Here is a 72,089-nt window from a genome sequence, read left to right as displayed (position 1 = left end):
TCTATTCTTCTGAAGAAGAATTTGTATGGCTCTATCCCTGCCTTTCAAAGTTAATAGTCCAGGAAGTCATGTTAGTAGGAGAAAGAAAGCATTTTAACAAGTTTTGTGTTTAAACAATAATGTGATTGTTTATTAATGAATGTACAACAAAGGACCCATGCAGGGCCTTTTTATTTAGGTTAAATCGCATTTCAATTTAGGTTTTTGTTTACTTGATTAAGGAAAAACTCTTATGAACAGCTTTGTACTGTTATTATAGAAATCAAGAAAACATATAGATAACAGAATTAACTTTTATATTAATGCTATAAGTATACTTTTTATTTCTTACTTTGAAGGTCATAGTTGTCAACACATATGTTAAACCAGACGTCAATCACTTCATTCATTAGTAATGATACATTCGACTCTTGCGTTACGGAAGGGATGTATTCTTGAAAATGCTTCCGTTGCACACAATTCCATAACTCGCAATCTGTTTTCCTGTTGATTCCCATGTAATAAGTATAGATACGTTCTTACATTAATTCGTTTAATCCACAAAAGCAGTAAAAGTATGCATATGAATGTAATAAAACATTTAAAAACACATATTAAATGTAACTGACACAGTTTAATAGTTTTACTCATCAAAAATAACAGCGCAGGGAGGGAGATTCAGTACTAATATGGACGTCAGCCTCATCTTATAAAACACAATCATGATTCATCTTAATGTTGATGTGATGTAGGATCAGCTCTTTTGACGAAGAATGTCTCAAGAGTTGTTTGCTGTTTCCGATACATCTTCTACTTGTAGCAGTGCATGGCCACACTCATGGCTGAGGTACTTAGCAGTAAGGGTTTGAATCACTTATTCTACGAAACCTAATGATTGGGATGATTGGTTAGTGTTCCAATAACGTCCTCCTCTTCTGCAGTTCGCTTTTGTTTCAACATTATCAGATCCTTATTTGACATATCTTGTCCATGGGACTTTAATAACTCAAGAACAATAATCTTCGATGATACCTTCAAAACCACCGTCTTGCAAGTGCCACTTTTCCGGTATTTCCTGCTTGGGGGAACCCTATAAATTCATTGGTACTCTCTGGTTGTATGTTTGACCACACACCATTTATAATTGACTCCTTCACCTCATCTCACAAGTTGGTGATGTTGTCAATTACATGAATTGTAGTTTTAATCAGTTGTTTCAGAGTTCTCTTCAAACTGGATATAACATCCTGATCCATTGAAAGATGTATTATTAGGGATGTACTCAAGTTTTATATCATTCAAGTTCACTTAGTGGTTTCGTGCTTTGTCTAACATGAGCAATAATCTGTTGGTAATATTACACTTAGGATAGCACTTTTCAACATCAGGACAGTGGACATTGATGAACAAGTCTTGAAAAATACTTATAATCATCCAAGCCTTCTTATTTGAACGCCAAATCGCTGGTAAATTAGGCTTGGCATATTCCTTTACAACCCTAGCGTTTCAAAATTGTACACTAGTAAGGGCTGTAATTTAAAATCTCCAACAATATTGTCGTTCACAAGTAGAGTCAGACGATCTTCGATGCCTTGAATCCTGATGTAGATTTCTCTTCCCTAAAAATAAATGTTCTATCTACCATGCATTTTCAGAACTGTCCCGTTTCATTCACTTTGAAGACTTGTTCTGAACTGTAACCTCTTCATTTATAATTTTTTTCACTTTACTAGGATATTTTCGTGCAGCTTTTACATTAACATGACAGTTTCACCATTAGTTTTATGCTGTGCAAGTTAAAGTGCTTCAAGAACCTATCAAACCACCCTTTACTTGCCATGAAGGTTTTTCCTTCAGAACTATCACTACCACTTTGTTCAGTCATCAAATCATCATAAGCTTTCTGCCTTAGCTTGTATAACCATCTTGTTTAATGGCACATTACATTGGATCTGGTCTTCAACCCACACACTCTGGAGTCTTTCCATATCAAGCATCACTTCATCTAGAGGTGCAGCTACTTTAGCACTTGTCTTGATATTTCTTTATTTTCACGTATTGTTCCAACTGTAGGCGTAACAAGTCCTAAAGTCTTAAGAGCTAAGTTTATATTTGGCACCAAACCTCTTCAAAACATCAAGTTTCATATCCAAAGTAATTCCTTTCGGTGCTCTCTTGGGTATACTACTTGCATTTGAACTTGATGGTCTTGATTAAGGGTAATTCATTGCAGTCTTGAAAGCGATACAGAGAACAACTGCGTAACCATATGGTTACTGGATTAACAAAGCGCGCTATCTACATCACTGACACTTGGAATAATGCTCCAAATTTCTAAAAAAAGAAAAAAGATTTATTTTTTTTATTTACCTCAAAACTTCGTAAGGGTGAATTTGCTGTCCATAAGCTGAATTTCAAAACCACGCTTAAAAATTTCCATGTGGGCAAAATTCTCTAACCCGAACACACGTAACCAAAGGGCAGACTGTTCTTTAATCAAGGTCTTTATGTGGTGCATAAATCTGTTCATCGACTTAAATCTTAAAAAACACATGATAAACTCAACATGTTAAGAAAGAAAGCTTAACAGACCACGAAAACAACTGCTCATAACTTTTTTGTAGATAATTCAGTCCTGTATATGGATTATAAACTTAACCATTGTGACGCAAGCGTAGATCATTTATTTCATTGGCATTTTTATTTTTGAATGCTTTGTTGAGCAAATGTTCATATTTAAATGCACACTATTAATTTAAATATTCAACGCAGTAGCTTTTTTAATGATACATTACATCTCATTAGTAATTTATATGATATATTACTGACACAATGTAATAAGAAATCTCATTAGCTCTTTAACGATATCTTACATTTTATCTTATAAGCACTTTATTGATGGTTTTCAAGAAATGCCTCTTGAAAACTTATTTTATATCTTAAAATAACGTAAGAAAATCATTAAATTTTAACAACCACAAAACATATCTTTTTTATGTAAAGTATGCCCACTGCTTTCAGTCTTACAATCAAAATAACATTCTATTACTACTGATGCTCAGCATGACCAGGTGGTTAAGGCACTCGTCTCGTAATCCGAGGGTTGCGGGTCGAATCCTGTCAAACCGAAGATGCTCGCTCTTTCAGCCGTGGGGGCGTTATAATGGTACGGTCAGTCCCATTATGCGTTGGTAAAAGAGTAGCCCAAGAGTTGGCGGTGGGCGGTGATGACTAGCTGCCTTCCCTCTAGTCTTACACTCCTAAGTTAGGGATGGCTAGCGCAGATAGCCCTCGTGTAGCTTTGGTCGAAATTCAAAACAAACCAAACCAATTACTACTGAATGCATATATAAAACGTGCTTATGTAATGTATCATCTGTTCGCATTACACCAGTTTCGATAATTATACCTTCAAGCCACAATTGAAACCATAATATTTCATTGTTTCAACTTTTGTAAATTGGATGTTACTTGATCAATGGTACCTCATAAAGAAAAATGATGAAATTATAATTACAATTTTGCTAATAACACAGTTATTTGTAACACAAGTAATGAAACGTAAGTGAGATGTAATATTAACTCCTATCATGACACAGAAGTCCTACATAACCAACAATACCTGATATATTTCATCTGTAACAATATTTCAGTTAATTACAGTTAATACTTATAGAATTTAATTAACGTGTAATTAATAAATAATAATAACTTATGTATTTCACACATTCATTTTAATAGGTTTGATAGCTCACATATACAAACATTTGGCAAATGTGAAAATGTATTTTTATTTATTATTTAGTATGCTTTACAAAAAACATTCAAAATTTCCGTATTCTGAAACATTGGGATATCAGTAATCTTTTAATACATGTACATTTATCTATATATATTGATGAATAAAAATATAGTAATATAATGAAAGTATTTTGTTTTGCGGTTGAATTAGCCTAAGGGTCAGCTTGTTCGAGGGTTTATGGTTCACGTCTTATTCCCTGAAAGATACGATCCGCATTTTGGGATTACGTGTTCATTATAAGAGTGCTGGTCAAATCTTGCTTCTGATAAAAGAGTTAGCACAGCATACATAAAAGGTTCAGTGAATTAAATAAAGACCTAAACTTCAAGCGATTTTTAATAGTTGACTGTTCTTTAGGAGAATAATGGGTGATGATTAGTGAGTGCAATGTGATATATAGGTGCAGGTATGATTAATGAATGCAATATAATATATAGTTACAGATGTGATTAGTGAATGCAGTGTAATATGTAGGGACAGATGTTATTAGTGAGTGCAATGTAATATATAATGTACATATACAGACGTCAATTAAGCTAGACGTATCAGATGAGTTGACCTTGTAGACTAGCTCATCATAACTGGACACGTTGGTGTTAGGCTTAGTTTGTGCAAAAGAAATGTGTACATTACATGAGAAAGGTATGAGTAATAATAGTTAAATAGATGTTAAAACAGAAGAGGATGGGAATTAGAGAAGATGATAATGTAAAGAAATATCTAGGAAATAATACCAATATATGAAAATAGAAACATGAATAAAAATATGGATAATAATAATAACAGTAACATCTTATTAATTACAGATGTAGTTTTGAATTTTGTTTAGAAACGTGCAAAGGACACACATCCTGGATTCGAGACTTATGCATTTGGCGTTATCGTCAAATCTCACTTTTTAGTCAGGCAGAAGTCGCTTAATAATTGGAAAGGAGAACTGTTGAAATACTGTTGACTAGCTCTCTTGTCTATCTGTTCAATATTAGGGACGCCTGTGTGAAGATAGCATTCGTGTAGCTTTGCATAAAAATACAGAAAATTATTTCCGATTAATGAGATTAAAAAAAAAACGAAATGAAAAGATTATTTTTAAACAAAGTTAAAAATTAATAAAAATTAAAAATCTTAAGGGAATCCATTTACATTGAAATACTTTGGGAAGCTATAAGAGGTTTTTTTTTCACACTCTCAACTTTACGCTACTTGTTACGAATTGACACACGTCTAGTTTTCTATTTATTATGATTTTGATTCATGTTTAAACTTCTGTTATCGTTCGAGACTTGGCGCATGTACAGAAGCCGTTATTGAAGCAGTGTGTGTGTATGTTGTAGAAACACTTCACAGCATTGTTTTGGTAAAGTTTATTGGGTAGAAATATATTAACTGGTTATATTAGCAGAATAAAAACGTATAGCATGGCATAAAATTGTCACTAAACAACTCAGCCGGTGAAAAATTACACACACCACAAGGTTTCCAATCTAAATCAAAAGGAATAATTTTCTTTTACGTAACTTGCGTACAGGAAAGATTTTCTTTAAGAAAGGTAATGCGATAAAAAAAATCATGAAATCGCTAAGAAGAGAAAATGATTTTTTAAAGTTTCATAATGAATTCAAGATCCTTGATATGATCAAATCGGGGATTATGAATTTTTTACGCGGGAATATTCGTTGTACTTTATGATATTAGAAAACGAAAAGGAATATGGATGAACATCGGACACCAGTATCAATTGGAAAGAGACCTGCAAGAAGTCGTACCCGAGCTGTAACAAGCAAAGTACATAGTACTGTAAGAGAATGACATTCCATGAACACATAGATCATTGTCAAAATGCGCCTCACACAACAGTAATCAGCATAATCAAGCAGGATCTTTGAAAAGTGACACAAGTAATGTGTATAACATTAGCCTCCATGTATTACCCGCTTAACTGTCGTATATCTGAAGCAGTTGTAGAACGAAACAGGCATTCATGCAATTCCATACGAAGATGTATCGATCAGGTTGGTGGATGTTGCGCTAAAGAATTCCTGTATAATTAGATTGTTAAAATGGATGCTTGGGAAACCAAACTAGATTTTTAATGGAAAGTAGCAGTACTCTCCCTACTGTGGAACCTTTTGTGATAGAGACTAAGATTATTGTCAAGATACATGAGCATTAGATAGATTATACCCAACATGGACTGTAACAAAACAGGACGTCATGCTATAAACATTGTAAATATTTTATGACGCAACTCATAAATTATTCGTTTTTATTAGCAGAATTATATGTTAAAAGCAAACTAAAAATATAGCAAAAATAAGTTTTAATGATAGTTTATTTAACAGATTATCTGTATATTACATGTGTTAATGCTATTGATAATTATTACTTACATATGAAATTTCCAACGTTAGATTATTATCTTTTAGAATTTCTCCCCCGTGGCACAGCGGAATGTTTGTGGACTCGCACTGCAAAAAAAAACGAATTTCTATACTAGTGATGGGCAGAACTCAGATAACTCACTGTGTACTTATGTGCTTAACTACAAACAATCATCTTTCAGAGCCCGGCATGGCCAGATGAGTTAAGGCGTTCAACTCGTAAGTTAGGGGTCACGGGTTCGAATCCCCTTTGCACCAAACATGCTCGCCCTTTCAGCCGTGGGGGCGTTACAATGTTTCGATCAGTTCCATTATTCGTTGGTAAAAGAGTAGCCCAAGAGTTGGCGGTGGGTGGTAATGACTAGCTTCCTTCCCTCTAGTCTTACACTTCTAAATTAGGGACACTTAGCGCAGATAGCCCTCGTGTAGCTTTGCGCGAAATTCAAACAAACAAACAAATCATCTTTCAGAGTCTCCTTACCTTTATAACTCGCGTCAGAAAAACCTGTGAATAAATATTCCATGACGAACTTTCTTCACTGATGAGATTTAAAACGATTTGAAAGAGTTAACGAACATACGTAAGAATAAACTGTTTTGTTTTATTTATATCACTGTTTATGATACTTGCTTAGCCATCTATGTTTATATACATATATAATGACTAAATTTCATATATATTAAAATTATTAATTATTATTTAATTCAGCCCAAAAGACGCTGTGAGCACAAACTAATAATTAATTTTTAATTTGAAAACAAAAATGGGAGAGATTTTCTTTGTCTATGAGCAGATAACATATCTCAACGTTGGCAGAACTCTGTAGATTGTCACAATATCCTCGTGTTATTTGTAATCAGCTTGGACATTTCATTCCGTTTTACGTACGTGTCTTACAAGTATTCATTTTTATATTATCTTCTGTCATTGATTTTTTTGTTTTTCGAATTTCTTTTTAAGTGCTACGTTTTCTTTTCCTTAAACATTGGAGTCGATTTGGATCGATAATTGTAAAATGCTGTGTAGAAGTTCAACAGTCAGACGCAGTGTTTCAAATTAATAATGTTTTTATTCTACAATGTTCTTACTGAATGGATTAAGTTTAGAAAAGAAGAGAAAATAAGTAAAACAGAGCCTCAAGTTTTAGCGATGTAAGATTGGTTTGGTTTTTTGGAATTTCGCACAAAGCTACTCGAGGGCTATCTGTGCTAGCCGTCCCTAATTTAGCAGTGTAAGACTAGAGGGAAGGCAGCTAGTCATCACCACCCACCGCCAACTCTTGGGCTACTCTTTTACCAACGAATAGTGGGATTGACCGTCACATTATAATGCCCCCACGGCTGGAGGGCGAGCATGTTTGGCGCGACGCGGGCACGAACCCGCAACCCTCGGATTACGAGTCGCGCGCCTTACGCGCTTGGCCATGCCGGGCCGCGATGTAAGATAAAGACAGAATATTACAGAAACATCGAACAAAGCTTAGTATTTAGCTTGCCTTGACCAGAAGGTATCAATAACACTATGTAACACAATTTTTTTCCTGGATAGTATGTGTTACTTCCTAATTGCTTATGTTGTAAGAGTACAGAAAATGCCATTATTCCCTTCAAACTTTGGTTTTGTGATCTGGATAATAACATTTGGCCTGGCATGGCCAAGCGCGTAAGGCGTGCGACTCGTAATCCGAGGGTCGCGGGTTTGCGCCCCAGTCGCGCTAAACATGCTCGCCCTCCCAGCCGTGGGGGCGTATAATGTGACGGTCAATCCCACTATTCGTTGGTAAAAGAGTAGCCCAAGAGTTGGCGGTGGGTGGTGATGACTAGCTGCCTTCCATCTAGTCTTACACTGCTAAATTAGGGACAGCTAGCACAGATAGCCCTCGAGTAGCTTTGTGCGAAATTCCAAAACAAACAAACAAACAAAATAATAACATTTAGAAATTAACCTCTTTTCTATGTAAAAACAGGCAAATTTGCACATTTTCATTTATATAAGGTCTGAATAAAGCAACATATGAATCAAGATTTACATGTATTTATACTAAAGTTATACAAAAATGTTTTTTGAAGTTTTTCGAGATTTGCGATTGTAATGTAAATCACTTTATCTGGCGGAGTGGGTACAGGAAGCTCAGGGCAGTGTGGTACTGGGGCGATGGATGATGAAAGGTCCGGATACATGATAGTAGATGCATTCTTGCCAGCCCGACGTTTGGAAGGGTCCACCATGCAAAAGTAGCAATTGCTTGAGTGGTCAGTGGGTTCTCGCCAAATTCTTGGAATAGCAAACTTCATAGCTCTCTTTCCCCTATGTACCTGCAAAAGAGCAAAATAAAATTGTTATTATGAAAAATAAATTTATTTCATCCACAACTAATGTGTAATAGGCTCATGCAAAATATTTTGTATGTGATATTTTTCTATACAATTGGAAATTGAAAAAAATAAAAATATATTTAATTTTAAAAGGTTTAAAATTTGTATAATTTAAAATCTTACTATTCAAGCAAGAAAGAATTGTCCATCTTACCTTCTAGAGTTTTTTTGCAGAGTTTGTCTTGATCCCCGACAGGCATACTGAAATACACCTTGTAGGCTTCACACATCACAGAGTACTTTTTCGCTCTTGTCTTGATTAATTGGTCACATACGTAGCAGAATGCGTCTGGATATTGTTTGCAGCCTCTTGATGCCATCTCTGATAAAATCAGATTGGTCTGTGTGTTTACTTAGGCAGCTAGAACTAAACTGAAGTGGTGAGTACTGAGTATATTACTATAGAAAGTTCTAAAAAATTCTAAAAGGTTCTTAAAAATTCTCGTAAGTTCTACAACATTCTTGAAAGCAAAATTTGAAGAGAAAAGTAGGTCTTTTCTATTTACTTTAGGCATAAGCAATTAGGAAATAATACTTCCTACCCAGGAGCAAGAAAAAGTAAAAATTTTGTTACATAGTGTAGTTTAATATAGGAACGCAACTAAAAGGTAACTTTGGTTAAAAATTGATATAACTACCACTGATCATCGCAATTTAATGATCATTACAGTTGCACATCACAATGTAATATTGGCGTTTTCAACATCTTTATCATATTCTTAAAGTATATTGAGTTCAATTTGAATCCATATTAAAGAACTCAGTGTCTTTAGTCGAAAGACTTGAGTATGTACACTAGAGGGATTTTCAACGTAACAATGCAACAAGCCCGCCCTTTGTAAAAAAGTAACCTAAGAAAACAGAAGAATCTTGAAAAATATGGAACCAAAAATTTCTACAAAACAGTTGAAATGTTATAGCATATATAACTCGGTTCATGAGTCGTTAATAAAGCACAGTATTAGTTTATGAACTGGATCACTATAAAGTGTATTACAGGCCATTTATTTCTGATGCAATAAAGTCCAGTTTCCGAAACTATTCTTACCTTTACTGGGTTTATTTTCTTTAGCTTTTAATCCTACATATTATGAAATATCATAAGTTGATAACTGCGTAATCATTCTAATTCCAATTTACCTTCGAACATTCCCCTAACGCTTCACTCATGGTTTGCTCATAGAACGTGTTAAGAACAGTCTAAGTTCACTAATTTATGCAATTGTATTTTTGAAAGAGAAAGACGACATCTTATTCAATAAAGACGACGAAAAAACTTCAAATAGATATTTTTTCGTTCGACCCGACGTTTTGGCTTACTCACGTTTTCAACGATCTTTGAGACTCACAGGTAATAAAAATAATTTCGTATCATGTGAAGTTGTTTGTCGTTTTCTTTGAATATGATTTTTACCTTTCAGTCGGTGCTGAAAACTTTAAAACTAATATAAAGTTTGCGTATGCTGTGTAACTTGTAAAAATAGAAAACTTTAAATGACATCAAATTGAAAGCTTATACAAAAATAGCGTATAAAACCTGTAGACTATTTTATTTGAAATTGACGATAGGTAGACAACACAAAAAATGTACAAAAAGAAACGAAAACTTAATGCTTTAGACTTATAATGTTAAAAATAAATAGATTTCGGACGCAGTAAAATTATTTACAACCTAAACACCTGTGGACGAAAATATATTTGTATATACTCATAATCATCAGTTTACCTTAGATGTATCTTAATTTAAATACCTTTTTTGTTATATAAGAAGTAAAAATCCGTAATTTGCTTGATCATCGACCCTATCTCCGTTATTTTAAAAGGTAGAACATTTTGATTCAGACGAAAATAAATTCGTTATATTACATATATGATTACACGTGAAAACAGCCTTAGCTTGTAACCTAAGTCTGTGGTTATGCTAGATAATATATATATATAGCATAGGTGCTGGTATGTTAGGTTTTTCTGAAACATTCGATTTGTTTTGTCTAATATGCTATAAAAACAACTTTATTTTGTTACGTTGGCCAAACATCATCTGCATATCCGATGCTTCTCCGACATTACGATATTTATTAGAAATTACGATCAGTCTTATTCTAATGTAATGTCACACAAACAATCGACTTACGCTGATATTTTGTTAAATGAGAACCGAATATATTTTAGAAAACTGTCACTGCTGAGCTAAGCGGGGATGTATATTGCACTCTTAATAAATATTATCAGTCTAAGAAATCTATTATCACGTTTTAGATAGAAACACAACTTTAGTATAGAGCATCTGTTCTATCCTCTTAATGAAGTAGTATTATCAATCTAGAAAATCTGTTATTATCAGTTATGTAGAACTGTAGCTGTAGTACGGGGCATGTTTTCTGTTCTGTTAATGAGGAAGTGTTATCAATCTAGAAAATCTGTTATCATTAGTTATGTAGAACCGTAGCTTTAGTACGGGGCATGTTTTCTGTTCTGTTAATGAGGGAGTGTTATCAATCTAGAAAATCTGTTATCATTAGTTATGTAGAACCGTAGCTTTAGTACGGGGCATGTTTTCTGTTCTGTTAATGAAGAAGTGTTATCAATCTAGAAAATCTCTTGTCATCTGTTAAATAGAACCGTAGCATTAGTACAGAGCATCTTTTCTATTCTGTTAATGAGGAGGTATTATACTATGTAACACAATTTTTTTCCTGGATTGTATGTGTTGTTTCTCAATTGCTCATGTTGTATAAGTACGGAAAATGGCCATTACTCCCTTCAAACTTTGCTTTTGTGACCTGGATAATGAAATTTAGAAATTAATCTATTTTCTACATAAAAGCGAGCAAACTTGCACATTTTCATTTGCATAAGGTCTGAATAAAACAACATATGAATCAAGATTTACATGTATTTATACTAAAGTTATACAAAAATGTTTAGAAGTGAGTAGTTTTCGAGATTTGCGACTGTAATGTAAATCACTTTCACGTATCAGCCCCCAAATATAGTCTTCCATCATGTTTTCGTTATACGCTTCTTGGTAGCGGCATTCAAAGTCCAATATATCTTGGTGAAAGCATTTGTGTTGGTTCTCTAAGTATTTTCCCGTATTTTCCTTGAATTTATCAAGATGAGTATCAAGGATATGGACTTTCAGAGACATCCCGTAGCCCATTTTGCCGTAGTTCTTCACCAGAGCCTCAACCAGTTCCACAGATCTTGTGATTGCCCAAGAAGCCCCGAACCACTGCGACAAAGCCGCCCCAAGAATTTTTTTCCTTCTTACTGCGTTTATGAGGAAATTCTGTGCACTCCAGGATCTTCTTTATTTGTGATCCAACGAAGACACCAGCTTTTACCTTTGCTTCAGACAGCTTAGGGGAAAAAGTATCGAAGGTACTTGAAGACTGCAGACTCCTTATGAAGAGCTGTGACAAACTGTTTCATAAGACCCAATTTTATGTGCAATGGTGAAAACAACACCTTCTGAAGGTCCACTAGTAGCTCACACTTGACATTGTGCCTCCCCACAGAGAACTCGGTTCGTTGTAACCAGTGCTTCCTGTTGTAGTGAGCTGCGGTGTCCCTGCTGTATCAAAGGCAAAGATAACAGGGAAACTTGGTAAAACCACTTTGGAGGCCCATTCTGTTCTGTTAATGAGGAAGTATTATCAATCTGGACAATCTGTTATGTAGAACAGTAGCTTTACTACAGAGAATCTGTTCTATTCTGTTAATGAGAAAGTATTATTATTAATCTATAAAATTTGTTTTGATTAGACTACAGTTTTAGTGTAGAATATATTTCCTGGTCTGTTAATGAGGACATGTTATAGTTATGGCTCCGTTATGTCAAATATGAATACAGTCTTGCTCTACAGTACCAATATTTTAGATTTTATTAAACTCTTACTTCAGAGCTTTATTTCTGTTATACCAGATTTTAAAATTATTTAATCCAGAACATTAAATTAGTTTAATCCAAATTTGAGAGTGGTCTCATTTTACAAGCTATAATTCTATCATGCTAGGTTTGAGTACATTGTAAGTCTCAAACTTTTATATTTTTACATGAGAACATAAGTAATTTGTGGTACCATTCTATGCATAAGCTGATTTTTTTTTAAGAAATACTTTTTACATCAACAATGGAACCGCTGTTTCTATTCTTTGACAGAACAGTCAGATCTAACTACTCAGGACTGAAGCATGTTTAGTAATGGAATACTGTAAATGATCGTGAATAACAGATAAAACTAGACCTGCATCGTACAACACAATACTTCAGAAATTAATACTGTTGAAGTGTAAAGATATTTTAAAATAATTTACAGTTTAGGCATCTAGATGTAATACACAATACTCACATGATTTTATTCTCTGTTGTTTCTTCAAAATCTAGTGTATGAAAACAAACGTTATTTATAAAACTCATTATTGTTCTTTTTCTCTTCATTCTCGAAAAAAATATTTATTCTGTGTTTCAATGTTATTATATAGTATTACTTAGAACTAGTTTTCAGTCAGTAAATCCATACGTGGTAAAACTTCACCGATACGTTTGAAATTTTTAAAGTGTAAAGTAAGTAAATACGAAAACCAAAAACCTTTTATCCAGAAACATCACATATGATGTTTTATTTTTATGAGCTAGCGTTTCAGTACAATCTAAGTTCAAATTAACCATGACTGGAATGAAAAATATTTTAAACAAAATTACTTCAACAATTATATTTCCAAAGTGAATTATTTATCCAGTTAGTTTCCATGTTTAGTTTAGCCATATGCCATATAAAAGTGAATAGTTATCAATTTTAAGTTAATTTTCTTCGATAAATATTAGATTAAGCATCGATTTCTCTTGTTATATAATAAGTTTACAAGCTACAAGATATGAATTGGCCCTTTGATAGATCTTGTAATTTCGAAGATGCCGATCATGATTCAAATCCTTGCGATACCTTTGTATCAGTTATAAGAGTGACAGTGAATCTCTTATGGTGGGTGGCAGGTTGTTTCTATGGCCAGTAACTACGGATACTGCAAATAACCTTAGATAGATTTGTCAGTTGAAGTGGAGTTGAGGAACTGGTTGTGAAATATTCAGGTCGATGTCATGTTATGAAGTGTTCTCTAACTTGCCTTTAAACATCGATAAAGACAATATTCCATCCTAATTTAACATCTGGAAAATTAACTTTGATGTGCATGTGATGTGTTTCTCATTTAATCTGCTTGTTTGAGTAAAGTAGTACAAAGTTCAATAATTTTCAGTAGTTAATTCATCAAATATTAAACTTGCTTCAAACTAGAAAATTATTTTGAAATATGATACCCATGAATACTAAAAATAAATTATTATATATAGCAGTTTGTGGAAATTCATAATGGATTACAGCCTCTTTTCTGATTAATTTTAGCTATTTACGCATGCATGCTTATAAAGAGAAAGGTTGGGTTCAGAATTATTCCCTTTCTTTTCTCGGCTATACTCTGTAGCATAAACAGAAACCTCTACGAAAAACTCAGAGCGGTATTCGGATGTAACAGAATCAATACCCATTACCCCAGTCTTGTTTAGTTGGCATATATATATATATATATATATATATATATATAAATATATACGTATCTTCAATCTTCTTAGTCTTTAGGTCCTTTTTTTTCCTGAAATCGGTATTGAACCTAATGGTGCTCATGAGAGGTTGATGCCGATCAATAAAGCCTTCTCTTTCTAATACCGGCAGTGACAGTGACACAATCAGCACTTGACGAAGTCTGCGATCATGTAGCTTTCCTTCTCGCCAGCACGTTAAAAATGTGGCTCGCTGGATAAGTCAAAATAATATTTTTTTGTTTGTGCTTTTGTAAGATAGATATGAAAGAAAATAGATGTTTCTTCTACACACATAGATGAAAGAGGAAGTTCGTATTTCATTCCTTCAAACTATATTTACAGTTTTCGGTCAAAATATTTAAAACGACATTTTTTATAAAAAACAAACAAAAACGTGCTATTTAACAGTTATGAAAATGTAATATATATTATTTATATTTTTTGATTAAGTTTCATTTAATTATTTATTTGGAAAATGGAACGAGAGAAAAGTTTGTTTGTTTTGGAATTTCGCACAAAGTTACACGAGGGCTATCTGTGCTAGCCGTCCCTAATTTAGCAGTGTAAGACTAGAGGGAAGGCAGCTAGTCATCACCACCCACCGCCAACTCTTGGGCTACTCTTTTACCAACGAATAGTGGGATTGACCGTCACATTATACGCCCCCACGGCTGGGAGGGCGAGCATGTTTAGCGCAACGCGGGCGGGAACCCGCGACCCTCGGATTACGAGTCGCACGCCTTATGCGCTTGGCCATGCCAGACCCGAGAGAAAAGTTCTTGAATTTAATGTCATGGAGTTTATTTAAAATGCCTACCTTCAGATATATAGAAGAAAGTGAGTGAAAATATGAATATGAAGTAATGTTTCTTAGAGAATAAATACATGTTGACTTTAGGATCAGCATGGTCAGGTGGGTTACGGCGATGGACTCGTAATTTGAGGGTCGCGGGTTCGACTCCCGATCGCACCAAACATGCCGTGGGGGCGTTAGAACGTGACGGTCAATCCCAATACTCGTTGGTAAAAGAATAGCACAAGAGTTGGCGGTGGGTAGTGATGACTAGCTTTCTACCCTCTAGTCTTACACTGCTAAATTAGGGACGGCTAGTGCAGATAGCCCTCGAGTAGCTTTGCGCGAAATTCAAAACAAACATATTCAGTTTGTTATTTATAAAAACATACGTGAGTGTTTTTCAAGAACGTAAAATTGTATTGTTATTTTAAAATGCAAGAAACATTTATTCGTTATAGACACACTTTAATACTCAGCAATACAGAATTTAGTCCTGTGTTTATACATTTGTTGAATACCACTAAATCCTGTTTTATGTTTAGACATACTTAATATTTAATATAAGTAAAACCTGTCTTCCGTGTAGGCACACTCGAATATTCAACGCCACAAAACACAGGTTCTGTTTAGACATATTCAAATGTTCTAAAGTACAGAACTCGGTTTCTATTTAGACATATTCAAATGTTCAATGTCATAGGGCAGTTGAAATGTATTACGATGAAGGAGTAAGTCATTGTAACCGCTAGGAAAGTACTTACCTTTGATTATCAAGAGAAGTAAATTCTTTCTCAGGGACTGCAATAATTCGTTATATTAATCATTTTCATTGTCAATGCAATTATTTTATACGGAGTTATGGAACAGTCATGTGAAAAACGCAATTGTGATTTGTATGGTAATAAAGAATATTATATTAACAGTTAAATAATTTCGTACAACTGGAAATATGCGAAGCATAAATTAAGAATAATTTAGTGAACACAATCTTCACATTTTCGAATGTTCAGTTTGCATGCCTACTGTGAAACAACGATATTCTTTAATTATTATTTTTATGAGTAAAATGAAATTTGCTGCACTTAATGTCTTTAATTTTGGGTAATGACGATAAATGTAACTTCAAACGTCAATAGCTAACGACATTAATCACTAACATTGAAAATACAAAGATACAGTTACATATGAAGTGTTGTAGCTGGTAATTTAGCTTATCAAGTGAATCCAACTTCAAGTTATACTCTATTTTATAGAGGGCTAGGCCAACAACATGGTGGTTAGAGACAGAGACAACAACCAAACCAGGCAGTTTTCAAATTTGACTTTGTGTAAGAAATATAACAACAGGTATCTTTAAAAGATACCTCTTTCGTTGCTGTTATTACTTAGAAGTTGACTACGTTATATTAAAATGAACGTGAAGCCTTACTATGTCACGCAGCTTGACAATGTCACTGCTTCATCGTATGTGTGTCATGTTTAAAGCACACATAGCAATACTCCATGCTTTTCCCACATCTCACTTGTCGTACGAGGACAATGGTTTCACAGTGTTTCTTTCAACAGTCCGAACGCACAGAAATTCATAGGCGCTGGGTCCGACCACTCGACTGGTGTGACTACGTATGGAGTAACATGAATATTCGTTTTGGTCTGCAAATGATCGAGATACGCAAAGGTTGAGCTGATTTCTCGTGAAAGTATCTTGTGTGCATGTGACTTATGTAAGTTTCCAGCTCGAGATCCTTCTTGACCATGCTGTGTAATTTTACCTGCCTCAGGTTTCTTTCTTTAGATGATCATGGTACATCGAGTTGACCTACATTTCTTAGTCTTTTAGTGCTATTAAGTACAAGAGCTATCTCCGTTTCTGTAATTATAAATTACTGATTTAACACATATTTATGATATGAGTTATGTAAATAGTTTACACGGGAAAGGGCTTTAAAGTACCCTTTCCAAAAGCGATAAATTTTCGGAATAATAACTACCTGCGAACGCCAAACAGTGACAATTACATCAAAGAATCTTTTCACATGACTTGAATATTCAAAATAGTTTAAATACAACGTACTAAACCCCACGTATTCCTGCTATAAACTAAATGAACATTTACGGTATAGACCTTTAACTACTATTTACTGATTGAATAGTTATGATAAAATCCTCATATTCTCTGACTTAACATTTAGTCTAATAATATTTTAGCTGTTATTCATTAATTAAATATATTTGTACACCTATAGTTTGGTACCTGTTCTTTATTTCCTGGATTTGCAGCTCTTTCTATTTGATGAATTTGTAGCTAATAATCTATTAATTGTTCTTCATGGATCCACAAATTCCATCAATAATTTTCAACTGCTATAAAATGACTTCCCATTTTGACTATAACAAAATATTTCCTGAAAGTGAAATGTTTATAGTATCAACGTTTATATAGTAAAGCAAAGACACCAATCATGGAATAGATACCATGAAGTATAATACAGTTTCTGTAAACCAGATATTATAGTTATTACAACATTCAGATGATGAGGTAAACTTTGGTCGTAAATTTCTCGCTCGATGTTATAAGTAATTCTTAACAAAACCTATAGTTTTGTGGAAGAATTGCTTTAATGTAATTTGCAGAAAAGTGATAAAGAAGTCTACTCATAATTTTAGTTGATCCACTTCTTAATACGATTTCTTTTGTCAATATAGTGATGGCAAAATTATACTGTAATCCAGTTATAATGATTATGTCTTTATTTTAGACGATTTAGGCTACCTGGCCTATTAAATCTAGATACAAATAGAAATATATATCAGTTACGTATTTATTTTTTATATACAAAGTCTTTTTGAAATTAGAGTTTAATTTCCTTTTGCTTCAATTTCAACATTTTAACAATGTGTGTTTAGTCTATAGAGTAAAAACTATGTCTTGAGAACCTAATAGCAAACTCAAAGTATGGACGTTTCTTTCATCGATCAAATTACGCAGACAAGAAAAATTTAATATTTATCTCTTTCAAAATATCTACTTCATTCCTAAGATAGCGATTACACCATTTGTTAAGACATCTGTATTTGTACTATGAGCTGTCTCCTACTAAACATTATGGTTTCAAATGTGTACTTTCGCTAAAATTAATATATTTATACTTTCAAATAATGCAGAAGAAAATAATGTTCTAGTTCCAAAACTGTTTTATAATTGATATTTGTTGATTTGGATACTCAGATTTTTGAAAATATGAGTCAACCCCTTGTTGTTGTGTGAGAAACATGTTAAACAGATAAAACGTTTCGTCCATTATCAGATGAACATATTGTTTTAAGCTTAGGTACATTCCCCAAAAAAATCTTTATTAGCTACCACTATATTCAAATTCACTATAGATAAAGTATCTTCTTTATAACTTTATTTTTATTGTTATTCTATATTAAGCTGATTTAAAATTTCATTAAAATTAGTGCTATGTGTTACTTAATCAAAATTACTGTCGTTTTTGTAAACAACTTAATGAATACCGTGAGAAAATAGCAAACCTTCATTACAAAATTGCTTATATTTCTCAGAACATGATGATGTCAAAGTTTAATTTCTGTATTGATATGGTCATTTCACATATAAATATACCTAATGTGTTAAATATGCAATCAACGAGTCAATGAGGCCAAACCTGAGGGAATTTTTAGATGGGAGATACAAAAAGTGACACAGATTTCAGTAATGGAGTAAAAACCAAAACATGTACTCCATAAAGGGTTCGATATTTTAACTTAAAAATCAGACTGATAAAAGAAATCATCTCTTATTAGTGCAGAAGGTGCAAGTGTGAAATCTAGGGCGTTGGCAGGACCGTAATCTTCTTGTATAATAACAGTAGATGTGTTCATCTTCAAGCAGCTATCGGAGTCAACCTCTTTACAGCGGAAAGTACGTTTCGTTAAGCTCTCCATTTATATCGATAGAAATCATGACAATCTCGTAGAAAATGGCTTTATAGAGCTATAAAACCATCTCTCGTATGGTTCAACATGCCATTGAGATTTTGGATTGCATAATGGATATACTCTTTCAAAGAGTGAAAATCAGTATGAATTCAACCATGTTGTTGCCAATTCAAATTATAAATATTGCAGAATTTAAAAATATAAAGTATCGGAAAGCTTTGTTTGCGAATAAACCCATCAAATATGTCTTCTTGACTCGCAGACTGAGCGAATTAAAAACAACAACAAAAAACACAGTAGCATGCATTAACTATTTTCAATGGCGGATAAGTGTATAATTTTATTGAATTGTGTAGAGTATTGTTCAAAGTAATTTTGCTTTGGAGAGGATTGTTCAAAGTAATTTTGCCTTTTGTTGTTTATAAATATACAGAGGTTGTGAATTCATTTAATATGGAAAATTGTTATAAGTAACAGTCAAATTCCACCATTATCATGAATGAACTGTTTGACTCCCAAAATAAATTTAATTCGCAAATTTTCACTTCTCTTTGTTTTAACATAGCTTTTACACGTTGTTTGGGAATATAAAACATCTTGAAATTTGCTTTTCGGAGCTTTTATTTTCTTACAAATAAACGTCACCAAAACTTTACTACAGAGGTTGTAAGTTTCAACAGAACGTAGTCATGAAAGACACACGATTTTGTTTCTGCTGTTATCCGGTATTTTTTTAATTTCTTATATTTCAACGTTCTGTGTAGCCTTTACAGTTATAAACTACTGATTTTGAAATGTTATATCCTTTACAATATCTCAACTCTTCATATTTAATTTTCTACAAAATGAAGCAAGACTGTTTAACAGCTGATTTCTGTGTCATACAAATTGTTTTCTTGCCGTTTTATCATGTTGTACTTTTATTTAATGTGCTATCCCAGTCAGACATTATAATTTATTTTAAATTCACAAACGATGTAATGATTCTACAGATCAGATGCAATTAATATTAGTTTTTATGAAATGTAGGAATACTAAATGTATTGTTATTATAAAACAGTATTTTCATATGATGTATCTGGCGCTTTTCATTTCAAACAGAAACTTTAAACATTCAGTTGCTACTGTAAGTTTAGGCCCGGCATGGCCAAGCGCGTTAAGGCGTACGACTCGTAATCTGAGGGTCGCGGGTTCGCATCCTCGTCGCGCCAAACATGCTCGCCCTCCCAGCCGTGGGGGCGTTATAATGTTACGGTCAATCCCACTATTCTTTGGTAAAAGAATAGCCCAAGAGTTGGCGGTGGGTGGTGATGACTAGCTGCCTTCCCTCTAATCTTACACTGCTAAATAAGGGACGGCTAGCACAGATAGCCCTCGAGTAGCTTTTTGCGAAATTCCAAAACAAACAAACAAACTATAAGTTTAGAATATCTTTAAAATTTAAATTAATATTACACCAATTTAGCATGAGCTGATATTACACTAGTTTAGCATGATCTGATATTTCACCAGTTTAACGTGAATTAACGCTGCACTACTTTAACATGAACTAATGTATGTTAGATAATTCACAAAGTTATGAAGCTGTGGTTATTTTAAATAGACTGAAAATGTTGTTTAATACTTCATACATTTTTTCCGACCTAAACATTACTTTTAGAGAAAGTTTTTTTGGTTTTTTTATTTCAGACAGAGCTACACAAGGTACATGTGCGCTTGCCGTCCCTAATATCAGTATAAGACTAGAGGGAAGGCAGCTAGTCCTTACTACCCACCGCTAACTCTTGAGTTACTTTTTTATCAACAAATAGTGAGATTGACCGTCAATTTTGTAACGGCTAAAAGGCGAGCATCATGTTTTAGTGTGACAGGAATTTGAACCCGTGACCCTCAGATTACGAGTCTAGAACCTCTAACCACGAGGCAATGCTGGGTCTGTTAAAGCACAACTCGTTAAAGAAAGAATTATTGAAGAATATTTAAAATCATTACAAACAACATTGTATTTCTGATGAAAAACCAACAAACAATATTCATACCTGTATTTTATACCTTCTTTGACGATATGAACATAATTAGTTTCATAATTTTTACTAATTTTTTGTTTGGTTGTTGTAAAGCACAAATCTACCAAATGTGCTATCTGTGTTATGCCCACCACGCGTTTGGAAAACCGACTTTAACCGCTGAGTCATTGAGAGGCTATTGATTTTGAAATTAATTATATTAGATAGAGAAATAATTTTACAGAAAAGTCAAAACAATATACATAAACTTGCAAAAACTTTCCATCCAGTAAACCCAAGAACAAAATTGATCAATATATCAAATGTACTTAAATAAACAGTTAATTCTAAACTACTCTGAAAAAATCTCTAAGAATATTTCACACAATGCAAACTTATATGTATTTATTTAAAACAAACTTACAATAAACAGGGGAATTAGCCACCAGTAATTAAACTTGCAAACAGAGATCGTATAGCAGAACAGCAATACAAATAATATTTTATTTTTTGCATTTTGCATTTTAATGGCGTTCTTACACGTTCTGTAGTACAACGTCATTTCTGAGAATATATATAACAATCTTTTCTTCCTCTGTGTTGATTACAGTCCTTTTGATTTTTGAGAAAATATCTTAGCAAGTTAAACTATTTGAAATGAACTCGAATTATATTTGTAGTTTAATCTTAGATTGTATATGAGAAACCTCTTCAGGCCTGAAATTCGATTGCTTCTGAACAGTGGTTCTGATAAATTACTTTTATCGAAAGTAGTTCGCACTAAGTTAATTAAACTGTAAGTGTCCGTCAAATAATCCAGGTGAGAAATTGAATTCTCACGTATATAAGGCAAACAAATATTGTTTCTGCTTCACTGGGAAACATTCTATGAAACTTACGTTGATGTAGACGTTGCCAGGTTTAGTAATTTGTTAGTGTTGATCGAATGATCCAATTAGAATCCACTTTTAGGAGGTTAGTAATGTCTGGGTAAAACCTTGAACTGGACAGCTCCTTTCAGCTTATCAAGAAGATAAAACGTTGAAATTCAATTTAAATAAGTAATTAGTTTAGCCGATAGCTTCCGTCGCAAAAACGGGAACATTAAACATTTCTTCACGGAAAAGAGCCCATTAAAACAGTATATAATGAATACTAGTATATTATATTCTTGACAACACTGTTTATATCACTTTTTATGTTTTAAACACCAGCTATTACACTTGTATTCACCACCGTATCTGACAAAACATGAAACCTACTAGGCTATAACCCCTTAGTATGCTTACCTATAATTCTGTCGCAAAATTTTAATTGGTATGTCTTAGATTTCGAACGAAAAGGATGCACTAGTATTGTTACTATTTAAACAAAATTAGTTCCAACTGCACGTTTGTATCAGAAGCTAAGCCATAAAACCTATACTTAAGTGAAGCCTTCTGTACTGGTGTGTTTTTAATTTCGCATAAATATACACAATGGTTCTCTGCGCTAACCGTCCCTAATTGAGCAGTGTGAGGCTAGAGGGAAGGAAGCTAGTCATCACCACCCACCGCCAACTCTTGAGCTACTTTTTCACCAACGCATAATGGGATTGGTCGTTAAATTATAACGCCCCCACGGCTGAAAAGGCAAGCACGTTTGGTGTGACGAGGATTCGAACCCGTGACCCTCAGATTAGGAGTGGAGTGCCTTAATCACTTGACCCTGCCGGGCCTGAGCTTTCTGTAATCATGCTGTTTAAGAAGATAAAATAAAAAGCAAATAGGTTTTCTACTTTCTAGAAACTAAGAAAGATTATATAATAAACATTTACATATTAGTCGTGGTTTTTGACAGAGCTATACTGATTTAAAAAGGATGTTTCTTTAAATAAAAATTTTCAATAATTAAGAAAATTATACACTTTAATTACTTATGTTTTAAAATTCAAAGCGTTTAATGAGACAGAAAACTAGTTTTGAAGTGACAGGTTTTATAATGATAATCCCCTTGATTGGAAAGCGGTAAGTTTGAGTATTTATAATACTCGCTAAAGGTACAGCACAATCCGTTGTACAGCTTTGTGCTGAAAAACAAACAAACAAATTTCTGTTTTCTCCACCATAGTGTTTATCACGCCTTAGAATTTTTCTACTTTATTTCACTAATAAAATGATTTTCATGTCTCATCCGTTTATTTCTGTTTCCCACATGAGTTAGTTTTATATTGAATACAATGTACTAGTAACAAAAGCACTTGAATGGTATTTAGCACACATTAATTATTTTAGTGTGCTTGCTTCAAAATAATCGTAATAATAGTAAATACTTAGTTAAGAACAACTTAGAAGGGTTGTGTTTGATATTTTTCTCTTATTAGTAAAAAAATAAATAAAAAGGCCTTAAGATATTTGTATTAAATCTGTATTTTTCCACATTTATTACGATTCGCTTCAAGCTGTTTACAAAATTTTTTCTGTAAATGTTACTACAATGACTGAATACAGCGGCAAGAGTCTCAGTAATTTTTCAATCAGAAGTTATTAACTTAACTCTTGTGAGTACAATAAATACAGTTAATTATCATACACTAGCCGATATATTTCTTAAACTGTTAAATTACTTCAACGACAAACCTTTTTCTTCTTTGTTACAACTTGTAAATGTAGAAAGTCAAAACATTAATTTGATGACCTAAACATCAATGTGCTTTACAAAAAACACTCAATAACTGATTACTTTTCAGCTGTATTGAAAGTAAAGCGACGTGAATGCAGGTATTTAAAGGATGTAACAGATATTCGTATAAGTGAGTAACGTTTGGTAGTTTGCTAACAGTATTGGGCTTGAAAGGAAAAGTTTAAAAACCGTGACTATTTCTATCTCTCACTATACTCGAATTCTTGAAACGACCATACTAAGGTAGGGGTGACTGAAATAAGGATTTTGGATTGGTTATTTTTGAACAATTTGTTGACTTTACCTAGATACTGGCAAACATTTGTCTCCTAACTTATATCAAACGTATATGAAGACAAGGAAAATACGGACGCAAGTTCACTTTAGATTGAACAGGAACAGAAAGTGCGAGTAACCAACATATACTTCATTGAAAGTGCCTAATAACCACTTTACGTCGAGGAGTTGCTAATTTAGACTATTTGACTTGTTCTGTTAGTATTACATAAACGTTAACATCAGTAACCGAAATTCAGCATATTTATTAAGTTTCCTCAAAGAAAAAGATGTTTATCATAATGCATAAGTGTGGGAGTAATAATAGTCGATTTATTTTATTTTAGCTATCTGACTGAGCACTATCGGTTTGATCCTACCATTACACATAGTTATAACCTCTTTGGATAATCTGATGCTCTGTATCTCAGGCTGGTGTGAGTATTAACACGTTTATTGATAAGCACAGAACAAAGTTTCAATAATCCTAGGTCATCTTCAGGTTAACAAAGAAAGTTTGCAACTGACCGTTCCCACACACATGTCTTAGGGACGACAGTATGAACGGGCACGGGATTGTAGGGGGCGTTCCAGTTGGATATTAGCTTGCTATATAGTATAGGTATACAGGTGTTCCTTTATATTGATTTAATTAAAAGTGTTGCAAGACTTCCTTTGACTTTATCGTATTAATCTAATCAAAATTTTAGGTCTAATTTTAGGCGTCTACTGGTAGACCTTCCTGGAATAACGTTTGTTGTAGTCCGATGACGCTTCATAATTCTGGGTGCAGTGTACTGGGGGTACTTTACTCTTCTGGTAATGCCCGTTTTCTTTATATCATATCTGTACAGTCGTTTCAATTTTCCGTCACCATAAACCAGTTATTTTCATTATCTTAACTGTTACTAAGCGGTTATTCGAGCAATATTTACGTATCTGTGCTCATCACATTTCCTTTGAATGTAAATACTATTGTACAATATTTGAACGTCTTGTTTAAAGCGTTCACTCTCTTCTTGCGAAACTATTTTTTTTTACTCGCATCAAATATAATGAAATCGCTAACAGTACAAGATTTTTCACACCACAATTTAGTTCCATTGCCCTATCACTAATGATCCATATACTTCAAGACGACGTTCGGTCGTTATGACTCTAGATTCGGTGTGCTGTTGTTATACTAGTTTGCTGTGGTGGGGTGCATACTGTGTCAGACGGATAAGGAAATATTTTACGGCTTGTGAAGTTGAGAGACGCTTTACCATTGCATGAAACATTGACTATCCTTCGTCTTATGCCCAAGAACTGTGACAAACCTGATGAAGTTACTTTCTCAATACCTAGATGTATTAGCTACATTTACTGAATGTCATTCTGCTTTACGTACACCATTAGAAATATGTAAAAATATGTTTGTTTTGTATCTAAACTACTTATACTACACTTGAAATTTAAAACTTAATTTTTATAGAAATATAAACAAATACAGGAATTGTTTAAGTAGGTTTGCCCTGATGTCAATAAACCATTCATAAAAATATTATACTCAGCTATTACACCTTTAATTACGTATAACATTTTGTACATAGACTGTCTTGTTTGTTTGTTTTTTGAATTTCACGCAAAGCTACATGAGGGCCTTTAAGTACCTTTAAATTATTACATTAGTCTAAGCAAAAAAAAACAACTAACGTAGGCATTCATTAAAAGGTTCATTATTACTTAATACTTTTTGCCGATTTCCTATAGTAATAGAGTTTAATAAACATTTTTAGTTTTAAGCATGTTTTGAGCCTCTTTAAAAAGAAAGTATTCGTTAATGATATTTACAAACTTTTTGCTATAAGTTTATTAAATTATCTTTTATATATTTAACATTAACATTATCCAATTAAAACTGGTAACTTAAAACGAATAAGTTTTTCACATTTGATTAATTTTCACAGAATCGATTGGTTTTAAAGGTAAGTCTGATAAAAGTTATTTATTGTGATTCAAAGGTACTACATTGTTTATCCGATTAACAATAGTTCTATATATTTTTTTGAATAATGAAATCAGTACTATCAGGCTCGTTGTTGTAGAGCAAAGCTATTTATTGTTAACGAATACTCAGCAGTTCTAAGCTATTTTAAATTAAGTAATGGGTTATCTTAATACAAATTAAGCATTTTATTATTATTGTGGATAAACCGTCATTTATCATCCTAAAGAGCTTTTAATCAAAAAATGCTCTGCTTAACTTATATAAACTTTACTTGGTTCGCATTTATTTTAGTAAAGAGTGTTAACACATATTCCTAACATATGGTTGACATAATAAAACCTACATCATTTATTTAGGATGTTTAGTAGGAAATATAAATGAACAGTTGAGTTCTAAGTCAATAACAAACGTAAAAGGATTATCCGGGCTCAAGATGGCTTACGTAGCAATATAAACTTGGTAAGTTTATTTACTAGATTATATGTTTTGTTTTTGAATTTCGTGCGAATCCATAATAACTCAAAACTATATAAGTATAAGATCAGTAATTTTCAACATAAATTTTATAATCAGCATTGTTAAATTACTCAAAACACAGTTGCATTTTTATTTTCTTGGTAACAGAAAAAGATTGTTTTTATTGCTCAGCATAGACAATGTTGTAGGTTTTTGGTACTTATTACCATTTATAGCGAGAAATCATGACTGATATTTGTTTGTTGAATTTTGCGCAAAGCTACACAAGTGCTATCTGAGTTGTCCCTAATTTAGTAGTGTAATGACTAAAGCGAAAGCAGCTAGTTATCACCACCCCCCACCGATTCTTGGGCTTCTCTTTTATCAACGAATAGCGGGATTGGCCGTAAGTAATAACGTCCCCACGGCTGAAAGAGCAAACATATTTTGGTGTGACGGGGATTGGAATCTTGGACTCTCAGATTATGAGTGTTTCGCTCTATCCACCTGCACATGACGGGGAAGATTTACTAGATTAGCTGTTTTTTTATAAATTCCTTGCAATTGCTTCAAAGGCTTGTTGCGGAAATTAGAATGGTATTGCTTATGTTATTTCTCCTTTTTCTTCAATTGGAAACGAATTCAAACTTTTGGTAACCTCCGATAGTACAAGACTAATTATAGAACTTTATTACTCTTTTCTGAAATTTTAATAAATCATAAACGTTTTTTTTAATTTGTACTAAACGATAATGTTATCACATCTCTAATGGTGCCTACAATTACTTTGTTTTTACAGGTTAATACAGAGCCAGAAGCTATTGATAATCAATGACAAAAACAGGCGTCATACTTTTCTATACATGTGTAAAGACGTGACGAAAATTTACATGTTCAGATATGTTTCCCAACGAGATTAGTTTTCTAAATATAAATTAGCAGTATTGAAAACTGAAATTCACAAATTATCATTGTTGATAATCAAAGCTCACCAATTAGCAATTTTGAATTTTGAAACTTATAAAGTAGCATTGTTTGTCATTCAATCTGAATCATTAACAGTGTTCACAACTTAAACACAGAAATTAGCACTGTTCGTTTAAAACTCAAATTTGAATTGTTGACAATTCAAACACAATTTGGCAGCAGCCATGACAATTAAATCTTACACCGAGGATAACAAACTTTAGTTAACTTTCTTATTAAAAATTTGTAAAAACGATTTTATGTAGAATGATAACCAACAATCACGTTTCTCGTTATTCGAATATCTCTTAATTAATAGGGTGTAAGACTACTCTATTTCCTTACCTTCCAGATCTTATTTATTATTTATACATTAGTGAAATATGTAGAAATGTGTTGGTATCAAAAAACAATACATTTTTAAATAAGTGTGAAATAATTTTAATAATATGTGATGTTAGAATGTATGAAGTCAGTTCATAGCATTTACTGTTTAATTAGATAGTTTAATATACAGGTACGTGAGACATGGACGCAGCAAATGTAATAAACAACTATTAACTATTAACTAGCACGTTTTAACCAATGAAAAATCTTAATCAAACTTTTAAAATATATAAAATATACATGATGATTTTCAAACTGTGTTGATTGATTCAACACATATCTTAAGAAAACCATAGTAATGTTTATATATCATAAGAGTTAATAACATATATTTAAATGTGGAAATAAAATTATAACTGAAAAAAGAAAGACCGCGATACCCTGGTTTGAGATTGCGTTCTCTTGCTAGCAAGATCAGTTCTCCAGCCACTGATCTATCTAGAAATACAAGCGTTCTCTGTTAACGTTTACTTAGAAAGCCTTCCATCACGAGTGTGATCTCTCCAGGACGTTGTGATAGGTACAAAGATCAAATCACAGAAATGTATCACATATTTGGAATTATTTTTTATTAAGTTTCATAAAGATTACGTAATAACAAAGTATTGTGAATATAGTCTTAAATATAGATGTAAAGTTTTATAAGGAGGACCGTCTTTATTCCTGGGTATTTCCATGGTTGGAACATTCGAATTGTTAGTCAGAGATGCGAGTTCAAATAGGAGTCCTGGGATCTCTTTTTATTTGTGAGTGTATTCCATGTAATTAAATGCTGCTAAGCTTACTGAGTGTAAACATGTAAACGTTTTAACAACGATGTTATCATGTTTTGATAAAAGCATTTACGTTGTTATCATTATTTTATATTGCTTATACATATAACAATCAACTCATATCATATGTTTATTCAATCTTTCACAGAACCACTCGAGGGATACTTGCACTAGCTGTCCCTAGTTTTGACCGCAAAATGATTATTTTCGATTGTTTCTGTATAAAATTTATTAATTTCTTTGTTGTTGTTGTTTTTTGTTTTTACAAAGAACCAGAAAATAAATCATCATGCAAATAGTAACGTAAGGAAAATAAAAGCTACGGTTTAATCTACTTGTTGAGTTTATTGAATTTTGGTATTTTATATTTGATAATATAACTTGATGATTATGAATTAAAGGCTTCAGAATATATGTCTGTCACGTAGAGACCTGATTAGAAAAGTAATGTTGTTTTCTATTGATGCTCAGATACTAGTAAAACAGGTCTAACATAATTATTATAACTCAGTTCTAAGATATTGATTTGGTTTTCATTAACAGAAACCAGCTTCTACCATAAGTTAGTCTAAAATTCAATAATTGAAATTAAGTTTGTTTATTTTCATATTATTTTAATAACTATTTGAGATTGGAAAATATTTACACAAGCATTAAATGCGAACACTTTTGTTTAATTTAAACAAACATTTATAATTAATTAATTTGTACATACGCGCGTATCTTTCATGCTTGACGGAAGATTCTTTTCTTGGCGACCACTGATGAAAGAGATGATATGCAGCTAGTTACTGTACATGCAAATAGTGGGCTTCTTTTTAACTTTTTATTTGCATAAATTTTCTTGGAAAGATAAAAGAAATTTATTTTCATAGTCTACATTCCTTCTTGATATGCCATAACAGACAAATAGATCTCACTACATGAAATTAGTAATTTCAGAGATGTATTCATTTTTCAACACTTTTATAATTTTATGACAAGTTGACCTTAAGTACTAAAAAGTAAATGTAATTGAGTTCGTGTTTAAAAGACTAGTTTATCATGTTTATATTCCTGTTGTTTAGGGCCCAGCATGGCCAGGTGGGTTAAGGCGTTCGACTCGTAATCCGAGGGTCGCGGGTTCGAATCCCAGTCCCACCAAACATGCTCGCACTTTCAGCCGTTGGGGCGTTATAATGTGACGGTCAATCCCACTATTCGTTGATAAAAGAGTATCCCAAGAGTTGGCGGTGGGTGGTGATGACTAGCTGCCTTCCCTCTAGTCTTACAATGCTAAATTAAAGACTGCTAGCGCAGATAGCCCTCGTGTAGCTTTGCGCGAAATTTAAAACAAAACAAACCAGGGGACTCGGTATTAACCAGATGGCGCGAGAACTCAGTCCATGTTAATTTAATTAAATGGCTTTTGAAACCTATCCGTCTTGAAGTACTGCGTACACAGAAACGCCTGTGTACTTTAATTCGCGAGGTAACAATATATAGAATATTTAGTTTTGTATTGACTCTCTTTTCCCGGATATCATACACAATGTAACAGCAATTTGCTTCTTCCCAGCACGCGTACAAGCAATTGCAAACTGTGTTTAATTTTTACTGTTGACTTCAAGTCTTTTGACTTCGCTAGTCTAACAATCCGAACCAAACTGGCGGTCAGTTGGACCACTTACTAAGACACAAGTCTCGAAATCTTTTTATGTTCTGGTGACATGGAGAAACTACTGAAATAAAACATATTAACAACACAGGTGAATTCAGCGTATTCAGAACACATAAAAATATATGTATCAAAATATTCACAACACACAAAGTGTATCCATGAAAATATTCTCAATAGAAAAACTATATCTTCCCAGTATAGTGAAAAACACAAATATATATATTGAATAAATTGGAGCAGAATAATAACTTTTCTCGTACATCGTACTTAATATCATTAGTGGTGGTGACTTTTTCTTCAATTAATTCTTTGCACATTAATAGGTTTTTCACATACATTTAATTTGTAACTATTGGGACAAAAATTATTCCATTAAGTATAGTTTATAATTTATTAAACTACTCTCCTTCGCTATTTTAAAGTTTTGGATATTATAGTTTTATCTAGACTTTCTTTTAAAAAATAACACAAATAGTATTTAAAAGGTTTGTAAAACCCAGTAAATGTTGGTTCATTATAACCATTGGTTGAAAATAACGTGTATCAATTGTGATATAATTATCTAAGAAAGGCAGTTCATTATTCTCTTCTAATTTAACAGTAAGCCTCCTGTTTTCATTTTGATCATTCAAATATAAGGAAAATTCTTCAATAGAGCATTGTGAATGTATCATCATTATATATTTTATATTTTTGGGCTTTTCACCCAATCAGTGCCTCTCTTAATAACATAAAACTCAATTTGTAAAACTTGGTGAAAGGTCAGACCCCGGAGTAGCTCCATTGAAAGGTTTATGTATGATATTAATAAGTAAGAAACATAGCTGTTTGGAGATTTATTCGACAAGTAAAAGTTTTTGACCACCACGAATTTGATTGATTGGTTGTTTAGGGACATGATGTTATATTTTGAACATTGACTTAAGTAAGTTATTAATGACTAAACTATTAAAGATTGAGAATGTCCCTCAAGAAACAGTATAATAATAATCACCTTATATAGAGATGATTTCGGTTTAAGTTTAATCATCTTCAGGTCAGCATTGTCTTTCTTTGAGTTTACAAAATTCAAAAGGGGCGTTCATCATGGGCTCTTAGAATAATATTCATTTGTTCTTTATTAGATGTCTAAACGTAGACATGTAACATTGGAAGCGCTTAGATCTCTAAGAATGACTTGATACTTTTTTTTTTTTTTTATTACGTGAGACACTGGTCGAGAAAAGCGTCTAATTGTGTACCGGATATGTAAAAGATATATTCATCATTGTCTATAATCAAGTTAAATTGAAGCATTATATTTATATCCGAATCAACAACATATAAAACGGTACATTTATTATGAAGTTCAAGAAGATAAAGTTAATTTTATGGATGCTGATATTCTACAAACACTGCATGTTATTTATTAACCAATGGTTATTGTAAAATAACATTTTACATGGACGTTTTGGAAATTTTGTTCCTCCTATTTTTCAGAAATAATTTAATTAAAAGTTTAGTATTAGTATACAGAGCTGGTGAAATAATTAGTGAGAGACGGTAGTAAATAATGAACTTAATGTAATTAAAGACCATCTAGATAAAAACAGTTACTCGTTAAGGATCTATGAGAGAACTATTAATGTACAATGGAAAAAATTAATTACACTTATAAAGTTAAACACAAAAAGAGAGTTATCTTGATTGCTATAAATGTTTCTATTTGAATTAATTAAGAAAGAATGTATGCTAATCAAAAGTACTTACACAAAACGTTTCCGTCAAAAATGTTCACAAAACAAATGATATCGAATAATAATTATTATTAAAGAACGTTAAATTGTGTATAAAATATGGAATCTCAAGTTTTAAATCCACTAAATACATAAATGAGAAATAGAATCTAACGTCACAAATGTATGTATGAAAAATAAAATCTCACGTCACAAATGTTTCGACCATAAATATTTAAAAGACAAGATATGTTTCTTAAAAGTACTCAAAGGACACAGAAAGTATCTATGAAAAGTGATTATAAGACAGAGATTTTTCCTCCAAAAGATTTCTCAAACTATTAAGTGTTTTCACCAAATTACGCATCCAGTAGAAAGGCATATAATAAAGGCAGCAAAATACAAACACTAGGAACAAAACATATCTTTACAAAATATAAAATGTTACAACCAAAATTTCTTTAAAAGATATAACATGTATAGGTTGAAAGTATTTACAAAACATACGAATGTCTAACAAAAAACAGTATGTGGCCGTTAGATTTATTGACATGTTACAAAATTAGTGTGACAAGAGTATCGAAAGGCTGCTGACTGTGGAATCATTCATTCTAATATCCCAAACATTTTTTTGTTTTATGGCATTGTATGCTTATAGCTAGACTGGTATATTAAATTATCAACATCATTTACTAGGTTAATTTGTAGCAGAAAATACATCTATTATAAGTATTTAAAATGCACAAAAGATATCAATCAAACACGTGCGCTAGACAGAAACTTTATTCATCAAAAATGAAAAGTCTTCACGATACGTATTTTATTTTATTTTGTTATCAAACGAAAGCTACGCAATAGACTATGCATGCTGTTTTCACAACAGGGATTGAACCCCAAATTTTCGTGTTATAAGCTCTCTAGCTTACCGATGTGCCACTAGGAGCATTCACGAATCATAAAATTTTTCAAATAAAAGTGTTCGTAAAAAACACACTTTTGAATACATCAAACTAGTTACGAAATAAATATTTCCATCAAAAATATTTAAAAGCAATAAAATGCATATATGAAAAGCAATTACAAGACACAAACAATGAAAGTATTCATGAAAAAATAGTTAGCCATCAAACATGAAAACATCCATAAGAATGTGTGTGTGTGTGTGTTTTATAGCAAAGCCACATCGGGATGCCCCCGCTAATACAGCGGTATGTCTTCGGATTTACAACGCTCAAATCAGGGGTTCGATTCCTCTCGGTGGGCTCAGCAGGTAGCCCGATGTGGCTTTGTTATAAGAAGCACACACATCGGGCTATTTACTAAGTCTACATCCGTAAGAGACAAGACGTATTCCTCAGAACAAGATGTTTTATCAAGATATATTCAGAAGATAAAAATGTTTTCGTGAAAAGTAATTACCATACAGAAATGTACATTCCAAGCATATTCACAAAGTGTTAACTTTAGACGCACAGACTAAAAATAACAACAAAATAGAAAATACATTTAACACACGAAATAGCAAACATAAACTGTATCAGCACAAAAAGTATTCGCAGTCTTCAAAGTGTATTTTATAGAACGTTTTGTTTCTTTTTTTGAATTTCGTGCAAAGCTACTCGATGGCTATCTGCGCTAGCCATCCCTAATTTAGCAGTGTAAGACTAGAGAGAAGGCAGTTAGTCATCACCACCCACCGCCAACTCTTGGGCTACTCTTTTACCAACGAATAGTGGGATTGACCGTAACATTAAAAAGGCCCCACGGCTGAAAAGGCGAGCATGTTTGGTGCGACCGGGATTCGAACCCGCGACCCTCGAATTACGAGTCGAACGGGCCGTATTTTATAGAAAGCATTCACATATTACAAACTGTATTCCCGAAATGCACTTACCAAATCACAATTATATGTCAAAGCAAACACAAGACATGAAACGTATCCATTGAAAGAACTCATAAGGTATTAAACACATCAAGTAAAAATGTGGCCATATAAATAAAATGAATTTATTAAAATAGTTTATAGGCCATAAAACAAAATTATATTTTGAAAACAAGCGATGTATCCACTACTAAAAATGTATCCAACAAAACCAGATATAAAGCAAAATATTTTTATCAAATATTTAACTTAATGTCCCAAAATGTATCTGTAAAAGTTAATTAAGCGACACAATAAAGATAAAGATGTAAAATCCATTATCATAATTATTCACAGGAGACAGTATATAGAATCGAACATCATAAGTATTTACAAGAATTCAGCATCGTGAGTATTCATAGGACACACAATACACCAATGAAAATTAGTCATGTTTGTAACACAAGCCATTCACAAAACAAAATACGAAAATAAACAAACACTGAAAGTCTTCACAAAATATATTTACCAAAAATAGTTAAAAGAAACAAAAAATGTTGTTTTTAAATCATTCACTTTTGAGTTTTCATCATATGTAGTTCCAACAGGGAACAACAGCAAACAAGATGCCATAATAAAAGAAACTTTGGTAATTAAAAAACTCAATATATATATATGTGTGTGTGTGTGTGTATAAGTATTGTTTTAAGTACGACTTTCCTTTCGTGTGTGAAGGAATAAACATCTACTATGGATTTTTCTAAGTATCTTCTTCTGAAAAAATGAATTGTCTTTTTAAGTAAAGACAGTTTCAGTTTCTCACCGAGTTTCCCTATCGCTAAGTAAGAACAATAATGACTTATATCTGTGAAAAGGATTTTTACCGAAGTAAAATAAGCAATAATTGATCAAGTTATTTTGCTAAGAATGAATACAACACCGATATGTACATCAATTCATTTTATTTGTTTACTAAACAGTCAAAATAGAAATTGTCTTCCATATCTATGACAGAACAGACGTGACAGAGGTTAGAGAAAAGAAGTACAAATTCTGTTTAATCAACTGTAAACCACGTGTCATCTTTAGTGAAAGTTATTTGTAGATTGTTATATTCTCCCTAATTCATGCAAGAATATCAGATACAATATTTTCACGTTTTGAGCTTACGGAAATAGGTGCCAACAGTTTCCACAAGATAGTATGAACAGAGTTATATATTTTTGATAATTTTAATGTAATGTATTACAATATATATATCACAGCTATAGGAGGTCCAAAACTTGGAGACACATCGTTATGGATTAGTACTTTAAAATACAGTCTTCCTGAGCTCGACCGCTGCCGTTCATTTCAAAGTGATCAACAGCTGGGATTCGTATAGTCCGTTTATCACGATTCCTGCACCTGACAATTATCACTATTAGAACCAACACCAGAAGAAAGAGCGTGACTCCGATCCCGACGGCAACGTACAACAGAGGATACCGTTCGCAATGTTCTGCCGCCTCGTCGTAGCCTGACGGACAATGTTTCTTTCCATCACACCACAGGTCAGGACTGATGCATGCGTTAATTTCCGGACATCTGACCAGACAGTTTATGGTTCTTAAGGACTGGCCCACATTTTTCTTCAGGAAGGGCTTTGTCACCTCACCCCACTCTATTCGCACAGGCTGTGGGACTCTAATGATAGCTTCAAGAATGATATGATTTATCTTTCCTTGGGACACGAGATTAGTATGGTGTGACATCACAGAATCCATACCATTCAAAATCGGTGAAACTACTTTTACTTCTGTCACATTTTCATTCAAACAAACCGTCGAAACAGTTTTCTTACTGCTCCCCACGTAAACCTTCACTATGTTGTTATACGGACATTCTCCTAGCCCCTTTGTTCCACGAAATGTTAAATGCGTATGTTTACCAACAGCTTGTTTCAACGACCATCTACAACGAAATTCACCATGTTTCTTTATCACCGACCTGGTAACAGCCATAGTAAGTATTCCTTTTGAGCCTTTATCTTTCTTTACAACATAATCACAAGGAGGAAAAGAGAAAAACTTATAATTAGCACGAAAATTAAAATGGCGATAGTCTTGTACAGAAGTCATGCCTTTTACAGTAAAAATCACTGAAACATTATCGCTAAGAGACGTAATTTCGATAGGCTTATGTGCTAATGATATCAAGCTTATGTTACAAAAACAGCCAAGCGACAGCTCGATTCCCTGCCAGTTTTCGACAAGTTGTATAAAGGAAAGAGGCCCCTTATGCTTGTGGTTGATTTCACAAGTTCTTTGACGCGTTACACTATCAATCGCATTTGTACATAGTGATGACAAAAGTTGTAGGGTTAGAAACGTTATTTTCACTCGTTTCGAGTCTCTTCCTTTGAGATCATAACGACAAGAAATCTCACGACGACCTCCTCTACCATAATACAAAACGTTTCTTGGAGAAAAGATTGTACCGTGGTCTGAGTTTTCACTCCCTACAAACCGGTCGCAAAGAGATAACTCAAGGGCCAACCCAGGTTGACGAGTGTCCACAATCTCATAACGAGCTTTGAAAATAGGCTGCATTGTTGGTATGCCCGAAATTCTTGGATAATTCAACTTCAGCATCAATTCTGGTCCTTTAGAAAAATAACTTTCTTCCGGTAAACTGCAGGGACGGAGGGGCATGAGACTACGTGAATCTCCTGCACGAGTACAAAGCTGTGGAAAACTTTTCTCACAGTAAGTGTGGTTATTTTCAAAAGAATTGTTTCCTGTGAATATCAAATGATCTGGAACAGCCAAGCCTAAGATCTGTAGTTTACCAGTGTCGCAGTGTTCTGTAAGTGACCAGGGATGCTTGTCTTCTACTATATAAGACGTAAAGTATAACCATACACGATCAGAGGGGCGTTTACCTCTTATAATGTACGTACATGTAGTTTGCAATGGAACAGTGTGCTGAGGGTTTTCAATAATTCCTTCACTTCCCCGTGACCCATCAATTAGAAAATTACAACTATTTCCTGATATCCGCCAAACTGGTTTCTTGACAAATCTGACTCGCGCTTCTAACTCTAATCTAGAATCGTGCAGTAGCTGAGATGGAGCACTAATTAGCTGGATCAAGACGCTGGATTGACTGGATACAACTTTAGGAAGAGCACCCGATCCACAAAACTCAGTTAATAAGATTGTGTCTGGTGTCGAACCGTCAAATATACGCACAACGTTTCGTGAACAATCGGTGGTTAGTGAACTGCTTGAAATTGCCCCGAGACCGGAATGTCCGTTTTCAATTGAAATTTTGTATTCATTGTCCTGCTTCAGCACTATCTGTGCATGAAATCCTTTTGGGATCTCATTCTGTCTTATCAGATACTGGCATGTAAAATTCGGTAAAAATGTGCCCGGAAAGTTTGGTGATCTAATAATACAGACTCGGTTAACGCAATCACGATATTCCACATTACAAAAAGAATTTGGTGTTGTTCGTCCTACGTTAACCTTGGTTTCATCTTTTTGAAACCACACGCTTGTTTTCGAGGTAATAAACCTGTACGTGAGAAACACGTTAAAAGACTGATACCGCCAAGAAGTCCGACGTGGCATGAAAATAAGAAGGGTAACGTTATTTCCACTTGAGAAGTAGTTGGCCCCTTGGGCTGTCATTTGGCCGCAAAAATATCCAAAATGTGGGGCACTTTTTCCTGTAAAGTTGTACAAACTCGGAAACATTCCGTTGGTGTGTTTAAGTGCTGAGACGAGCTGGCTGAGGCCACGTGTTTGTTGGTGGCTGATGTCTGTTTCTGGATTTTTCTTATCGAGAACTTGCAGATGGCCACCATAGCAAGTAAGACCGGAACTAAATGAAGAAGAAATAAAAGTTATTATCACATCCAATTAGCTTTAAAACTTTTTTATTGAAGGTCTTCAACAGATAGCATCTTATTACAAAATATAGGTCCTAAATTTTTTATTACCAAAATAAATTAAGATAACTAGTTTATTTTAATATTGCGACCTTACAAGTAAATTTGTTTAATACAAATTCTCTTTGTTATCTGTGGAGTATGGAATAAATTTTCTATCCAAATAATGGGCTGATATTGTGCAAAGAATCATCTACAATATGTGTTTGGATGCGATCTAATAACATTGAGGACCTTACAGTGCTGTCAAGATAAGTTGTCTATCCAATAGTACAAAGTATAAAAACTAATTTTTATCTTTACGTACATCTTTATGTGTGGCCCAGCATGGCCAGGTGGGTTAAGGCACTCGACTCGTAACCTGAGGGTCGCAGGTTCGAATCTCCATCGCACCAAACATGCTTGCTCTTTTAGCCATGGGGGTGCTATAATGTGACGGTCAATCCCTCTATGCGTTGGTAAAAGAATAGCTCAAGAGTTGGCGGTGGGTGGTGATGACTAGCTGCCTTCCCTCTAGTTTTATACTGCTAAATTAGGGACGGCTAACGCAGATTGCTTTCGTGTAGCTTTGAGCGAAGTTCAAAACAAACCAAACCTTTTATGGACATCATTTTTGTTTTTACTTTATTATAAAATTGCATACTATATCTGTAATGAAAATTTAATGTTCGTTAAAGTAACCACAATTAATCAAAGGATCCAAACGGTTTAAGTACAAGGAAAAGTCTAAATATTTACTATTCGACCTAAAATAACCATAATAATAATAAAATGTTTATTACTTCTACAAAAAAATAAGTATTCTGACTTTACATAGCTTCGCAACTTTTAAAACAAGAGCCAAGTCTCAACTTATACTTATTTGCAGGAGTTTTCTGTTTATCTGATGCGGTAAAGTTTAACTAGAACATCCAGTCGTAGTAATAGAGACTTTTTGTTTGAGGTAACAAACTTGAATGTCTACCTTTCCTATTTAGAGATTATGAGCTTTCTCTTAAGTTAAATAAATGATGTAGTATAATAATGCTATTCAACAAGATTAAAAGGTTCTAGAATTAAAAATACGACACATGTAATCTTTTAAGATTATGTGTTCTAAAAATAGTATCTAAACACTTTGTATAGTATTACTACTTTCCAGTGTCTACGCCACGTTAATATTAATGTAGTCCTCTGGTAAGTGAGCGATTAATTTAAGGATTTAAAGCTCTTAAAATCAGGGATTCAGGTCTCCGCAGTGGTTAGAGCGCTGGTTTTACTCATATAGTAACTTTGTTCTAACACAACACAAACATTAGCGTAACGAGTAGAGAACTTCAGAAAACCGAGTTTAATTGTTTGATATCATTATACTGGATTAAGATCAATCGATTAGTTTTGCCAAGAGATACTAATATGAAAACTAAATAATAATAATAACATTTTTAAATATTTTACTCTTAAAAGCGTTACAGCATCTTTTTGTTATAAGCTTTCAAAATTGTCCATTTGATAAATTATAATAGTTCTACTTCGAACTTCGTAACAAATTTTCAGTTCCAAATGAAGAAAACGATTAAAAAAACTTCCTGATTTTACCAACATCGACGCCACAGGCCACAGTCCTTAATGGATATACTTTTATTTACTAGACTTTACTTAACAATTGTTACTTTTACCTATTAAAACTTTTACCTAATAGCATGAAATATGGTTTTGAACCGAACGTACTTCAGATTAGCTTGGATAACGCTACACAAACCTAGTGTTCCAGTGGAGGTTTTAAATATAGAAAGCTGTTAAAAACAAAACATACGAGGGCTGTTCAAAAAATACGCGGACTGTTTGAATTGCGCGGCACCAGTTGGTTCCAGAGGAATCCGCTTGGTGTCGCTAGGTTTGCACAGATCAGCTGATTACGACGCCATTTCCCGATTGCAGATATCTTCATTTGTGTATTAGTTACGCGGTTTTAAGTGAAGTGCGATTTTTTTGTTTGGCGGATTTCAGAATGAATGACCTGAAGGAGCAACGACTTGCTGTGAAATTTTGTGTTAAACTTGGAAAATCTGCGACTGAAACTTTTGCTATGCTTAACACGGCTTACGGTGATGTTGCTATGAAGCGTACGGCATATTTCAAGTGGCATGAACGTTTTAAGGATGGTCGAAAGTCCATTGAAGATGATGAGCGTCCTGGACGTCCTTCCACATCAACTGAGGACCCACACGTCGAAAAAATCAACACCCTGGTGTGGGCAAATCGACGTCTGACTGTCAGGGAGCTTGCTGAAGAGTGTGGGATATCAGTTGGATTTTGTTACGAGATTTTGACCGAAAAATTGAAGATGCACCGCGTTGCTGCGAAATTCAGCCCTCAGAACTCGTGAGTTTTTGGCCAAACACTCAATCACTGTTCTTCCCCACCCCCCTACTCACCTGACCTTGCCTCTTGCGATTTTTTCTTGTTCTCCAAACTCAAAAGACTCTTGAAAGGAAGAAGATTTGAGACGATTCCCGAGATTAAGGCAAATGCGACGAAGGAGCTGGAGGACATTACAAAAGAAGCATACCAGGACTGTTTCAACAAGTGAAAACACCGTTGGGATAAGTGTGTGCGTTGGGGAGGAGAGTACTTTGAAGGGGTCCCAGACTTGTAACTTCTAAATAAAGTACATTTTGTTTTATGACGTCAGTCCACGTATTTTTTGAACAGACCTCGTATTATTCTGAATATGAGTATTGTGTTGGTTAATAACGCTTGAGGAGCGTATTTTTTCAAATAATATTTATTAGAAATATAGGTGTAAAATTTGATTAAATTAATTTTTTCTTGAAAGTATTTTGGACAAAAACATATAAATACGGATATCATGGTTGATATTAATGGTTAAAATGTTTAAAACTGCTCTGGTGTAGAACATATGAATATGAGCACAATGGCTCACATTAATGGTGAAAACATTTTAAACTGTTCAATCATATAGTATTTCATTTTATTTTTAAGTAATCGCATACTTTGGGGTTATTTTATTTTCATTATTCAGATTTACTTTGGTGGATATCTTATTTCAGTTGATGCCAATACTCGTTACATGTGGTATAACTTTACAGAATGGAACCTTTATCCTTTCTTTATCAACTTTGAATTCCTCTGTCTGTTGTCAATACAGTTACAATTATGTAATCAATTTCGTTCTCACGTATTCTTCGCAGTGAAAGCTCATTTGTTTGAATTAACACGTCGTATAATGAAAAACTCAAACTAAAACTCTGTGATAATCATAGTATTGCGTGTTGCTATTTTCTCACATACATTTCTATTCCTAATTACGAAGAACAGCCTTTATACTCAAACTGTAACCAAGAATGAAAAATGTTTACATCTTCTGTTTTATTTTAAAAAATATAAACACTAAAGCTTTCACGCAGTTCCTCTCTAACTAATCAACTATAAATGAATTAAGTTTGATAGATGTAGCTGTGTTAACTTAGAAGACTAAACACCGCCAGAACTCTCATGGACAGACATGTTGTTAAAAGAAACCTTTGTTACGAGAAATGGAGGAGGTTTGTTTTATAAAACTCTAAAAGACTGAGTTGAGTTTTGGTTAATACGCCAAATAAAAGCATTTGTAATGAAGATTTCTGGGCAATGTGGACAAGAGATGTTGTGATAACAGGTAAATGACAATTTACAGCATAATTCACTCACAAAAAGTGTTTAGTGTTACACAAATGGCCAATTCCTTTATTACCTTGCAGTAACTCCAAACAACACTTTTACTCTTTGTCAGGCCAAGTTAGTAAAATAAAACAAGTTCACCTGCTGCCAGGTCAATTGTACTTAAGGGTACAATTTTTTTTCTGTCAGGTTTAAAGGTAACAGGCAAATGAAGAGCAAACTAGTAAAGCCTCCATAGTATGTTTATTGACTTTCAGGTCGTGAGAATATAGAGACACAGCATTTACCCAAGTTCATACCAAGAAACTTAGGGAAAATATTATTATTACAGTCAAGTTTCACACAAAATCTAGAAAAAATCGATAATCACTGTCAACATCAATTGCAACAATAAAATACATAATATCAAACCAATAAAAATTAATGATAATAAATATGTGTTCAGTTAAAGGATTTAGAAGCCCCATTGATTCAGGAAAAGTCTGAAGGTTCATAGAAATATATTTTTTACCTTTGGGTTTAATAGTAAAACAAACAAACAATAGAATTTATAATTTACAAGAGGGGAATATACTCTGTACTTGATGGCATTGGAAAATAAAGGAATAGGGCCACTAAGAAATAAACTTTCAACAAGATATTTTCCAGCCATGATAAGCAAAATACGGGTTATCGTATAAGCTGAGAATCCACGAACACAGGCCTGTGGCACAAGCTATTCATGCGCACCAACCAACGGTATGCAACATAATGAAAATGGATCTGTCTCAAAATGCAGCACAAATCAGGTGAAAAAATGTTTTCAATTAAATATATGTTCAGCTATCGCATACTTCAGGTAGTTGGAGAATGAAGCGGAAGTTTATTGTATTCCTTAGTAAGTCGTTCCGTTTAAGTTGCTGGATGCAGTGCCTATGAATTTCTGTGTGGTATAAATATGGTGCCTATGAACTTCTGTGTGGTATGAGTATGGTGCCTATGAACTTCTGTGTGGTATGAGTATGGAAAAGTGGATTGGGAAACATTCACACTGAACGGTTTTATGGAAAGCCTTCAGAGAGTAGAGGTGCTCTTTAGACAAACCAGACTTAAGATGGACTTTTTTTTTCACTGAATAACTCTGTTGTATGACTATTATAAAATTTCACTATCATCAGATAAAACGTAATTGGACTGAAACGACGTGTTGAGACTCTAAACTTGTTTTAAAATAACCTACCCAATTTTTGTACTGAATTATATCTCAGCGAAAAATGAAAGCTTCCATATTCATTATAAACTGGAGAACTTCCAGAAAAGCTAAGAATGGTTTAGACTTATAGTTTCACAAAAAAAAGCTGTTTGAGGATAGATGTAAATGTAACAGGTTTACTGTTATGCATTTATTTTAATATCTGCGTTTATTTCAATTTGATGCACGTGACGTATATTGTTGTATGTGTCTTCGCAATTCCACTTGTTCTCTAAATTTGTAGAAGATTCTCGAGAATAAGAATGAACAATGTATGTTTTATGAAAACATTAACGTATCTTCGAATATTGTTGAACTTTCGACAATCTCGCCTTAAAGTATATAAACCGATGCACCGAGAGACAGTAATAGAGTATTGTTTGGTCGCTACACTATAAGCTGTAATTGTGACAAAGTCTTATTAATCGTAAAAAAACAAATGTTTGACCATAAACGTTTCGAATATTACGAACCGCCTAACTTCAGAAATTTAACTTCGGTCGTCAGTATTTCTAGGAAGCTATCGCATAACTTCAGCATAAAATTATTCCACATGTATTTATTCTACTTATTCTGACAACGGATCGTTTTCTTGAAATTAACACAGTTAACAAATTATTAAATAACTATCCTGAGATACAATTTTCAACTTATATATTTGAATTGTTTGTTACTTAAAGTTACTTTGAGTTTATTGCTTGTCACACAACTTTTTATCATACAATGTGTATATATACAGTCTTATTAATCGTAAAAAAAAAAAAAAAATGTTTGACCATAAACGTTTCGAATATTATGAACCGTCTATCTTCAGAAAATTAACTTCGGACGTCAGTATTTCTAGGAAGCTATCGCATAACTTCATCATAAAAAAAACTCACGTATAAAGAACAGAGCTACCAGCATTTTTTCAAATGAAGTGTATCTGTGTATCAGTATGACAGTAATTTGCGTCTCGTGGACCTGGACAGTCAATAAAATATTCAGTTCCAGACCAGTTGTATATTAAAATATATTTGTATTTAGAAAGAAAATTGTGTGTATCAATCTTGTTCGCACATATCATAAATTTCATACATATCGACATTTATTTAACTTTTAAATCTAAATTCAAATGCCCATTTATTTGAAATATTAACATAATAGATCGGATACTCGTCCGAGATAAATGATAATACGTGGCAAATATTCGAATGTTACATACGTGTTTAAAAAAAGTTATATATATATATTTGCCACGTATTATCATTTATCTCGAACAAGTTAATTTCACAAGAAAACGATCCGTTGTCAGAATAAGTAAAATAAATATATGTGGAATAATTGAGTAAAAATCAGTCTTTTTATATGAGATAACAACTGTTATGGTAAGAACGCCTTTTACAAGCCAGTGAAGCATGATTCTAATGAATTATATTTGTCGTAAGACATTGAGCTAGGCCTAAGGGAATAGATTAGGAATGTAGTGTTAAAAATAAAATAGGCCTAATATGATGTTTTATGACAAGTGTAATTTGTTACATAAGATATATTATATTAAGTAAAAATAACCCATCTACCTATGGCACAACGTTAATAGAATATTGAGTTCCAAACACCTATAACTGTGTCAAAATATAAAAACTTAGTACTTGGTTATTATCCTATACATTTCTTTAAAAAAACATTAACGGCAAATATTTAATGGATTTCTTTTTCAAAATTGAATACTAAGTTTCGCAGCCTTTGAACTATAATATTAACTACAGGTCATTATTTTCATTTTAAAATTGATTATCAATGATATTTGATGTACTGTATTTTCGGATATAACATTAAAATATTGTTTCTTTTGAATGTTTATAACATTCAAATGTATATCTCTCATTTCTTGTAAATATCACGCCTGTTACACGATACAGTCTTATAAACTATTTTGCACTTCGTTGTAAAGTAGCATCTGTTTATGTATATAAGCTAGTTATCTCTACTCTCTTTTGTGTTTTTGTACTACGCTAATATATACATATATGTGGTTAGACTGCTATAGATCTCTTGTTTGTTGTACAAACAGGTGTAATGTATAAATAACTGAGGGTGCAATGCTTAAATCGTAGATGTTCAAATGGATGCATTGCGTTAACTGTGCAAACAGCTGAAATGTATGTTTAAATAAAATGTTAACAACACTTGATCAAGAGTCCTTGTCAAGTAGGTAAGTGTGACCGGTAAAGATAAAAAAACAAAACAATATCAGTTTATTGATAAATGTCGTGACATCGACACGTGATAAAAACAAATCTTACATTAGTTTGTCTATATGAAAATAATAATACAGTAATACATATTAACGTTTTTATTAGGTGTCTGCACTCTGTTCACCGTAGGCAATCGAACTTCGAATTCGAGTGGTATAAATCCATAAACCTTTTGTTGATCCACGGGGAAAATAATGGTACAAAATGGTGTTGAATAGCAACTTATAACGAGTAAGTTCATATTGGTAAGTTATGATACAATTATAGAAACAGATCAGTTAAGTTTATTATTATTTGTTAGTTTTGGTTTATCGATTAAAACACTTTTAATATTTCTGTCAACGCTACTGTTTTGTTTCTGTAGCATTTTGCTTAAAAAAGTAAATCCGACACTTGTTGATCTGTGAGACCAGTCGGTTGGATAATGTTGATAGGTTCGTTGGAGTTTTGTGTTGTTATTATGCTTTCATGAATTAATCTCTTAGTTTTTCTACTGTACGTGGAATGATACAGTGCAAGATGGCATGTAGAAAGCATTTTTTTGCATAAACATTTTCTCTAGAACAACGCTGAAAGTAACGCAGTTTTACGCTGAACATAATAGAGTTCTCACGGCCAAAAGTACCAGGAAAATGTTTTTAGGAACAGATCTTTTGGATAAATTCAAGTACCACCTTTATTCGTTGTCCTATCTCACGACTAGTTTCTTCATTTATAAAAAAACGATAAAATAAGGAAGATATCACTATAGTTCTCCAGCGAGCTTTTGCTTGATTTACCCAGTTTTCTTAACCATTATGGTTTTTTTTTTTTCTGTTTCAGTAGCGTTAGCATCGGAGCGGATGCACTTAAAATGAACCACAGATTGTCGAAATGAGGTTTTTTGTGTTAGTTTGATCTATATGTATATATACATATATTAAGTTCATGAGCTGCTGTTAAGCCCTAATTTAAATTTGATGACAGCAACAAGAAGAGGTCGTAATGAATTTTATTCTTGGTTCAGGTAGTGAAAAATATCCAGGGTGTTATCAAGTCCATAATTCCGAGATATAAATATATCGTTAACATACCGTTTGTATAAAATATAAAGATGTCATCGATATGACGTTTGTGCAAGAGAGGAGTTAAACTGCACACGTTAAAAATATGTTTCAATTTTAGACGCCGAGTTAATATAGAGGGATGCTAGCAATACGTGCACCCAAATATTTAAACTGTTTCTTCAGCGTCATCAGCATTTAATCTAAAAGTGCATGTGCCATACACGTGTTCTCTCAACATTAGCAAAACAGCATGATATCAGAAGAAGCAGTGATATTCAATAAGCGCATCCCTGATCTAAGAGAAAACTGATCAGGGAAGTGCTATAGTTATTTAAGAATTCACTGTCGACGATATAATTGTATTGGAGCAGATGCAACTGGCTGAGTGAGAGCTAATTCTTGGGAACAACCGATTCTAACGTACGGTGTTTTTGGTAAACATATAGACAAAATTAATAAAATGTGTACACACAAATGTGGCGATGTGTCATTTTATACACAAAACAATACGTAGCTCATAATTTGGTGTTTAAGTGGGTAAAATACGTTTCTGATGTACAAAATGAGGTGAGTAATTTCGGTGTTCAATGTTTAACGCATTTTGTTTATTAATTCCGACAAACAAATATAGCACCTTTTTGTGACTACAGACAAAAATGAAGTCTAAAAATCTGATCTAAAAAACAGTCAAAACATTCTCGGTCCTTAAGAAACGCATCGCATATAACACATTGTTTATAATGCATAAACGGATATAATCCATCGGCTGATCATAAACATGTATAGCACGTTATATGTAATGTATAAACAGATATAACTTTAAGGTTGGTAGAAAAACATAAATGTCGCATTATTTGTAGTGTATAAACAGATATAATCCATATGTGATACGCAAACTAACGTATTTCATAATCTGTAATACATATAAAAATACATGCATGTTTTAGTTTTCGATGTGCCAAATCCATTTAGTAAATGGTGCCCAATGTATATGTTCATATATATATATAAATGAAATACATGTAGAGACATATGGTGCATGGTTTTAACTTATGTACAAACAAACTACAAGGTTTCTAGTGTATTATACACAGTTCTTAGCGCACATACAAAAAAGTGCAATGTCTCTGATTTAAAAGCAGATTTGCTACAGATATACGGATAAAGTACGGGATTTTTAATGTAGAGACGTGTAGCTTTGGTTCCGTCGTATATACAGATTATGTACACAGTTTCCTATGTGAATATGGGTGTAATATACGGTTCTTAAATACACACGGGTAAAGTGCACTGTTTATGATGTATTGGGAGGTGTAGTAAACGGTTCTTTATGAACCAAAACATTAAGTACTGTAAGGATTACAAAACAGTCACCTGAAATCACGGGAAAAAGATCTTATAATTTTTACGTACCACACCTACGATTGTTTTTATTTATACCTGAAATGCTTTATATAAAACCATAAAATAGTGAGAGAAGAAAAATAAAATGTCTAAACGTTTAAACAGATATAAATGATGAGACATGCTTACCTTCCCTTCTCAAGCGATCCAACATTGAAGGAGAGAAACCGGAGCTCCACGTAGTCTCCGTACTCGCCGCCATCTGCTACGAAACTGACAACACAGAGAAAAGGTACGTGCCGGTGGAAGGGCTCGCTGATGTGAAGTCTGTATTTGATATTAGCTTCTCCATTGAATGTTCGGTTGCAAGCTGTAAGAAAAATAATTCATGTTAATACGTGACTTTCTGCGTAAAAAATAACAGCAAGTAATTGCATTTTATTTTTCTATCACGAGTGCTAGTTGAGGATATAAACAGAAACTGGAGTAGTAATATTTGCACCGTCTATCGTACTTTACAATGTTTTAATATGAGTTCAAATGCTACACCATCAATATTGTATTGTATGCTTTATTTCTTGTATATCCGACATATGTGTATGATGTGCAGTTTACAGGCTTAATTATAAATTCAATATACACTACCGAGTAATGGCCGTTGTAGAACTAGTATGTTCACATTTATTAGGCTATACGTGGTATGTATATATATATATCCTATCATGAATATTTATTCAGCAGACAACATCAAGATGTATAGTAAATACTTGAGCCCATTTTGTATACATATAAGCTATTGTTCTAGTTTAAAATTCCAATTCCTTAACAGAAAATATATTATTTTGTAACTTTATAGCAATACATCTATTTCCAATTGAATTTCTTTCAGTGACTGACTACCTTATCTTTACTCTAATTGATAGCACTGTGTATTATTTATTGTCTGATTTCATGTATAATACACAGTACAAGGCATACATTACTGATAAAGCAGAACTTCTCGCGTTATCTAGACATGAAGAAAGATCAAATATTAATATCATGTCTGTACCACTCATGAAATATTAACAATGTGAAGCATTGATGCTATATTCATTCAAATACTGAAACTGTGTTGATACTACCCTTAACGTAATTTTAAAGTGAATGTTTATAATGATATTCTCTAAAGTATTTTATTTGCTGAATTGGAAAAGTAGATAAGAAAAAATAAATGTATAGCAACAGGTTTTAGCTGCTATTATATTTTTTTGCAGTTACTTTATCTTCTGTTTTAGTATTTTAGAAATAAATTCTTAAATGAAATAAATCAGTTGAAAATGAAAAATGTTTTTTATAGTTTGAACATTGATGTGAGTTTGAATAAATGTGTTTAAGAGTTCAAACACAACAAATCGGTTCAACAGGAAGATTCATAATTTAAAAACAGAAAGTAGGTTAGTTATGACGCTCAACAGAGGTATTTATAGTATAAATACTAACGTATATGTATTTTTAGGTGCACTCCATAAGTTATAATACATATAACCTGCAAAATACTAAATAGAAAAACAACCATATTTTTAAAGTCAAAATGCATATTATGTAGATATTACGTAAAGATTTTGTGACAATAATATATGTACTCAAATGGACTATCCTTTTAATATCGGTAATTTAATTTGAAAACTTTTGTAAGGAACTAAATTACAGACAACATAATTTTAAAACAGAAAAAGTAGGTTGCCTATACTATTCAAATTAGCTTGCTCCTCTTTTTTCTTAGTTAATAACAAATTATACGTTATGGTTTTATATTCTCCTCAAGCAAAGTGCGTGAAGTATTAAAAGTAATTCACTATTTAATGTTTACCTGTGGCGCTAAAAGTAAAAGGATCCATATTCTAAAGTTATTAAAAAAACTTCAGACATAGCACGATATATATATATAGGTCCGTAAACATAGTAACAATCCAGATTTTAACTAGCTGTTTCGTGGAACGTTTCATATTTCATTTTAAATATAATCTTAAAAACATTTTGGAAGAGAAGAGAGAGGGAGTGTCTCTTAAGGTCGTCAGCCTAAAGTTATTATGATTCATAACTTTAAATTCGCTCCGAAATTGAAAACGTACTTTGTTTCATTTTATGTTCAAGCCGAAACTTATGAAATGAAGATAGAACTGCATTACAGCATTGAAGGTTTATTCTGGGCAGTAATTTTCATGTCCTGTGGTCACAGCAATTGGGTGGGAATCGTATTATAATGATGGCCCGGCATGGCCAAGCGCGTAAGGCGTGCGACTCGTAATCCGAGGGTCGCGGGTTCGAGCCCGCGTCGCGCTAAACATGCTCGCCCTCCCAGCCGTGGGGGCGTTATAATGTGACGGTCAATCCCACTTTTCGTTGGTAAAAGAGTAGCCCAAGAGTTGGCGGTGGGTGGTGATGACTAGCTGCCTTCCCTCTAGTCTTACACTGCTAAATTAGGGACGGCTAGCACAGATAGCCCTCGAGTAGCTTTGTGCGAAATTCCAAAAAAACAAACAAACGTATTATAATGAAAATTCCGACAAGTCTAAAACTCGGATCTGTGAAACTACAACACCGATCATCACCAATCATAACTGGGCAATATTTTTATAATTAGACAGCATTTTTATAGCTGAGCAATAAATGAAACAATGTTATGATATGTTTCAGATGTAACCAATAAAAATAACGAAAAAGGAGTAAGTTTCAAACTTAACTAATGAAACTTATAAAAAGAAAGAAGTAGTTTTAAAATATAAAACAATAAAAACAAGCTAAAAAAGTAAATGTTTTTCTTTAGTTAACCTCTCATGGGGATACGTTAATGTATTCAAAGTTAAAAATAAATGGAAATATTCGTTAACTTTGTAATTAATTAATTACAGTCCAAAGGTATATGTCAGTTACGTAACCATTTATTTTAAATTTTAATGGCAAAGTCCAGCCATTCGATATACCATTAAAACTCAAATCAAGTAAGTTTTTTATCATTTAATTGTCGTACAGATTGTAGAAAATTAAATATTATTCACTTGGGTGTTAAATAATTAGGTTGTACAAATTTGTCTCATAGGAATTGTGAAATGATCATTCGTGGAAAATATGTTTACTTTCATTAAAGACCTTGTATCAAGGAGCTACTATCAGATAAACATGAAAGTTGTGTATACAGGGTTTACAGAAACTTATGATAATAATAAACCTAGATACAGGAGAGTATTTAATAATTCACTGTTCTATTAAAAGTTTTAAATTTACAATGGTAAGTTCAAATCTGAATTATAAAAGAGCACTTTTTCATTAATCTATTTCCTATTGCACTGTTCGATGTCTGTTGAAGATAACTTCAGATAAACCAAGAACCCAACACTGACATTAACGAAAGTGTCCATAATGTTTTCAATTCTTAACAAGAAAGTCTTATAACAGTATATAAATATCTTCATCATATTGTTTAAAAATTGATATATGAAACAACGTTGTTATTCAACCTTTTCAAAATAGCAGAGTTAGTCATTGCAAGAAATAGAAGTGATTTTCAATACTGTTGATGTAACTGTTGTAAAATATTAAACGATTATTATAGTTTATCAACAAAACCAAATAGAAAAAAACGAAATGTATAGCGATGCATATTTTTAGTTGTCACTGCGCATTTATAATAACTTTATCTTTTATAGGTAGCGTTTTAGGCCCCCAGTGGCATAGTGGTATGTCTGCGCACTCACACCGCTAGAAACCGCGTTTCGATACTCGTGGTGGGCAGAGCACAGACAGCCTATTATACAGCTTTGTGCAAAATTCCAAACAAGCAGATGTAGTGTTTTAGAAATAAATGGTCAGATGAAAGAAGTTGACTCAAAATGTAATCATTTGCTCTTAGTTTAAACATGGCAAATATGTATGAAAGTGAGTAAATGTGTTTATAGTTTAAACACAACTATTAAATGTGAGGTTGAAGAGATGTGTTTAAAGTTTGAATAGTGCAACTAGCTATAAGGTTGAATAAATGTGTTTACAGTTTGAATACGACAAATAGGTGTGAGGTTGAATAGATATGTTTAGAGTTTGAACACGACGAATAGAAGAGATTTAGCAGATGTATCCATATTTTAAAAATGATAAATAGGTGAGATTCAGCAGGCGTGTCCATAGTTTATACATAACAAGTAGGTGAGATTCAGGAGACGTGTCCATAGTTTATACATAACAAGAAGGTGAGATTCAGCAGACGTGTCCCTAGTTTATACATAACAAGTAGGTGAGATTCAGCAGACGTGTCCATAGTTTATACACAACAAGTAGGTGAGATTCATCAGACGTGTCCATAGTTTATACACAACAAGTAGGTGAGATTCAGCAGACGTGTCCATAGTTTAACCACGACAATTAAGTTCAAAAGAAGTTCTCATACCTCAGAAACGAGAGACAGTGGAATGTATAGAGCTATTTATGGAATACATGCTCTTGAAGTTTAAAAACCTTATCATTCACAAACAGTATAGTTTTAAGAGCATAGTAACCGATATAACTGATACCACAACTCTTACAGATCTGATTTATTTACTATTTGTATTGTAGTTTCAAAAACTTTAAAGTTATAAACAGACGTTAAGGTAGTTTAGTGCATCATTCTTCACTGTTGGTTTTTACGCATTGAAGACATAAACAATGTTAATGTAATAATAAGGTAACTGTGGCAGGAATAAATACACAATATAGTAAATATGTAATACAAATCAGTAAGAAAAATTAAAAATGCCAACATTCGCGGGCGACCACCACGCAATCACAACATGGTCAATTGTGACACCAGTAATATCGTGATAAAAAAATCGAAACCTGTCTGTATCACTGCTTGGGACGTGTAAGAGGGTATCTTTGTTTCAAATCGCATGTAGGTTGGTTGACGTACACGTGAGTAATTCCCGCAAATCTCAAACTGTGCTTTCTCTGTTGAAAAATTGAGCAAAATACAAATATTCCAAACTGCCTACGCCTCTGTTTGGGACTTCTAAAAAGTGTATTTGTACCAAATTCCAAGAAAACTTATCCAAATACAGCCGAGTAATTGACCAGAAACCCCCAAATTATATTTTTCTATGGGCAATGACCACCTTAAAAAACCCAAAATGAGCAAATTCGATTTTTTTAAATCAACATGTTGGGCACTCGAAAATTTATATTTGTGCCAATTTTCATCTTGATTGCTGTACGTATGACAGCACAAGATTTTAAAATGTACATTTTTGGATTGTTTCACCCTTTAACCCCATAAAATCCTTAAAATGGTATAAATTAGAAATGCAAAAAAAATCATCTAGATATATTCAGCCCAGGATAAACCCTACAAGGTTAATCTGAGGAGAAATGAAGGAAGGGCGGTCGAATGAAGTGTTTGACAGAAGGAGAAGAAAAGATATAAAGATAGTATTGCTTTCTGTGCAGTGTGTGTGTGTTTCTTATAGCAAAGCCATATCAAGCTATCGAACCCTGCTTTTAGCGTTGTAAATCCGTAGACTTACTGCTGTCCCAGCGGGGGACCTCTCTGTGGTGACATAATAACACGTACCATTTAAAGAATATGCATCAAGAGAAAAAATATGTATTTTTATGACAATTTCTCAAGGCCTAAATATAAGATTTACCACGAATACAAAACAGTGTATTAGAAACTTTATCGAAAGCATTATTATATTTTTTGAGGCCGTGACCTCTGCCTAGTCATCATAAATGTGTATATGTCTATTTACTAGCATTTGTTTCGTAATTGTTTGTAAAGCTAAACAAAGGGTGATCTGCACATTACACCCTTTTATAAGCTGACAGACTACAGTTAAGGTAGCTAGTATACAGTAGCTAACTTGAAATCTTGCGCTACTCTTCTTCTGTCTGAACGAATAGTGGGATTCGACCGTCTTTCTTTTAGTGTACCTACGACCCTAAAATGTGGAGTCCATTATTCAAACAAGGAGCCACGAAACTTCAACCCTCGGTTCCACACTCAAAGCACACTAACCACTAGGCCACGGTTAGTATATTTGAAATACAAATGTATGGCTTTACATTTTAACTGCAATACGTTTTTTTACCAAGGCTCATTGGGTAAGATAAAACATTAGTTCAAACTGCATTTTAAGTGTCTTATTGGTAAACATTTATCCTTTATACCAAATTAGGTGAACATTCATTTTTACCAAAGTGGTCTATGGCTGACTTGTTTAGGAAATGATAAAAAATATACAATGATAGCTATGATTGCTGTAAAAGGTTCAAGTAATCTGCGTTTTTACGACTTCCCAAATTTCTCTCGTTTAATTAAAACGAAAATGAAATATGAGATAAACGTGTTATAGCCAAGCGATTTTATTAACTAAAAAGCGCATATTACTAGCTCTTGCTAAGGGATTAGCTCTTTAATTCGGCTGCTTAGCGTATCTGGAGTGTGAGAAGTTTCTCGGGTTTGAACCCAAGTCATGTAAAAATCTGAAATACTGCAAGCTTAGTCTTGACAACTGATCTTCTTCATAAGAATAAACGGATATTATAGCTGACTAAATTAAAATGTAAAAAAAAAAAATGTCTTGTTAATACTGTAGTATCTAGGGAGCTAACTCTTTAGTTCAGCCAGAAGAATTCTTGTGAGAATACTGGGATAGACGTCTAATTCCAGGGATGAAATAGAATAATTTAAATTTTTGGTAAGTGAGTACACTTGTGGTTATCATAGAGCTTGTTACAAATACAAAATGTTACAATGTGTGCATAGAATTGGCACATAGTTAGCTAATGATATTTGTCTAATCTCTTCATTTGAATAAACTTTGCTAAAAAAATAGAGTAAATGTGCACAAATAAGATTTAACTTAACGAACGATAACAACAAATCACGGTTGTGCTTACAACAAAAAAGTACTAAAATCAGGAGCTGTTTCATTTCTTGTGTCTCAACCTTTTACTTTATTTTTCGTTACTTCAGCAAGAGGTCGGGGAGTATGACCTTTTGTACTGAACAGAAGAACAAACAGTTGTTTTTTATGTCTTGCTGTAAATATAACGTATATTATTGGGTTTCTGCTATACAGGATGGCTATCTAAAGTTTGTTTTTAACCATATGCATTCTGAAATAACATTCAGTTGTGGATGCAAACATATGTTTCAGTCTCGAACCAAGTACCCTGTGATTACGGCGAGTCAGAAGTAACAGATAGAGTTTGATACAAATACAAAATGTAAGTATATGTGCATAAACTGACACAGAAATAGCTAATAGCATTTGCCTAGTCTCTTATTTTTTGAATAAGCTTTGCTACAAAACTGGAGTAAATGTGCCTAATACACATAAAATATAACCTAACGATCCATAACTACAAACCACGGCTGTGCTTGCACAAAAATAGTACTAAATCCAAGAGCTGTCTCATTCCTTGTGGATCAGTTTTTTTTTACTTTATTTTTTTGCTACAAATAAAACTTTGCCATTTTTGTTGATGTACCTTTATCTCAGCCACGTTCATCTTAAACATTTGTACTACATTTTGTTTTGAGTTGAAAGTAGGTTTTCTAAATAAATTCCTAGGATGACACAAATACTTTCCATATGAAAAAAAATTCACTTTTATATTTGAAACGTTGTATGTTCGTTGTTCTTTTTTTATTTCACTAACACCATCCCCATTATATCGGCTGGTAAATACTAGAAGCTTTAGACTCTGACTTAATTACCTGTGAAAGCATTTTATAATGAACAGTTGAATTTAATACTCTGTCCCATTATAACTTTACTTTTTTATGCGTGAGATAAAAAGAAGCGTAGGTTTGTTGGATTACGAAAAACAAAAAAATAGTATAAACTTTAACAGGGTGTTCTTTAACATGGTTTTCTTTATTTTTAATAAACATTCAATTCACATGATGTGTATTTTTATTCACTTAACCTTTTACATGCGTTACTTTTAACGTTTAATGTGTGTGGAAATGTTCGTGAGTAGCTCTGTTAATAAAACTATTTTAGAAGTTTTTATTTGCAACATAAACAAATAGTCATGTGAAAATGTAAACTGACAATAAGAAGAAAAGAAAGGGAAGTATGAATGTTAGAAATCAATTCTATATCATAGCTGTTTTTCTTCTATAACTCACAGCTCACTACTGGCATAGCAGTATATCTGCGGACTTATAATGCTAAAAATGTGGTTCTATACCGGAAGTGGACAGAGAACATAGAGCTCATCGTGTCACTTTGTGCTTAACGTGCCACTTCACGTTTTATCTCAAAGATCTACACAGTATATTTAGCAGAATAGAATAATAAAATAATCTAATGGACTTATATGTTAATGGCCCAGGAAAGGTGTGTACACTAGTAGTGCTATTGTTACAAAAAAAAGCTTTAAAAGTTCAAGGATACTGTTTGGGCAGAGCAAATATTTACTTATCCGTTCCAGTGATTAGTCTCCCATATTGTCTAGCTGATTTCCATGGTTCACATTCTGTTACCGTCAAAAATAAATAAAAATCGACCTCCGCCACTATAGGGCAGAGAGTGCATTATAAGAATGACGGTTAAATCCATCTTTTCGTTCTGATTAGACTTGGTGATTTTGACAACCTATCATTCCTCTTATGTGTAACCTCAAAATGTGGAACGACTATCACAGGTAGCTTTCGTGTAGCTTTGTAAGAAACCCAACAAGACAAACAAACTTATGCAGTGCATGAAGTGAAATTAATTGTAGAAAAAGCATAGACATCCTAAAATATAGATCAACGTATTAAAACGAAAACGCTGTAATATATTCTGATATTAGAACAACATTTTTTTTTTCAATATTTCAAGTTTTGATTAAAAGTATAGATAAAAGAATTCCTAATTTTTCATCTGTACCATTGAAGAAAGTTGAGAAACAAGAAAAACTTATTGGTTAAATTTGCTGTTTGTCAACAGATGTCGCTAAATTAACGTAATAAAATGGTTTAGTTTAACACCACTACTTTACGCGAGAATACACGCGCTATGGTGCATATACAACATGCTTATATTAAATAACATTTATTGATTTATAAATAGTTCCCAGTTTTGTAATGTTACTTTACGTTCTAGGAAATTAAATAATAATTCTGGAACTGTTGTGGTAACCAAGATATATATATTTCAGCTTTATTTAGAATGTACCTATAATTTTTTTTTAAATTTAGTTGTTATTTCTGTAACTATTGTAACTATTAATTTTGTTGACTTTATGCAATAACTTTTAAAACAAAAGATTAACGAGTTTCGACTGTCAGTATTTCTGGATTGGTTGTTTCTAACGTGCACGTGCAGAAGGTAAAACTCTCGTTGATTAGCTCATCTTCTCTGATTAGCGTCGTAAGTTGTTGATATATGTGTTTGACGTGATACAGTGTTAGACGTGTTTGTTGATCTATGTTCAAAACTTGCCTAGGGACATCTGAAAGGGAACAGTGTTGTTACCAATTACCTATCTTTGTCATTTTCGTCGCGTCAATATAATTTATATTTTTTTCTTTAAATCGTAGCGATTTTTAGTTTTGTTTTCTATCAAATTCTCTGGTCTACAACATTATGAGTGTTCGTTTATTTTGTGAGTTAGGAAGGCTTAATAATGTTATACATTGCGGCAGTGACGTAAGTAGAGAACATCTGCCATAATACATCCATAGATCAAGGGCCCTTAATGACCAGAGCTTCAAATCTATAAATTTATCACCACATTTTATAAAAAAAAAAAAGATTGCTCTCGGATTCAATATATTACACACACACCCTTTGAGAAGGGGTCCCTTTCAGATGCGGGTTCTTAACGTTACCTAGCCATCTTTTGTCAGGTTTTCAAAACTTAAGAGCATGTGTCGCGCGTGTGCGTAAATGTTTATATATTTTCAATGTTTTTATTTTTATTATTGACTTTCCTGCATTGGCATAGTTACGACACAATGTAGTGACATAAGTACAGGTCTATCAACCAAAAAACTCTGTTGTAGTAAAGCTTAACCTGCAACAACCGTAGGCAACCCACATGTTATGATACAACAACAGTACACTGACGTGAGCACATGTCTATAAACCAAGAAACATTGTTCTAGTAGAGCTTAACTTGCAACAATCGTGCACAACCCACACATTACAATGCAACAACCGTACACATCCAACATATTACAATACATCAATCGTACACAAACCACATGCTTTAGTAGCTCAAGAAATATACATATCTTCATTTAATTAACGACCGATTCACCTCCTTAGTCAACAGTCCTAAAAAGAAAGGAATATCTTCATTTGTTTAACTTTCATAATCATTTTCCGCAGGTCTATTACCAAAATGATAAAACATAAAAAATGCTGCAACTGATATATTTCTAAATATTAAGTAAGCCTAAGGCGTCTATGTTTGAAACAAACTGGAAATTTAATTGTTTTATAAGGTGACTGTTTCATCACACATTCACAAACATATCTGTTTTAAATGGTAGTCTTCCTACCTTCAAGCACAAAAAGCTGGAGAAATTAAAATAAATGATTCACTTACGTAATATCAACTCTATTTTTATAGTAGTTTAAAGGATCAATAAAACAACTACAGTTTACTTGTTTTTCACTTTTTAAAATTCCTTTTAATTATCTATAACATAATGACAGATGCTTTTTTCTTTCGCAGTAGTGAACTGAATGTTTCGTTAAGTTAGTTCTACAGAGAATAATTGTTTAATTATCTCTTAACCTAAAATTTGATAATTTTATTTATGAAAGTTATTAGTACTCTGCAATTCAGAATAAGATTTACTAATTTAAAAAATATTGTGCTTCGATTATTAGTATGATTATTTCTTCACAGTAAAGTGAAAATAGCATATTTTGTAACTGTGAAAATTTTCAAAAGAAAGATCGCTATTCTGCAAATCGTTACTGAAATCAAGTTCGATTTTAAAACAGTTTTAGAAGACATTTTAAAATATCATATACTGGTAGTCATGTTTCTTCATTAATGTATTGCTAATTAGCCTTTCATTTCTATTGTCTGATAGAAGTTTAAGTTGTTATATTTTTATATTTTAAACATTTTTTTAAAGAAATTAGTTTTGTTTCTTTCACACAAGCTACGTAATTTTTCATTAAGCTTTTCAAAATAGTAGCAGAATTTTGTATAAATGAGTTCTACGGTTTTAGGCTACAATTATACAAGAAATGAAGAAACGCCAAATCAATACATTGAATGCTTGGTAATTAGAAATGTTAACGTTAGAAAAGAAAGAGTGGTTAGCAAACATCCGCAAGTCGCTTAATGAAATGACTATGCAAATAAAATACACCATAGTTAATTAAATTGATTTAACAATTATCAGACTTGAATTACAATAAAGTAAAAGAAAGATTTATGTCCTATATTTTAAAAATTGTAATTTAAGTTCTGATAAATTTTTGTTTCATTGCTGGACTTTTAAGTCTTTCGAGGTGTTTATAGGTATCGTTATAGCTGAATAGTTCCTTCTACACCTATTATATTAGTTAGAATCAACCAAATTTGCGAAAGCGTTAGGTGCCTTCTGATCATCCCATAAGTTCTAACTCTAGAGGACCAGGTGGTTGGGTACTCGACTCGTAATCTGAGGGTCACGAATTAGAATCTTCATCACATCAAACGTGCTCGCCTTTTCAGCCGTGGAAGCGTTATAAAGTTGCGGTCAATGCCACTATTTGTTGGCAAAAAGAGTAGCCCAAGAGGTGGCTGTGGGTGGTAATGACTAGCTACCTTCCCTCTAGTTTTAAACTTCTAAATTAGGGACGGTTAGCGAAGATAACTCTCGTATAATTTTGCGCGAAATTCAAAAACAAACAAACAATGTTGCACTAAAAAAGTTAAAGACCAAGTTCTATAAACTACAAGAAATCGACTAAGTTGAAGAAAACTGGTAAGTTATTGTTAATTAACTACGGTAATGACAACTATCAGAATTTGCTAAATTATTACTACAGGTTCATGAATTTTGTTTAGTTATTTACATCCATTATATTAACGATTTTCACTCCATTCTCTGCTTACTAAAATATTTTTTATTGTAATTAAAGGACTTTATGCAATTTTCCTTTAAAGAATATTTGCGCTCTTTATAGCTAAGTTGCTTCCACACCATCTGCGCTCCAAGTGCATTTTGTCTATGCTGTGGTTAAGTGACTTTTTACGACACACACTTTATTACTTAATGGAAAATTCTAGTTTGTTATTTTCAAATAATTTTAAAAATCACACCCAACACTATCACTTGTACTCTACAATTGAATGTTGATCTTTTTTGTATCACTTGAAATTCATATTTATTTTATTGTATTCACATTTTTTTGGTTAGTAATTTTTACATATATACGAGTGTTTTATAAAATTTAATTCGAGAATTATGATTGAAATAGTATAAAGCGCAAATGTGAAAGTAAGTAATTTTTAGAAGCAATAGTTAGGGCAGGTTTGCTTACCTATGTGTTTATAAATCATTTGTTGCGTAGCTTAACTGTTGTAAATTGATGTAATTTTATTCAAACCTTCTGAATTTTTCTTATTGTTTTAAGTGAATGTTTTTACATCATAACGTCTCGCAGTTTGTAAAAAGTTCTAGCTCAGAAAAGTACGATAGTGAAATTGCAAGTAATAGGTAAAGTTAGACTGCTTATCAGTTTAACTGAAGAGACGATTTTTAAAGTGAGTTTTACAACTTGTATTGCAAACACAGAAATAGAGGAGAATAGTTTGTTTTGTCAAAAGGCGTTCTAAAGTAACTGAACTCACTTTTGTAGACTTTAACGAAAAGGAGGCAATCATATAAAGCTCTGGATGCAACTTGGTAACGAACAGTTGTGGGGGTGATTTTAAAGTGAGTGTCACAGACTTGTCTTGTAACAACATGTGAAAGAAGAAGAATTTGTATTGTCAAAGAGTGTTCTAAAGTTACTGAACCTACCTGAGTGGATTTTGACCAAAAAGAGACAATTATTTAAAGCTCTGGATACAATCGTGATAACCAATAGTGTAACGAAGTTTTGTACATATTGTTTGACTTGTTTTGAATAATTATTATTTCAAAACAAATGGATTGTGACTGTCCATTTATTGTTGACGTTTATCCCCAATAAGTCACAGACAGCTACTGTAAAGAACCTCGCCTCTATTAAACTTGACATTGACCAGCCAGCTAGGATTATATAGAGGTGGAAGTAAGCATATATAACACAACTGTAGTGGTGACGAAAATAGTGTAGAAATTACAATAACGCTATAAAACCATATCGATTGATTTTTATAAATGAATATAAGAAGATGAGCAACTTTGTTTAAAAGATGATGATCTACGAGAGTTTATTAAACAAAAACAAGATCTAAAGAGAGAAGAAATACTAAAAGAAGAAGAGGTAACAGAGAGACTAAGAGCACAAATTGAGATCCCCAAGTTCACCCAACAGAAAAAAGAAGGATCCAAGAATGACAATGGGATCAGACAGAGTCAGCTGACACGAGCTGCTCAAGTTTGATGAACGGAAAGACGACATTGATGCTTTCCTGAAAAAATATGAAAGATTCGCCAAAGTGAGAATTGGTAAAAAGGTAACTGCGTAGTCTGTTTCAACCCGCTTATCACAGGAAAAAAAGTCTACAAGTATATCGAAACATGACGTCAGAAGATACCATGAAATATGACAAGTTAAAAGTGGCTTTACTAAAACGATATCAACTTACTAAAGAGGGTTGCCGTCGGAAGTTCTGAGGAGTTAAACCCGACACTAGAAACACTATTTCAATTTGTGGTACACCTGTGATGATACTTTATAAGATGGACTGACATAACGAAATGTGAAAACAGTTTTCAAAGAATGGCAGATCTACTATTATATGAACAATTCATGATCAGTTGTCTCCTAATAAGTTTGGGATTTCTATTACGCTAGTCCCTCCCTAGTACAGCGGTAAGTCTACGGATTTACAACGCTAAAATCAGGGGTTCAATTGAACACAGCACATAGCGTGATGTGGCTTCGCTATAAGAAACACACATAAACGCTCAGGATTAGTTATTTAAAGCTCTGGATACAACTATTTTAACCAGTAGTATAACGACATTTTTGAATATATATATATATATATATATATATTATTTTAAACAAGTGGGTTGAGTGTTCACTGTTTATTGTTGACATTTATCGCCAAAAATTCACAGATACCTACTGTAAATAATCTTGGGCTCACAAGACCTAGCATTAATTAGTTTTAACTATATATATTAATTAATTAGTTTATTACAATCCCTATACTTTGTCTGTGTGATTTGAATTTGTAACAAAACTTTTACTGAATAGTAGATGTTTTTGATGATTTTTTTACATTTATTCAATTAAGTTCAACCTGAACAGCAACCTAAGTGCACATGATCATGCTAAACAGCAAAATCACGTAGGGATTAAATATAGCTGGCCTTAATTTTGAGCTTCTCACCAAAGAAAAGACAGTTTTTCAGTAACACCCGCAACCATTAGAGCTTTAGGTAATTGTTGAAAAAAAATTCGCGATTTATTGTCCTTCTTATAGCGCAAATACAACTGAAAGGGCATAACGTGATCAGCTGCAGCGTGTCGCGAACCTTAGATTTTCTGCTCCTTAGCTCGGCACGTAAACAACTAGTCGACGTCTTCATTATACACTTTTAAAGTTAGTGTTTTTCCATGAAATTTTGCTAATAATATGTATTCATTATAGGCACAGACTTTTAAACATAAAACTACTTTTTTAACCACTTATTTATGCTTATCATAGTTTAAGACTTTTCAACGATATAGCATAAATTGCCGTATTAAGATACTAGTTTTACGACATTGTCTGTTGTTTGTTTGATAATGTTGAATATTTTGATAAATTATTTTAGATAAAAAGTCTTTACATATAAATCATAAACAGTTAAAGTTGAGAGCTACAACATCCAAAGCAGAATGTTGAGCTGTAATCACAACTACATACATATTTCAAGTATTAATAAACAAGTAATACTTAATTATTTTGACAAGTATGTTTCATTCATAAATAGAATCTCTTTGTGATTTAAAATAAGAATTTTATGTGAAAAATAAGAATGATTTTGAAAAAGCGATTTTGATTTTAATTTATATTTTCCGTTTTAAATTTTTCAGCTATGATAGCTCTGCTTACGAAAAAAAGCATTCAAAGATGTGGCAGTGCTAATAGTACCATGCTTACCAATACAACCACGTGGTTCGTCGCTGCCGTCTCCACAATCCTCCCTGCCGTTACAATACATATTCTGTCGAACACACTTGCCATTATCACAGGAAAATTCTGAGAGACCACACAAAGCAGTTGACAGTGGCGCCCTCATTTCTATGATGGTTATAACAATAAGAAGAAGTGTATACGAGCATAGTGTCGTCATTGTGGCATTACTCCCCGTGAGAATTAGTGTAATTTGGTGACCCTTCGGTAGTCATCGAGAATTTCTGTGAAATAAAAAAGTAAAACAATATTTAGTTATATTTGACTTCTTTTACATTGCTTTTGTTTAACATTATTCCATTTTAATTGCTTAATCAACTGTCGGTAGAAAACATATTTATTATATTATTTTATTTTACATTCTGCCATAGTAACTGATAGTAAGTTTAACTTTCAGTAGAAAAAATAATATGCTGTTCTAGTTGACATTATGTCACCATAACTGACTTCATGAATATCTTTCGACAGATAGAATAGTTTTGTATTTTTTTTACTTTCGAAGATATTTTTTACTTAAAGTTCTCATGGAATAATCACAAAACACAAAATATTATGATTCAATTTAATTATATAAATCAATAACTTCATATAAGACTTCTAAGGTTTTGTTTAAGGTAAAGGTTGAAGATAAGAAACTGTGTTTCGATGAACTGGTTAAAAGGGTTTTGTTTGAGGTAAACATTTTAAGATAAAGAACTATTTATTGATGAACTTGTTAGTAATTCCTTAAAAGATTCACAAAATTACGTTTAAAGTAAAATATGCATTTCATTACACAAAGTGAAATTTCCAGAAAGCATCAATAACTACTTAAAGGAATCATAAGGGTAAGGTTACATATTCCGGGCAAACTACAGTGTGCTTTATCAATGACTCAGTAATTTATTACAGAAATTATAGAAATAACTAAAATAATGTGTGATGCTAAATCACTTTATCTAACTTATTTAAGGTCTACTACTGATTACTGCTAGATAGGCCTAGCATGGATAGACGCTTGACCTACAATCTCCTGGTTATGAGTTCGAATCCTCTTTCCACCAAATATGCTCGTGGTGGGCGTTAGGATCTGACGCTCAATCCCACTATTCATTGATAACAGAGTAGCCAAAAATTTGGCGGTGGGTGGTGATGACTAGCTGCCTTCTCCTCAGTTTTTTTTTTGCTCCTACTGATAACTGTCCAAACAGCGTTATTGTGACAACATATGTATTTTACATCTTTTTCCCTTATTACCTGCGGACAGAAATCATGTTGTAACGATTCTAAAATTGAGTTAGTTCAACAAAATGCTGTCAAACAAAGTTAGTGTAAAGTACTTAATGTCACAAAACGTTATTTTAAGAATAGTAATGTCACAGTATGGTTGAAAACAATCACTTCAACAAGTTACAAATAAACTATTTATTCTGCCTTTTTGATTTGCGAGAGAAATACGAAATCAATAGGCCTGTACTAGCAGAGTGAGGGAAACTTAACAATATTACTATGCAGAAAGCTGAAAACTGTAGTAACTCGATTTATTAATGAATTCCATTACTAGCAACCTTTGAACTTTGACGTGAGACATGGATTGCAATGATGGAATGGAGCATCTGAGTTCACATACTTGAAATGTTTGGAGTTGATCAACCCTTGTTTTACAAAAATGAGGAAATTCAAACAATTCCGGTCATGTGGAGTAGTTTTAAACGTTCAGAAACAAAGCAGAATTTAGTCTGTGCGTTTCTATTGACCATGTTTGCCATGCTGACCTGTGAGTCTTTACTGACCACGCTTGTCATGTAGAGTCAGTAAAAATTTTATTATAAGGTTTAATAAGGTATCTATATAATAACAATATATAAAAGTTCTATTATACTTTTCTGCAGCATAGTGGCAGTCTTAAATATTTCACTCTATGGTATATAAGACGGTCTATAAGAAGTTTATTACAAAGTTTACGATAGTATTTATATAGTGACAGTTTAGAAGGATTGTACTATGAGGTTTACTATAATATCTACATAGTGACGGCCTATAAAAATTGTGCTATAAAGTTTACTATAATTTCTTTATAGTGACGATCTATAAGAGTTTTACCACAGTATCTATAGAGTGACTGTCCATAAAATTATTATATTGTTAAAAGTATTACTATAGAATATATATAGTGACGGTCTATAAGAGTCTTAATGTGAGGCTTACTATCATATCTATATAATGAACGACTCGTAGTCTAAAGGTAACGGGTTCAAATCCTCCTCGCACCAAACATGCTTGCTCTTTCAGCCGTGAGGGCGTTATAATGTAACAGTCAATCCTGACATTCGTTGGTAAAAGAGTAGCCCAAGAATTGGTAGTGGGTGGTGGTGACTTTCTGCCTTTCCTCTAGTCTTACATTGCTAAATTAGGGACAGCTAGCGCAGATAGCCCTCGTGTAGCTTTGCGCGAAATTAAAAAAAACAAACACAACAAATATAATGAAAGTCGATAAATTTTATTATAATTTCTATATAATGAAAGTCTATAAAAGTTTTCCTATGAAGTTTACTACAATGTTTATATAGTGAAGGTCTATAACAGTTTACTATATTTTCTGTATAGTGACGGTTTATACTTTTTCTTTTAGTAAAACATGGGAATGGGTCCTCTGTTTTATTTGATATTAGTGACAACTGGTTTCAGCGTGTTTTCCTTATAAGGTAGGTTGATGCATTGGTCTTCTCTTATTCTGGTTGATCACAGACAGAGAGAATGCCAATACCTGACACATAATAATTACAGGAAAAAGTGAAACGTATTAGATTAATTGTGGAGTTCGGTTTATAACACTCATGAATTTTAACAGCGTGGTAACAATAATTAACGTCTCTGAAGCTGTTGCTGCTCATATTCTTACTGGTATGATGATTAACTGACCAAAGTCAATAATGCACTTGTATTTTCTTTTGCTTATAAAACATATAGATATGTGTGTGTTTTACTTCATATATTGTGTACAAGTTCCTCAAACCATTAGCGAACATATGAGATATTTAAGGTGGCTGCAACTGGTTTACGACCATTATGAATCTGAAACTAAACGTATCAAGCATTTGGTTAAGTTCCTCTTAAATCATAAGTTTCAATATACTACATAGATATATTACTTTAAATAATAAATATCTCATTCGCAATGTCCTTGTGGTACTAGTAAGCATACAAACATTTGTCCATTGTTATGTTGGTTGATACGATCTATTTACTTTATCGTAAACATAAGAGTGTAGGAATGAATACTTTAGGAACGATGTGTTTTACAGAACGTTTATGAACAAGAGTTCAGTTACTTCTTGCGCTTATATATGCTTGTTGTTATGTATCTCTCATGTAGCGAATCACAAACAAACCGACCATGTAGTTACTCAACTTCGGCAATAAGGAATATATATCTATGGTACCTATAAGGTAATGTTCTTTAAGAATTTTACTGTAATACTTTCTTTTTACTAACATATTTATAGGTAAGGGCTTTACGCTAATATTTATAATAATATGTGTAGATAATGGTTTATATTTTTTTTAACATAATGCTTATAATAATATCTATAGGCGATTATCCGCTCAAGAAGATAACAGTTTTACGTTGGCTATCCTGGAACTCGCAACCATCCGAATACCAGTACAAAACACGACACCACCTGAATATCTGTTGTCTGTATTAAAAGTTATTATAGAACAGAATAATGGAAGTATCTGAATGAATGCAGTCTATATTATATGTTACAACACCAATGAATAATGGAGTTTTCTGATTTAATGTTAACCTACATTATAAGTTACAACAACACTGAATAAGGGAGTTCTCTAAATGAATGTAATCTATATTCAAATATATTAAATTATAGATTAATAGATTTCTTGGAAATCATTAGATATTGAGAGCAAAATATAAACGTCTAGTACATTGAAGTTAAAACAAATATTAAATTCACTCCAATTAACTCTCCACTGTGTTTGGGTGTGTCGAATGTCGTGTCGTTTATATTGTTGTAAATAATATTAAAGTTCAGAAAAACTTTATACAGGTTATATAGCTTTGTGTATAAAATACCTTATTTCTATACATGATATATGATTTCTAAGTTTCTAAAATTTCAAAAAAGTTTTTTTGCCATGTTTCCATTTCAAAAACGATTAAAAGTACTTATCTTTGTTGCATATTTTAACTACCAGTTTCAAATCTTCCTGCATTCGTTTAGAAGTTTTCTTTGATATTTTTATCTCATAAAATTATAAATTTTACCTTTTTTTATTTGAGAAACAACGCAAGCAGTTCCTTGCTTATCCCACTGGTGTTTTTATTTCTCATAGCAAAGCCATATTGGGCTATCTGCTGAGTCCACCGAGGGGAATCGAATCCCTGATTTTAGCGTTGTAAATCATAGACTTACCGCTGTACCAGCGGAGGACTATCCCACTGGACTACACAAAAATAATCAATTTTTCACCATACAAAAGTACAAGTAAATCTTTTGTGTGTGTGTGTGAATAAGAAATTTTAATTTAATACGCGGTATAAGTCTTAAATGCGTTTTATTGTCTTTTCTTCTTCTTTTTGTTATTTCTTTTCAGTTGTCTTCTTTACCCACTCAAACAGTTACTTAGACTGATAAAGCTTAATGTTAACAAGGCCTAACACAGTGACCTTAATGACGGATCGAAAGTTGAAACGGTCGAAAACATAATGATTTAGTTAAGCTTACCTCATCTTTGTCTACAAAAGAAAAAACATTTATTTTTCATTTAATAATAAAATTAAGTAGACGTTCAATTTGACTAATTTTGAGGGCAGATTGCATACCCAGCTCTGCCTTTAGTGAAAGCCCGACAAATCTGATGAAAGCTTACAAGTAAATTTGAACTTTCAGTCCAAAATATACTTTCTTTTTGAATCTCTTGTAATCTACTTTAAATTTCCTGACTTTAACGTTTTTCAGGTTATTTTAAGGAGAGTGTACTCCTACCTCTGTTTTTATTTTCTCTTGATAACGTGTAAAACACACACAAATTGGCTAATTATGAGAAAAACCTGCGAGGGTTTTCTGTAGCGTTTATTCTTCAAGAAAACTGTTGTTAGACAAGGGAAGTGGATCGAAAGTGAAGAGATGTAGAAGTCGATTAGAGAAACCTGGCAGAAATGGCAAAACAGTTGCATCACTTCTTATTAAAAGCGGCCCATTTCACTGTAGAGATGTGGCCATTATTTTTAATATCTGAATTTGGTACATTTATTGCATAATTTTTAATAATAAACTTGAATTTTGTTTCCACGTAAAACTACACTCTACAACAAATACCTTTTATTCTAACCCTGGTATAAACTGAAAGTTAAATGGTGTGAATGAGAAAAGAGCGGGAAACTTAAACAGCAGCAATATGTTTATTCTCATCTTGGTAGCTGGACATTTTATTACTGTATAGTCTTGTTATTACGGGAAAGTAGGCAAAATTCTGAACATTTTATTTACCGTCTTCAATTTGTAGAATTCTGTTGAGGTGTAAATCTTGTTCAAACTCAACTATTTGCAGTAATAGCTAATACAGCAACGATATAGGGTTTATTATACAAAATACTTTAATTATTCAATATATGAGAAAGTTCAATGCGATTTTTTTGTTTTGTTTTAGGATTGTTAAGTCACCATGCCAAGTTTGGTTTGCATTGGTCAACTCATTTAGAAGAGAATATGTACACAGAGAGTGAAAACTTCCTCTTGATATTGGATCCTTATCGTACCAGTGTGGCTTTATATATATAGTATATAAGAAAAAAACGCCTGTACCTCACTTTTTGTACTCAGAACTGAATAATAAAACAAAATTATGTAAAAAATAGGATCTGGATCTGATGTGGTAGCAGAAGTTGATCACAAACGTTTGTTTGTTTTTTCAACAGCATATAACCAAATTAAACTTTTATCCCAATTTCTATGCGAATAGTTTTTGTTACATATTTAAACCACGGGCTTATGACCTCTCAAAGTTGTGATAATAGTATTACACCATGACAACCAAGGTTGAGAAACAGTGACTGGCAAAAAACAAAAAATCTATAAAGCTATTTATATTCAAGTTACGAGGTCAAATTAGTAATATTTTGTTCTCAACTGCTATAGCTTCCTTCTTGAGAGGTTAGGAGTACCGTATTTTGCTCAGAAAAATTCATATACAGTAATGATTTTGTTCGAAACTCGCCAAAGTCAATCCTAAATTAAATTTTGCAGTTTTGTTTACTTTCATGTATGAGATTAAATCATCAAAAAAATTTTACTGAACAACTTTCATCTCTGAATTTTTCCTGAATGAAAGTACGATTACAAATTTATTTTCTAAAAATACATAAGTGTGATGGGATAAAAGCTGAATATAAGATGTAATGAATATTGATTCATGTTCAGAACATTTTTTCAGCAATATATATTTGCTTTAAAAAGCATTATTCGTTTTATTCTTTAAAAACTAGTAGGAACATTAATTGTTCTAATAAATTAACTAAAATAATCTCAACAAGGATTTGTTAGTCGTAACTTCTAAGTTTGTTTGTTTTGAATTTCGCGCAAAGCTACACAAGGGCTATCTGAGCTAGCCATCCCTAATTTAGCAGCATAAGGCTAGAGAGAAGGCAGCTAGTCTGTTACATTTAACGTCCCCGTGGCTGAAATGGCGAGCATGTTTGGTTGATGTGGGGGGGACTTTCAAGTAAACTCCTATTTTGAATTCTAATTACCCGTTATAGTTAGATCTGCACTTCACAAATCTGGCAAACATAAAGTTGTTGGGAATGCCGAAACTTAAATAATTTTAGACATCTTCTTGTTTATTTTGCAGTTAAATAAACTTTTAGCTTTTAACTTTACATATGTGAAAAAAAACTGACAAACTGTTTCTCGAGAAAATATTTAGAAATATTTAACGTACAAACACAGATAACGCATTTGTTTATATAAACATATTTTAGAACAATTTTATTTAATACAAACCAGTCAAAAACAGCATCAAGAAATATATATACAAAATCAGGAAATAAGTTATTTTATTAACTTAGAATATCACAACTGATATACACCCAAACATTCTTCACTATATTAAAATAGTTGTACAGATATCAAACAGTTGTTTGGAATATTTGTGCTGTGCTCAAGGTGTATATCGACGCCCGCTTTTTAATTATGCAAACCCTCAAACTTATCGCTGAGCCACTGAGGTGCAAATATCTCTAAAATCACTCAAATGGTATGGCATCTCAAAATGACGCCACTACACTAAATATTACAGATATTTGTCGAATTACGTTTAATGATATAACAACCCAAAATGACGCGAGTTTTAGCGTTTTAAGCTGAGTGACTTACCGTTGAACTACTAGAGGGCAATGATTTTGTTGTTTTTTTTATTTCGCGCAAAGCTATACGAGGGTTATCTACGCTAGCCGTTCGTAATTTAGAAGTGTAAGACTAGAGGGAAGGCAGCTATTCATCACCACCCAGCGCCAACTCTTGGGCTACTCTTTCACCAACGAATAGTGGGATTGACCACCACATTATAACGAACGCCCTCACGTCTGAAAAGCGAGCATGTTTGGTGTGACGGGGATTCAAACCTGCAATCTTCAGATTACGAGTTAAGTGCCTTAACCACCCGGCCATGCCGGACCTAGACGGCAATGAAAAGAGAATATTAAAAATGATAACGTTATGAGTATTCGTAATATCACATACTGCACTGCTCACTTTAGAATTGAAAAGGATATCAAAAAAGTTTTCAAAGCTACAGTATTTGGGGTTTCCAGTTCACGTGAAACCTTAAAATTACGTCACTTTACGTTTAATAAAAATCTGTAGTATTACAAACTCTTATCATCTTGCTGAGTTTTACATAAAAAGTATTAGCACGTGTAGTGTAACCTAGTTCTTCCATCTAAACATTAGCTTAACATAAACATTTAATAATCTTAACTTTCTATAGATTAGTAACATCGTAAAAAAGATAAACTGAACAATCGAACAGCTACCGGTGTTCATTTCGTTTCCTAGAGAGGTTGTTGTTGTTGTTTTGAATTAAGCACAAAGCTACACAATGGGCTATTTGTGCTCTGCCCACCACGGGTATCCAAACCCGGATTTTCGCGTGTAAGTCTGCAGACATACCGCTGAGCCACTGGGGGGCTTCCTAGAGAGGGCTGTCATCATGGATGGATAAAATCGTATTTCGACAAGTAGGCAAAATCTACTAAGAATCGAATTAGGTACCATAAGCTTTATTTGATTTTACTTTAATCTATTTTCTATTAACGGTAACCTTGTAAGAGCCACTAATAAAACAGGTCTTCTAAGGATCCTACCAGGTGTTAAGGCTCGATTTGAATTTAGTTTAAGCCACGTTCTAAAAAGCGTTAATCTTAAATTGGTAAAGTCGCCTGGTTATTAACAAGGGGAAACCTTTAACCAAATAAACGTAAGTAATGTAATGTTTACATGGTGTAACTCTTCCCAAAAATCTTTGTTTTATTTCGATTAAACAAGCACTGAAAAGCACGTTAGGAAATTTACTTTGAACTTAAATGTGGATTTAATGCAATGAACTTTATGTGACTTTCACAGTTTTAATTTTTCAGCTAAGACAAGTCGTAAATGTGGCGGATGCTGTTCACTGGATTATATCCGTCTGGTCAACAGTTCTAAATCAAGAACAGCTGCATTTAAGTTCTTGAGATCTCGGGCCTTGCAATTTAGTACATGTGTTGCCGTTCAAATTGAAAGACCCAATTACGAACCAAAGTTATTTTAATACTTCACTTACATAACAGTGTTGTGAAGTTCTTCCGTTTTTGTAGCTTAACCTGGAGTTTTCTTTTTCACCTACTTATGGTCAATCAACGTATTCTTATAACATACGTTCGGTTCTTAACCTAACCTTTTTTATGTGTTATCTAACAATATAATGAGCTATAAAAAAACTTCTAAACCAACTGTAAACAAAATCTGAAATATACTAGAGTTTACTTTATTTAGAACAGCAATTGTAAATAGGGTTGTTACTTCAAACACAAGTGCTTTATGATTATTTTCAGTAAAACCTGCTTTTCTTACCTTTTAAGCATAAAAACGAAATTAATTTTCTCTGTCCATCCTCATTAAACAATTGTTCTTTAATGTAGATTAACCTTGTAATGATAGTAGTATCAGTTGTTCATCATGAGCAAGTAAAATGAGACGTGGAATAGATTAAGTTAATTCTCTTTAGAGGCCTCTTCGCTACTTGCCACCTGTCTCCTGACAACCGAAATCTACTCTGGAACAACAGTGCATCTCCCTTCCGTTTTATAACGATAAATTGAACACAAGCGTTTATTCCTTGTATATCATAAAAACAACCGACATTGCGCGCCATCTAGTAGCTTATTTAAATTCTATAATTTCAGTATCCGATCTTTCATAAAATAAGTTCAGAAAATGTGGAACGATTTCTGTTGAAATAAATAAAGTAGTTTTCACAGTTAGCAACAAATTGCTATAACAAATACGTTTTGTATGTATAAGTACGTTTATGTATTTCTTTTAAAAAATGCAAAGTTTAGAATATGTACGCTATTTGTTTAGAACTTGAACTCCAAGCTACTATTTAATTTAATACTTCTGTCTTATTATATGATGTATATTATATCATTTAGAG

The 72,089-nt window shown here is 32.9% G+C and overlaps 1 protein-coding gene across 1 annotated transcript; it reads right to left on the bottom strand.

Moving 5' to 3' along the window:
• Window positions 1–34,415: 34,415 nt before the first annotated feature.
• On the bottom strand, window positions 34,416–62,553 carry LOC143222678 (uncharacterized). The gene is made up of 3 exons (XM_076449504.1): window positions 62,361–62,553; window positions 47,283–47,463; window positions 34,416–37,505 (listed from the first exon to the last, which is right to left on the bottom strand). The coding sequence occupies exons 1-3, from the start codon at window positions 62,551–62,553 to the stop codon at window positions 34,940–34,942; spliced, it is 2,940 nt and encodes a 979-aa protein (XP_076305619.1). The 3' UTR covers window positions 34,416–34,939.
• Window positions 62,554–72,089: the final 9,536 nt, after the last annotated feature.

This window comes from Tachypleus tridentatus, chromosome 8, assembly GCF_004210375.1.
Source record: "Tachypleus tridentatus isolate NWPU-2018 chromosome 8, ASM421037v1, whole genome shotgun sequence".
In the NCBI taxonomy this organism is placed as follows: domain Eukaryota; kingdom Metazoa; phylum Arthropoda; class Merostomata; order Xiphosura; family Limulidae; genus Tachypleus; species Tachypleus tridentatus.
This window is presented reverse-complemented; position numbering and strand designations above follow the sequence as displayed.

What these genes read in the sequence shown, in the direction of transcription:
- LOC143222678 (XM_076449504.1), bottom strand. Translation starts at nt 62,553, where the DNA reads ATGACGACACTATGCTCGTATACACTTCTTCTTATTGTTATAACCATC. An exon ending in CGAACCACGTGGTTGTATTG is followed by an intron (nt 47,464 to 62,360) that starts GTAAGCATGGTA and finishes TTTTTCTTACAG; the next exon opens with CTTGCAACCGAACATTCAAT. An exon ending in GGATCGCTTGAGAAGGGAAG is followed by an intron (nt 37,506 to 47,282) that starts GTAAGCATGTCT and finishes TTCTTCATTTAG; the next exon opens with TTCCGGTCTTACTTGCTATG.